This window comes from Epargyreus clarus, unplaced genomic scaffold (assembly GCF_041222505.1).
Source record: "Epargyreus clarus isolate Ecla_fem2 unplaced genomic scaffold, WU_Ecla_fem_2.2 ptg000012l, whole genome shotgun sequence".
In the NCBI taxonomy this organism is placed as follows: Eukaryota; Metazoa; Arthropoda; class Insecta; order Lepidoptera; family Hesperiidae; genus Epargyreus; species Epargyreus clarus.
Genome location: NW_027332220.1, coordinates 12259049 through 12331137, shown reverse-complemented (window position 1 = coordinate 12331137; position 72089 = coordinate 12259049). Strand labels below are relative to the sequence as shown.

The 72089-nt window shown below is 34.5% G+C and overlaps 1 long non-coding RNA gene and 4 other non-coding genes across 5 annotated transcripts; 2 read left to right on the top strand and 3 right to left on the bottom strand.

Annotated features, from left to right (window-relative positions):
- Window positions 1-24607: 24607 nt before the first annotated feature.
- On the bottom strand, window positions 24608-29069 carry LOC140746453 (uncharacterized). Its single transcript, XR_012102771.1, has 3 exons — window positions 28816-29069; window positions 28090-28273; window positions 24608-27567 (listed from the first exon to the last, which is right to left on the bottom strand). It is a non-coding gene; the product is annotated as an uncharacterized LOC140746453 (long non-coding RNA).
- Window positions 29070-41264: 12195 nt separating this feature from the next.
- Window positions 41265-41468, top strand: LOC140746554 (small nucleolar RNA U3). The gene has a single exon (XR_012102783.1). It is a non-coding gene; the product is annotated as a small nucleolar RNA U3 (small nucleolar RNA).
- A 922-nt stretch (window positions 41469-42390) lies between these two features.
- On the top strand, window positions 42391-42594 carry LOC140746553 (small nucleolar RNA U3). Its single transcript, XR_012102782.1, has one exon. It is a non-coding gene; the product is annotated as a small nucleolar RNA U3 (small nucleolar RNA).
- Window positions 42595-46068: 3474 nt separating this feature from the next.
- On the bottom strand, window positions 46069-46272 carry LOC140746552 (small nucleolar RNA U3). The gene has a single exon (XR_012102781.1). It is a non-coding gene; the product is annotated as a small nucleolar RNA U3 (small nucleolar RNA).
- Window positions 46273-48797: 2525 nt separating this feature from the next.
- Window positions 48798-49001, bottom strand: LOC140746551 (small nucleolar RNA U3). Its single transcript, XR_012102780.1, has one exon. It is a non-coding gene; the product is annotated as a small nucleolar RNA U3 (small nucleolar RNA).
- Window positions 49002-72089: the final 23088 nt, after the last annotated feature.

Below are 72089 nucleotides of genomic sequence, written 5' to 3'. Positions count from 1 at the left end.
CAACGTCGCCTATGGACATTTGCAACACCAGAGGAGTCGCCAATGCATCGCCGGCTTTGAAGGAGAGCTCTTTTTGCACCTTTTTTGAAGAGCCCCATGTCATAGCGCTCCGGGAATACCTCAGAAGGAAGTTCATTCCACATTTTGCACGTCCGTGGCAAGAACGTCCGCGCAAATCGAACCGTGGAGGACCGCCACGAGTCCAGTTGGTCTCGGTTACCACACCCTTGAAACTCTTGAAACCAAAACACAGCTAAGCTTAACACTGCTAATATTAGACAGAAATACGTGTTCCACGGAGGAGTCGTCTTCTTTCTTCTAAATTACCTGACTTTAAATACTTGTCGCTTTGTAACATTGGAAAATGGAAACTGAGTTAAGCGATACCGACTGGTTTTGTTCTTTCATTAAGTAATGACTTAATTTCACTAATATATCTCCAACTTACAAGGGTACGAGTGTTTTTGAAAACACACAAAGAGGTGTACTTAATCTTAAAACTTTCACGGGTCATTTTTCGACATGACAAGACTAGTGAAAATTTTAGGAATGCATCCTATGCTCAGTTTCTCTCTGTCTGTGACTTTTGGTTTATTTAAAAATCCATCTACTAGACAAGTATCTATACTGTGATAATGTGAACTGTGGTTTCATGGTATGTTCATAAATTCTTCACTTGAAAGAAACAGATTTACTAGAAGAAGAATCTCAGCAGTGAGTTATTAAAATGTTAAGGGGAGCAAAATCACTTTTTGACAAGAAAATAAGTTTGTAAATTCATATCTTTGTTTAAATGACGAAGCCACATTGCAAGAAGGTTAGAACGCTGGACTTAATTAAACCGCAACGAGAATGCCAGCTCCACGACCCTTCTCCGCATAATCGAGAAGAAAAAATATTTACTTAGAAAACTTCAAGGAGAAATGTTCCAACAATATTTCAGCATTTTAGAATCTTAAATGCTGTAAAGTCTAGCCCTTTATTATTTATCAATGTATTCAAAGTTTTGTTTACTTAAGATTGACATATGAAAATTACTGATTAGAAATTATAGGATTCCGATCTTTGATAGACAATTGGATTGATTATTGGAGTACTAAAATTGGGCTTAAATATTTCTGATTTTATAGATTTCCTGATCGTGACTCATGGATTTGGCAGAATTTTCAAATAATAGCAGAAAATAATACATTTATAGTTTCATCCACATTACTGTAGTGTGACCGTTAATGTGCAACAATTATTTTATATATTTTATAACTCTTACCACGACATGAATCAAAAACATTCTGGACCTTATATTATTCATATTTTAAGCATTTTTTTTTTGCAATAAGAATATCTTATATACCGCGGGGAATCGGTAGAACAATTGAATTTAAAAATTAAATACCTAACAAATAATATTAAAATTCTGTAAAACGAAGAGAAAATAGTAATTAAAGAGAAACGCAAGGATACTGCTGACTTTAAGAGCCGCGGAAAACTCGGAGCTCATCCGAAGTGTTTAGTTTGCAACTTGGTTATCCCGAGTGGTTATAAACACCAAGTTTCTAGTGCTTGCAGCTGCCATTATTAGCAGTCAGGATTCCACCATCCTTTGTTATTATTTTTCTTGATCTTCAAATGATGGGAGTATGAAGTTATTAAGTTTTGTAAATGTTCAAGAGCCGTCAACCTATTAATGTCTACTGCTAGTACGGTCCTCCTTTCAGAATGAAATGGTTTAGATCATATGATAGTCGAATGGGTAGTTCACGCCTCTTAGAACTTTATTTTTTAAGATTTTTTTACGTTGTTGTTCTTCATCGTTAAAGCAATGATATAGGAATCGTGATAATTGATTTCTAATGTTAGTAGCATAAGTTCGTGGTTTGACTCTGGATTATTATCTACCAATGGAAAACACTGTACAAAATAGTTTTGAGATAGCAACTGATGATTTCAAAAACTTTTCCAACTTTTGAGGAATTGGTTGTAATTCCCTACCACGTTTCGGACATACTCATGAAAACCTATGTATATATCCCCCAAATTTTAAACTCAATCTACGTTAGTCACCAACTTTCGATAAATTTTGACTCTATCTCAGTCAACAGCAACTAACTTTTAATAACAATTTTATTATCAGTAACATTAATAGTTCCAGAAAAATTAAAGCCAAATGCCTTTAAATGTTATACCTTTAACAGGAAACAAAAAATCATTTTCAGAACAAAACATTAAAACAAATGAGCAGATTTAAGATGAAAAGCTGCCGGCTTACGATCTTAAGCAGCCATTTGCGGATTACATGAGATATTTCTTTAAGTTTAAGTGCTTTTCAAGAAAATCTTGACGGCAGATTACTATGGATTATTTAAAATACTGAAGTATTGAAAGAAATATTCAGTGTGAAATTATACGTTTACTCCGAAAATATGAGTTTCAACAGAAGCAGGAAAACAAATATTTATTTAGCAACGACAGATATTTCAATTTTATTTAAATGTCCATTGAATGAAATAAATATATAACGTATGCGGTGGTTTCTGCACCAGATCACTTATGTGTGAAGATGATTCGTACTATTCAGCACCAGGACAGAATCGGGATTGGAGGCAGTAAATATATTTATAGATATAATTAAAGTAATCACTCAATTAGAACGAGAGACGGAGGTGGGCGGATATGAGCTATCTGCATGAATCAGCAAAGGGCCTCGTAATAAGGTTCAATTCGCTCCGGGCGCTCGAATCAAGATGAAATAAGTACGGCGACATTAATATACGGGAGTTTATGAGATGAGTATTAAAATGGTTATTGACCTTTAAAATGTTTTATGTTATATCTGTCTACTGATAATAATACATATGACTAAGCGCAACCTTCTGAAAACGGAAAATCGAGCTCTCACTTATGTTATGTGCGTATTACAAATTAATTATCACTTTCTTTAAAGTTGATGGAAAACCTACAATCCCGACAGTTCAGTAAGAAAATAAACGTTTTAAAAGGTGAAGGTCTGCTACTTCGCACTTAGCCAGCACGGTGGGCTATGATGTAAATTATGAGAAGAGACCCGTTCCCAGCAGTGAGACAATGGGTTTACGGCGACAGTGTTATATTTTGAAGGTGTGGCAGAGACACGAGGCGTTCTCACTTATTCTCAGAGGTTGCAATATATATGTGTGTGAATCTCCTAAGTTAGGTACTTATTTTTTTTTATAATATAGAAGTAGCAAACGAGTATGCAGTCCATCTGATGGTAAGTGGCTACTGCTGCCCATGGACATCTGTAATCAACCCCAGATAGGATTAAATATTCCTACCTGAGGTCGGCCACAGATCCGCCACTACCCCTGAGGACTAAGCTGGAACGCCTCGGAAAAGTCTGTCTCCCTTACCACACCCTTCAAACCGGAACACAGCTGCGCCTAACACTGCTGTTATTAGGTAGAAATAAGTGTGGGGGTGATGCTACCGGTGTCGAATCACGAAGGGTTCTACCACCTTCAAATATATTAAATCGAGTCGATAACAGAAGTAATTTTACAGGAGGGCAGTGATTATTTGCTATCATTTGACATTTGCTTTCGATGCATAATTTCCTTACCTATGTATTTTATGGATACATTCGTAGCCAAAGATGATATATGTTCCGTTTCTCAGAAGCCTTTGACAAGGATCAGTAGTTCTCATATATCAACCAAGGGGGGCAACATTATCCACTAGCGACCATTGCTTTGATAACCAATAGGTCGGTTTGCTATTCCTCGTATTGCTCGTGATTCCCCAGAACAGATTTATGAACTTTATTATCACTAGTGACCGACCAAACTGTTTTTTGTACCGAAACCAAAAGCTTATTAGACTTATGAAAAGTTACATACATTTATATATTCATAGGAATATTTAAATATATTTCCCCTATTACTTAATTTATTTGTTTGATAAAAGGGAAACAAAGAAATAACAACAATCTTGACCGACGAGGTTCGTCGAAATAGGTCAAGCAGACAACGACAACAGAAACGCCTGCTACTTAAACGCCTGACTGAAACGAAAGGTTCGGTTGATTTTTAGCAGAAACCAAAACTTTGACCGAAACTTCTTTTTGGCTGTAACTTGGGCGAAACAGATCCAGAAATCGTTCGGTCGCTAACATAAACATTACAGTTGTATTAATTACACGCACTTTTAATTAAATCTCGAGCACCCACCCTTATCAAAACGTCAAATTCTGACCACTTTGGTTTTACTTTGAGAAAGTTTTGGGAATCTCCGCGGTTCCAATGATCCGGAATAAAGGCAAACTCGGTCAGAGCCAGCGGCCTCTGCCTGTTGACTTAGGCCTGCACGGACGTGCCTACAACTCCTGTGTGGACTTATGAAACGGAAAATCGCTAAATTCTGTTTACTTTTCAAAAGGTCTACAGAATTTCTAATGTTTTATAGTTGTGACCCATTTTAAGTAGCATAACCACTTCATATGGAACAGTTAACTGAATATAATCTATTTGGATTATTTTAAATATTCTTTTTCCGACGGAAATGTACCTATGTAGTTTAGTTTTTCCGAAGGGACATTATAATTTCTGAAATTAAGGGTACATTGAGTAACTCTATCGTGTATAAAAGCCATTTAAAAATGACCAGACGAAAAAGCAGACAAAATCCAAAAACTTTTTTGTTTTCATTTTGTGCATAAGTATGATATTGACGCTATCTTAGAATTTCCAAATAACAAACTACTCCATTTTATTTATATGCATAGATTATCAGATAATCGCTACTACTAAACCAACATTAGCATGTCAACGAAACCTTTAAAGCCTCGACGGGCCCACTACATTTTTCAGTACAAAATGTTATCTGGCAGTGGCCCAAAAACACTGCTAAGTGGCTTTTTGTCCGATATGCGCTCTCATCGGCCATTTGTCTCCGCTGGCCGCTAGCTGCGCGATGTCCCGCAACAGTCGCTCCGTGCCAAGTGATGTATTTATTGTTGTGAAGATGAGTGTCGGATGAAAGTTTACATTTTTATTTTTGCTTTGTGCTATATATAGTGCTATTGTAGTTTTAGATAATGTGTGGACTATTGAAACGGATAAATCTTAAAGTCTGTATACTTTAAGGGGTCTACTAAATTTCTAACGTCTTATAGCTAAGTTTTTTAATATTTTGTCCGATATGCGCTCTCATCGGCCATTTGTCTCCGCTGGCGACTAGGTGCGCGATGTCCCGCAACAGTCGCTCCGTGCCAAGTGATGTATTTATTGTTGTGAAGATGAGTGTGGGAAAGTTTCACACATGTTTAGTCGTGTATAGCACGAAGTGGAACATATTCGTGGATTGTTTTTGTGCCGTGTTTATTGTGTAGTGTTATTGTTGTTTCAGTCAAATCAAGTTTTTGATGTTGATTTCGGTGTTGTTGTTTTTATAGGTTACAGCGTTTCATAAAAACGATCGGCAGTAATTTTGACAACACGTGTCACATACTAGCTGCCATATACATACTGCCACAAGTAGGTTCTAAAAACTTTTATTGGAAAAAAGGCTCATGAAGTACTAATAAAAGTAGTTGTCAAAATTTTTAACAGCAAAGAAAGGAAAAGGCAGGTCAAGAAGACAACAAGAAACTTCAAGCCCCAGACTCGCACCTCTCAGCTTACCTTTGCAACGTTATTTTTATTAAATAATTATAACTTGTTATAGCGGCGAAGGAAAATACCGCCAGAAAACCTACACGCCCGAGATTTCTGCAGAATAAAGTTCATTTAGGTATATGAAATCTACCAATTCGCACTTTGGCAGCACGATAAACTAAATGACAATAACCGGTCGACGAGGAAATAATATTGTACTTAACACGTAGTGTTTACAGTATTGTCTTAGGTAAAACTCTTTGTATTTAACGTAAACTTACATTCCAGTTTTATTTCCGCATAAATTTTAAAGGGTGAAAAGAATCGGCAAATAAAGTGAAATCCTAACAAAGTGGTGAGCGTTTAACTAAACGACCACCATTTGTTCGTTAGCGCGCTAGTTGTGAACTGTCCTGCACTCAGTCGCAGTGATGTATTTATTGCGACGCCTTGAGAGATAAATGGGGTGTAGGGTGCAATCTGGGTTGGTGTAATTATAATTTGCGCTTAAAGTTTGTAAAGTAAAGTGATTTATTTTACTCATTTATTCAATAGAATGTTAAGTGTATTGGTTTGATGTAGTTGCTTTTCCGAGGCGTTCTAACTTAGCGCTCAGGGGTAGCCAAACATCTGTTGCCAATTTCATGCAGGAAAGGTAGGGGTTGATTATAGATAGTTGGCAATAGTAGTTATAAAAAAGTGCTGACTACTAATATGGGAAACTGTCATCAACTCCAAAAGAGATTGAATTCCTAACCGAGCAATTAATAAATCCTATTTAGAGCAAATGTGTTGTTTCTACTGGAGACTAAGTTGGAATGCCTAGTGGTAAGCGACTTATTTTATATTATAGTAGTAGCAAACCTAGATAAAATTGGAATCCTACCTGAGGTCGGGCACTAATGCGTTTATTTTGCTAAGGAATATTGTAATATCGCGTATAAGTGTCCCTATATCCTCGTAGCTCGTAAAGTATCTCCCTTACCCCTTGCTCCAATTTTATAAAAAAAAAAAACAACTATAAAATATCTATATCCTCGTAAATTGCAAACAAATCCAGCTTGGAACGGCAAACAAGCCCATTGTCCGCGCAACTCGAACTCCAACTATACAATCAGATGCGTGTCGCATTGAAATGCAGCCCGCTCACGATTGTCTATTCAGCGCTGTACAAAATTCTACCGATACGCGAAGGGATTGTACCCATTTATCGCTATTTATCATGCCATTTGATAAAAGCTATTTTAAATAGCAGTCGAAATAGCAAAATTTGCAAAATGGATATAGCAATGAAACACACAGCACGGCATTGTTGACGGCCTGATTATGCTCTCAGAGTAAAAGAGGTGAGACCATAGTATACCACGCTGGTCAAGTGCGAATTGGTAGATTTCGCACATCCTTGAGAAGAGAGTATCAGAATCTTCATCGTTACAGAAGTTGATGCTTACATTCATGCGAAATACATCTGTGTGTCTGGGATTTGAACCTCAGAAGTCCAGATTTGAAAACAAATTTCAAAATATCAACATTATTTTTGTGTAAAAAGGATTAATATTATAAGCTAAAAATTGTTACCTGACTGGTCTCACAAAAACAAGAATCTTGGCTTAGGTAATCACAGATATATTACTGTCTACTAAATAATTAGAACACCTTCCAAATTACAGCTTAAACCATTTCTATAGATCACAAATGGTGACACCATAGACGAAACACGAAGTGTTCAAATACATAGCATTGTTAAAGATATTATAGGTTGAGTTTTATTCTCACATTATTCAGATTTCAGTACCATTTCTCAACGACTTGCAGTATTCTAACATTGATAAATGGGGAGAGCCCAACCGTATTCGAATCTACAACTCGATTCGGAATCAAATTGTCACTGCGATGCTGTCGACACCAATCTATTTGTTCATGCGCTCCACGCCAAATACGGGGCCCAATCAAATCACCAACCTAGTGATATCCGTTACAGCGGTATACATTACACGCTTCGCCTAAATGTAATATGGCTCGTGTATGTGAAAGTAGCAATGTAAAGCGTATAATGAGATTTCGTCTGGTGGTGTGCAGATTGTGTTAAGAATCGAATCGAATCATACACAACATAGCGGTCACGTGGTGCCTCGCATACTACGCAATGCAAATAGATGGAACGTATAGTTTGGTTTGCTTACAGCCAGATAGGGAATGGAGTTAGGCTCGCCGCGATTGGGTATAATCAAACTTAGACCGTAAAGTTTAGAACAAGTAATTGGGTCTATAATTGCTGCATTTTTTGGCTATTTGGTGTTTGATTGAAGTTTTTTCAACCATTTAAATAAGTTTTTAAGATTTTTACGAGTAGCATGCAGTTTACCTGATGGTAAGTGGTTACCGCCACCCATGGACATCTGTAATCAACTCCAGATAGGATAAGATATTCCTACCTGAGGTCAGGCACAGGTGCGCCACTATCGCTGATTACTAAGTTGAAACGCCGCGAAAAAGTATGTCTTCCTTACTACACCCTTCAAACCAGAACACAGCAGCACTTAACACTGCTGTTATGAGGCAGAAATAGGTGTAGTGGTGGTGCCGCCGGTGTCGAACCACAAAGGGTTCTTCAAATTATATTGAAATCATGCCGCTAGACAGTAATTGCATCGATCTAATTACTCGTACCATGAAGCATGTTCCGTGAATGATTGACGGTGTCCGGTCATGAAATGAATCTCATTACCGACGACCAATGACGGGTTTACGTGTTCCCATTATACTCCGAATGTGAAATCAATTATTCTTGTGACCCGAACTAGCTATTTTGATTAGATATTTGATATATTTGAACACCTTTTGTTTTTCGAGAGGGAAACCTTCAAAAGGTGGCCGACGACGTGGGAGCGACGCCGGGGTATGTGGGATATTTACCGCACTAAAACCCCCCTGGTGGCCGGCCTCAGCGCTTGTTGGAAAGCGGAGTGCCCCGATTGGGCTCTGCCCTAGCGCAGCGTTCGCTCCTCCCACAATCTGGTGATTACGACGGTATGCGACCACACATACCGCCGTCCTTCCTGGGGTACCTGCTATTTTTGACGCATTAGTGTTATCTAAATTTACCCCTTTACCTACTATATTCATATAATTATGATGTTAGTGTCGTTCAGCTACTTATAAACGCTTGGGTGTATAAGTATTTTGGGAATCTTCACCTGCTCATCTACTTCTAGAGCTGACGGTACATCTGTACTGTTACAGTGACATTTTTTTTTATAATATAGGAGTAGCAGACGAGCATACAGTCCACCTGATGGTAAGTGGCTACTGCCACACCCTTCAAACCGGATCACACAGCAGCGCCTAACACTGCTGTTATTAGGTAGAAATAGGTGTGGCGGTGGTGCCGCTGGAGTCGAACCGCAAAGGGTTCTACCACCTTCAAACAACATCACATTGTTTCGTGTATAGATCACATAATTCCTGGTTATTGATAATTAACGCAACTTTTAAATACTTCTCCTATTTTTAAAATTTGGATTATGTCTTTTTTTGAGTTATAAAATGCAATCTGATTTTTGCAATATCTTTTGTAATGGAAGTGAGATAAATTAGTGGATAAAGACGTATTGTTGTAAATGTTAATAATAATAAAAGAATACTTCGTATTTTTGAAGAGTAGAATACTGCGTGCAACTGCTGCAACTTTCTGTTTGAAATCCGATCATATTATAATATTAACATTGAAATTATAATTAGCTGTTTTCATTTATAAATGTTGGTTTTGCGGCCATTACAAATATCACTGACCTGAGTTCATTTTGTTCCTATTACACATAGGTATGGTAGTAGTGATGTACTAGATTTTCATACGATCCGAATATTTATACGGATCCGCATATATCAAAAATAATTGGCCATACAAAATTTAAGTGTCTGTCTATTACGGTTCAAGAAATAGAGCCCTGTGACAAATGGACAGATAGCAAAGGCTAAGTAATAGGGTTCTGTTTTTACCTTTTGGGTACGGAACCCAAAAAATGATATATTTTTTATTTTTTCACGTTTTTTATTATATGTTAAATGTCACGGCTTCATTGACTGTATCTTGCTCGACCTGAGTTTTTAATGAGACTGGTACATACTTTTTTTACTTCCAGAAGACATTGAGAAATCTTTCGTAAGTAAGGTTTCTTTACACATTTTCTCTGTAATAACGGAGAAACAAAATATCCCTGGAAGTTACATTCAGTGAAAAGCAAGAGCTAATTTCAAAATCATTCAGGCGTTTGAATTTTGTTCTTCGGTGTGGAAGAACGTCGTTCATACCACTGAACAACAAATGCTTAATGAAGCCGAGGAATCTTCGAAGGCAGACTTCCGCACTCTCAATTAGCCTTATTGCAGACTTAAATAAATCGAAGTTGCTAGGTTTTGAGGAAGATATTTTATTCTCAAGTTTAAACCTTTTAAAAGCTCACAATTAGTACTTTTAGTATGCTAAATGCGGTACAAACTAGTTCTAAAAACAAGTTTTCTAGTAACTTTATTTTATTTTTTCTCAAAAAAACAAACCCATTTGATATGAGTATAATGTATGGGGATGTATAAAAAATATTTATTCACTACAATGAGACGTCCACTATATTGAATTAAGGTTGAATGAAGTAGAATAACACTAAGTTAATCATACATTGTCATCCACAACCATAGATTAGTAAAGATTACTCACTCCTAACAAGAAAATGTACCCAGTTTTGAGAATTGAAATAGTTGCGTAAAAAAGTTTTGCCACGTCTCCGTGCTTAAATGTCCCTAAATCATTTGAAATTATTATTATAAATTATTTAATTATCATGAAAATTACGCAGTATTAGTTATTTATTCGTAAATTTTCTCTAAAAATGTTTTTATTTGTCAAGAATTCAAAAAAAGAAATTACTATAATAAGCCATTTGCGGCTTCATTCAATTTCAAGGCGGCGAAGTATCTTTACTAATCTATGTCCACAACAAACGTATATGAAATTTTAGCTGAATCGGTTTGTAAGTAAAATAAAAGCATATAATATAAAAATTATAATTCCCGTATAATATATGAATTTTCAGCGGATCAAGTTATTGATGTAGATTATGGTACAACTCTATTTTGCAATAAGCTGTGGAATTTGTATTTGTTAGTGGAATAGTCTAATTAATTAGTGTTTGTGACTGTTACAGCTACATTCGTTAGCTGCATTCAATGATCAGAAACACTGATCGTGCACAAATATGGGTAAATAATTTTCAAAAAGACAAATTATTTCGAATATGTTATTGTTTATTGATTGTTTGAAAATTGGAAAGTTGCGGCATCTCGTTTACGTAGACTCTTTGATATTCCAAAGAAATAACGAAGGGTCTTTTAAAAAAATTGGTGAAAGCTTAGAAATTGTACGCCATATAAATGGAACCTGTAAATTTTACAAGTGAAGAAGATTCGTAACCGTAATTACCGCAAATAATCATATATTATTTACTAATTTCATTTATATTTTTTTTTTTGTTATTCATTCATACATATTAATTTCACTCACTAATTCACTCTTCAACAAGCAACCCTGCATCCAAAGCCTGCGTGTTAAGCCTGCCGTATTATTTTCGATATTGTATTTTCACACAAAGTTTTAATTATCCCTTTTAGCTCCACCATTGTATCTTATACGCTGGAGAATCAAGCAATATTCTCAGTAACAATAGCTAGATAGTGAAAACTACTCAAACCACTTAATTAAAAGTGGAAAAGCGTGTTACATCGACGCTAGTTGTCGACGCGTGGTTTACTTCGTATTGTTAAACTTGGGAAAATTGGGAATGAAACAAAATGTTTAGTTTCTGAATACAAGATTTGGAAGAATGTGGTGGCTTAAGTTTCACTTGATGAAACCTGAGTGTTTTTATACTTTTTATACAGAGAAGATTTTTATAATATTGAGGAGCAAACAAGCTTACAGTCTACCTGGTGGTAAATGGCTACTGCTGCCCATGGACATCTACAATCAACCCTCGATAAGACCGAAGGTAGATTACAGATGCCTCCAGGGTATGTCTTCCTTACCACATCTTGTAAACCAGAATACAACGGCGTTTAACTCTGCTATTATTAGACAAAAATAAAAAATTACAGATTTATTTTTCACTAGTAAACCAGCACCGATTCACAAGGTTTTGTTATAAAGAAGAACAAATAAATAACAACAAAAATAGAACAAGTAAAGGTGGTAATATATATACATAGACTACACGACTTACCGTCTGTTTCCATTTATTCTGTAATACGCTTACATAGTCTATTTAAACTTTATCCGGAGTAATTCAAGATTACGTAGGCATGCATTTTAGATCTTCATGCCGGTTTGACTTAAAATGTAAAAGGGTTTAGGTTAGATTCTTCAACCTAGACTTCAGATAGTGCACCTAATAAGAGAAGAAAAGTATTAATTGCTGTGCACGATTCAGATCCTTTTGTACTAATTCGCTTAAAAGTTCACAGCACACAATACGCAAGGAATTCTTACGCTACCCATATAGCGATTATACCGCTGATCTAATGGCGTTGTTAATAACCTTTAATTGCCGTATTTCAACCACAACCTGTTCTGTTCCGAACACCTCCCGATCCAGAGATTTGGAGCTCAAATAATGAGTTTAGCCGTAAAGTTGGCAGGAGACCGATCCGCATTAAATTGGCTAACACAAATAAAAACCGCTTAGAGTTAGGGCTGCCCGTTTGAAAAAATAATTCCTTAACTAAAAACAGATACTAGAAAGATTCATTATTTTCAAAAAGGGCGGTTAAGGCTTGCGTTGCGGCTTGTGGTTTTGCGTTCAGTGAAGTTAATAACAAAGTGAAAATTATTCATGCGCGAAATGTGTCTATTTTTCGCATAAATGAATTAATTTTACAAAACTGTGTCGTGTATACACTAGGGGCGTGTATCGCCACGAAAAAATACTGTTTGAAATACAACATAGCGAAAGTGATGCATTTATTATGAATCTTTTTATTCATACATGGTTTTAAAGTCTAATGCTGAACATATGCGACCATTATTTGTTTTAACCGACTTCAAAAAAGGAAGAGGTTTCTCAATTAGGCTGTATATATTTTAGTTAGTGCCAATTAGATCAGATTAAGTAAATCTGTTGGGGTCTAAAGTTAAAGGCAGTGACAGACTAGTGGTTAAGAATCTCGGCCTCACGATCCAGGGGTCCTAGGTTCAAATTTGAAAAATCAGAGGTGCGTCACCTCTGATTTTTCAAAGTTATGTGCGTATTAGAAATTAATTATCACTTGCTAAATGGTGAAGGAAAACATCGTGAGGAAACCTGCATGCCTGAGAGATTAATAAAAAAAAAAGAAATTTTATAGGTATGTGAAGTTTACCAATACGCACTTGGCCAGCGCGGTGGACTATGGCCTGAACCTTCTCACTCAGAGAGGAGACCCGTGCCCAGCAGTGGGACAGTAATGAGTTGATGATGATGATGATGTTGGGGTCTAAACCTAAATATAATTTACTGGAGTCAAATATGCCAATATTTATGTAACACACAATTTCATGTCCGTCCTGGTAATATCATGATTTTTTAGATTTGTGAAGTTGTAAATATAACACAAACAATATTAAAAAAACACAAACAATTTTATATTTTCAATGAGAATAATTTATGAAGTCCGAACATATTACAAAAATATTTCAATTTTTCTATGAATAAATGTTTTTTTTGTGTTGGCAGCCCTGCCGTTGAACTGGATCGCACCCGTTATTACTGGGCCGAACCACCGCAATATTTACTGCGGGTTTTTCCCGATTTGAATAATGTTTTGTACATCTATCAGTGTTTGCTTTGCAGTTCGTTTGTAGTTCGTGAAATAGCAATGATTTTGAAATAAAAGAGCGAGTAGTAACGTTGAAATTGTAGTGGGAAGTACGAGTAGCTTCGAACTTGACTTTTCGATTCAATGACAGAGTTCGAATGCGAACTGTTGGAACTATCTATGGAGCAAAAAACATTGGCGTTTACGTTAAGTTAGTACGATAGTTGAAGTTAGTAGAACTCTTTATGGTTCGACGTTGAAGGCATCACAGCCACACCATAGATAAGTATAGATATCTCACCGCCTTGTAATTTAAAGAAGACATTAAATGGCTTAATGACATAATGGCCGACGTGTGCAGTTAAGTGGTGCGAAAACACGAAATCGAAAAAAAGTGCGGAGAAACATCGTTTCATTCGTAAATGATCTAATTACTACATTTTTAATATTTTTCAAACAGGAAAATAGATGACAGTAACAATTCCAATTTTCAAAACTGGTTAAATTTTCTTGTTAAGAGTGAGTAATTTTTACTAATCTATGAGCCATACCTAATTGTTCATTAAAACGACACTGCACTGCTGTGTTTCGATTCAAAGGGTGTGACAAAAATAACATACTTATCCGAGCCGTTCCAAAATATTTTCTAGAGGCTACAACGCATCTGTGATCGCAGCAACAGTTGCCACTTATCCCTAAGTATACTACAGGTAATCTATAATATCTATAAAGTCAAACCTTGCAATACGCATATAAGCAAAGTTACTAAAACTCTAGACTCTACAGTAAGAACTTTTTGCACGATTGCAATAATATTTGACGGTACTAATGCCCCAGAGTTGCAGAGATCAATTAACATCAAATGTACTTGTAAGTCTAGTTGCTATATCAATAAAGCTATGCTTTACTCGTATAACGGTTCTGACTTGCTAGTTTCCAGGAACAGTCTATCAACTATCCTTCTAATACAAAGCAATACCAATATTGACGTCACAATATCAACAACTGTTCCCGATACTTGTACGTAACTTCTGCGAAAGCCATAAGTGTAATTACTGTATGAGATTCGTCTTATTGTTCTCGTACTAGTGGGAGATTACCTCAGTGCAACCGAGCAAAAGTTTTTTCCGTAACTCACTGACATCTTAGACAATGTTCTCAAAGTAAACTTACGATAAAAACAGATATTGACGCGTCAAAATATCTTTCCACATAAAAATCTTAGAACGTATTTCACCGTGATGGTGTTTAGTTTCTTTCCCTTAGGAAGACGCCTAAGAGAACGAACCTAGGAAACCTAGAGAGGTTTCCTTACAATTTTTACCGTGATATATATTTTAATATTTTACATTTACATTCAAAATTTTTGAAAAGGGCCTAGTATTCGAAACCTCTACGAAAAAGGGCCAAGTTTAACAAACTATCTATACAGCTATTCTCCTATCCCATAATCTAAAAAAGGAATCTCGCCACGGTAACAGCTACGCAGCAGTGTCACAACGCCTACGCTAGATCAAGTGTGAAGAAAGGAAGACCGAACATAAATTTAGTGTACCGTGCAAATTCTTGTCGCCCGAATATCTCGCGCCATTGCGTGAGGATGGTAAACATGTGCGGAGTCGGCAAACCTATCACTTGCCTTCACAAATTTATCCGGAACATTTCATTTATGATGGAAGGGTTTCCAATAGACCAATTTGTTATCACCTCAACACGGTTACAAAGTCATCCATACGTGCTGCTACACGTATCTTGTCATCGCTGGAAATGAATGATGGTGACGACGGACCAGCGTTTCTGGACCTCCCACCCCTCCCTTATCAGTAATATATTCTTAAGGATCCGAGAATTTCGTGAGCAGATGTGGAGCTTCTCGTACGTTGGACGGGATAGAACAAACTTTTCGCTTTCGGGTAGAATATTGGTTGTCGGATAATTTCGCTGGTTAGATAAAATTGAATTAATTCGGGTCGCGCTTGTTCAATGTGTTTGGGGTTGGATAAGCGGGAATTAAATAATGCTAACAAAGTTTATTCCTGTGTGTATTTTTAATACATTTTTGTTTTACAAACTCAACGAGATCGTATGAAAGAATAACTTGTCCCTGATAGTATTTTTTATAAGCTTTGGTGGGCAATATTTGGGATGATCATTTACCAACGGGTTTATAAAGCTTGTATTAGCAACGGTCGAAGTATTCGTTTATTGACGATATTATAATTTACGTCTTATCCGTAAGAGTGCCGAAGTCAGTACTATGAATAAGGATATATAAGTTGATTTGTTTTTTTTTTATAACTGTCAGGATTAGGAGACGAGCATGTAGTCCATCTGAGTGCTAAATTGGAACGCCTCGGAAAAGTATGTCTCCCTTACCGCACCCTTCAAACCAGAACACAGCAGCGCTTAACACTACAGTTAATAGGCAGAAATAGGTGTGCCACCGGAGTCGAACCACAAAGGGTTCTACCACCTTTGAATGAATGATGGACTATGGACAAAACCCTTGTTTATTTGAAAGGAGATCCTTTCCCAGCATTGGTACAGAAATGAGACCATAACGATTTTGCTTTCTATTATATAAAAATAGCAGGGTACAGAAAAATAACTATTTATCTTATTAATAGTTTTCTCAGCAGTCCGTAGAGAAAGAGGGTAAAATTGAAAGTAAACGCAATAAGGGTGGTTCTGCCAATATTTTAATATCAGCAGAGGTCTGGGGTAACTGTTGTTGTTATATCTCGTGGGCCGATGATAAGCCAATGTATTTCAGTCCCATCTGTTTTTACAGCAATGACTTTGGAAATATACGGTGGCGAATTCTGGAAACTACTGCTCTAATTTTGCAGGAAAGACTCCTTGTTATAAGATTGTTACGTAAAGACAATGAATTAGACTTTTATTTGAAATAAGAAACGAGCCGTTCACCTGATGGTAGTGGCCTCTGCCACTTATGGACATTGGACATGTCTAATCCATCTCAGATAAGATAAGTGTCCTAACCGAGGTCAGCCACCGATGCTTTGTTAACTCTGAGGACTCACACCCTTTCCATCAGAACACAGCAGCGCTTAACACTGAAGTTATTAGATATAAATAAGTGTGGCGCGGATATCGCCAGAGTTGAACCACGAAGGATTCCACCATCTTCAAAATGATAAAGATATATGACGTGTGACCACATGTAGCACTGTAATCACGCGTTTTAGAAATGCATTTTTGATGGCATTTAATATAACACTACGGTCACTGAAGTAATTTATGTCCGTATGTTTCCATGCCTCCCGGGATCACTGGAAAGATGATACGATAATTTATTGAATAATTATTTTATAAATATCACAACCTTTATTGTGATGAGGTCAATTCTCACTAAAATGTTTGTTGAAATCTCACTTGTTTTAATTTTAATGTGTAATTAACAAAGTAATATTAATAAAATTAGTAATATAATTATATCAAATCATTTTTTTTATTCAAAATAGGTTCTTTACAGAGCACTTTTTGAATATCAATACAACTACCACCACTTCACAAGGTATTTCGTTGTGGAGAAGAAGCGGCGAAAGAAACTCCATAACACACATCTTTAAATAAATGTTAATAACTAATAATAGTTAATAATTAATACATTTTAGTAGCTCTACATACATTTTTTCTTCTTTTTTCTTTAATTATTTATTTTATTTTATTTACGATTTTTTCTTAAATGTGTATTAAAGAGTTTCTTGAAGGCAAATGGTCACTGCCTCAGATGTCGTATGTGATCAATTAATCGCCTCTCTTGTAAGTAAGCTGAAGGTGGTAGAACCTTTTGTGATTCGACTCCAGCGGCACCACCGCCACACCTATTTCTGCCTATTAACAGTTTCAAGCGCTGCTGTGTTCTGGTTTGAAGGGTAAGGGAGACATATTTTTCCGACACGTTCCAGCTTGGTCCTCAGGGGTAGCGTATTAGTGACTGTAAGGAAGTCTTAACTAATTTTATCTGCGGTTGATTACATAATTATTTTATGGACGGCTGTAATTACATACCATCAGGTGGACAACATGCTTGTCTGCTACTCCTATATTATAAAAAAACCGTTTAAAAAGTTAGGCATGGAAGCACGCGTAAAATTGAACCATTGTGGGTAACTCCTGACCGCGTCCGACGTTGCTTAATAAATACTTTACAATCAACACAAGCCACGAGGCGCTTATAAAGTACCTCGGCTCAAATATTTTATACCACTGATCTCCTTTACTTATAATCTACTAAAACTAACTACTCTACTAACTACTGCTACTAAATCTACTAAAACTTTAGGATATCTGATAGTTCAGGTTTCCAATGTGCCTAATTTGAGCGCGGTGGATTTATGGCCTAAATTTCTCATTCTGAGAGCGGACCCGTGCCCAGCAGTGGTACATTAATGGGTTGATGATAATGATGATGATGATGTGCCTAATTTAATCAACAGATTTTTTTTTGTGTATTTTACTTATTACTTGTACATTATATGGTATATATCTAAAGTTATACTTTGTTTTTACATTAAAAATACTTTATTATTATTATAATCATTAGTTTTACCGTTTATATCAACAGTAAAACGATGTTAAGTAAAAATAGATATCAAATAGACTGAAAAAATGTATAGGTAAATTTACCTTTTTTTTTCTCGAGGGGGAAACCTTCAAAAGGTACCAGACGACGTGGGAGCGACGCCGGGTTATGTGGGATTTTGTTGTCCGACGACGGAACACAACCGGAGCCCTCCAAGCGCGATGCCCCGATCGGGCTCTGCCCTGGGGGAGCAGTTTTCGCTCCTCCCACACCATGTAGTGTTTACGACGGTATGCGACCACACGTACCGCCGTCCTTCCCGGGGTCGCTTGCTGGACGCCCGCAACCCCGGAAGCCCCCTTTTAGTATCCTTCTACGACAGGCAGGGGTACCATAGCCCTATTCTAGTCCCGGAACTACAGGGATAAGGAAATTTTACCTATAAGTATGAAACATGGCTCTATAAGAACTACAAACGCTAAGAAAATATTTTTGTAAACTTATTCCCTAAGGTGATTTAAGAAATGAAAGATTATTATAAATACATATAAGAAACGAAAACCCGTATCTATCTTTTATAGCTTAGTATTCGTATTTCAAGTTTATTCCCACAACTGAAATAACCATTTCAGCGAATGCGATTTCAGACGCTTTTACAGCGATGTTATTTCTTATTAAGTTCTCAGGTTCTGTATTTATCCTCCTTAATTCGGGATAGTAATATTTATTCAACCACATTTTAGTTGAGAGGGACTCAAAAGGAAAACTCGGTTTAATTAATTTGTAATTACCGAGCATGATACAGTGGAATAAAAACAGCAACTGTTTTTGATATTAAACCAGAAGCGGTTAACTCGACAACGCAATTATGTTTTTCAGTTTTTGTAAGAATCTTTTATCTTTATATTGCAATTAGGTTAATGCGGTGACTTTTTTAACATTAAAGTAGTGAATAAGCGTGTAGTCCACTTGATGGTAAGTGATCACCCACGGATAAGATCAGAATCCTATCTGCAGGCGGCCATAGGTGTTCCTACTCCTGAAGACCAAGCTGTAAATCAGATAAATACGTCATGCTTCAAACTCCCTTCAAACCAGAACACAACAACGCTAAAACCTTCTGTTATGAACTTACTGGCAGTGGTACAGCAGAGTCGAACCGAAAAGGTGGGAGAACCTTTAAAATTAATTTTTGTTTATAATATGGAGTAGCAGACGAGCTTGCAGTCCGCTTTGCTACTGCCGCCCATTGACATCTGTAATCGACTCCAGATCGGATTCGATATTCGTACCGGAGGTCGGCTACAGATGCGCCGTTACCCCTGAGGACTAAGCTGGAACGCGTCAGAAAAGTATGTCTCCTTTACCACACCCTTCAAACCAGAATACAGCAGCGCTTAACACTGTTGTTATAAGGCAACCTAAGTGTGGCGGTGGTGCCGCCGGACTCGAACCATAAAGGGTTCTACCACCTTTCAAATTACTGTAATCTTCTAGGCATAACTCAGTAAAGTACTTAAAAAATGTAAACCAGATTTAAACAAAGCTAGAAGCTGAACATAATGAACATGAGTCAACACCGACGCATTACCATATATCACTCACGACGTCACCGCGGGTTGAGCCGCTGACAGCGTGACGCGGCAATATGTGACCCGGATTGGTCAACTTACATATATATCTATAATAATATTAATTGCTATAAGCAATTATAGCCTAGTTTTAAATTCGGCCTTACAATCTGGGGGATTCAGTTCGATTCCCGGGCAACTCTGAGTTGAAATTATGTGTATATTAGAAATTAACTATCAGCTACTTGAACAGTGAAAGAAAAAATGCCAAACTTACAATTCTGACACTGAGAAAAGAGTACTTGAACGCGTTTGAAACCTATCTATCCACACCTAAAATTAATCTTAAACTGATCTCATCCTGAGAGTAAGCTATGTCCATGCAGTGGGACAGTAGGGTAGTCTATTAAGTGTTATAGTCATCGCCAAACGGGTAGTCCGCTCTGAAGTTGTTGCAAGCATGTAGTCATACAATTTGCTATGGCGACGCGATTCATTTCTATATTCAGAGCGGACTAGCAGTTTTACACGGACTATACAACGCTTTATGATACAAATGCAATTTCACGTGAGGTGATACGAAGCATTCCAATTTTTTATTTAATAGTAGCAATGCCTCTACGACTGACCACTATAGAAATTTTAATTTTATATTTAGAGTTGATTATACATATAAATGGCCAGTATGACCATTCGACAACAGATTGGATTTATTAGCTACTTAAATTACATAAAAATAATTACTAATAACTTGTAATCACATAACATTAATGCGCAATTAAAATTAAATCAACTACTTTATTACCCAAACACGCTATCCAAAAACTAATCTTAGTTCCTAAAACAACAAACCCGCCTTTCGCTACTAATTCTGCTCTTATTTATACCCGACCACTGAAAGAGCCTTAGGCCGTTAACGTACTAGGCGATTAACATTTTCAAAACAGTTTTATAGCTAAATAGCTCATTTACGTGAGTCACGTATAATATATTTATTTGTGTGTTATTTTCGTGAATTAGTAGCAAGAAATAAAATTATTAGCAAATAATATGCCAATCTTTGATGAATCAGTACAGTCAATAAATAAGATTCTTCATATTTCTTATTCCATTTATACCAGCGCTAGTATTGAAGCAATTAATCGTAATCTAAAGGATTTTGAACTTTATAAAAGCAGAAATAGCTGATGTTTTGATTAAAAAAATGTCGCAGATGTGTATTGTAAGTATTTCTTCTAATTACTCAGCATCATTCAAGTGTTAGTGATCTGTCTGAGGCAGTAGTCTTGTTTTAAAAGACAGCAGTTTTATTATAATATTAAATAGATTAGACTCATTAGTAGCTTTAAAACAAATTGTTTAACTTACTTGCAAATACTTACGTGCAAATACGTACTTGCAAATAAGCTACGTCATCGTTAACTACATCATTTATTTAGATTTTCTTTTAATGCACTTTATACGGCGGCTTAAACGCGCAGTCAGTAAGTACCCTAATGTAAATGTGCCTCCCGATTCAGGCCACTCTTAATTATTATTTGTGCGTATATAAATCAGCAGATAATGGTCGGATAGTCGGCTGTGTGTGGATCGTGTACGCTGTTAATGGTAATAAAGCAAATTTCTACCTCATTAGAAATAATATCAGCACCAAATTTCAAGCTCGTTAGAAATGATATCAGCAGCAAATTTCTAGTTCATTAGAAATAACGATGCGAGTTCATTTTCCAGGTATTTAACAACCACATAACCACAAATATACCCTTTGTGGTTTAACGTGACATCGCCGCATTCATTCCTGCCTTATTATACGAGTGTGAAATGCTGCTGTGTGCTGCTTTGAAACAGTGGTAAGGGACTTACACGATTCATTACAACTTAATCCTCTGGACCATAGGAGTAACAACGGGTTTGTGATCATAAGTGGGACTTGTATAGATAGCTATCCATCCATCCATTAGCCTTTAATAGTCCACTGCTGGACATAGGCCTCCCCTAATCTACGCCATTACATAGATATGAGCAGTAATAATTCCTTACCATCAGGTTTTGAAGGAGTTAGAACCCTTTCTGGCTCGACCCTGGAGGCACCATTACCACACCTATTCTGACCAATAACAAAAGTGTTGAACGCTATTCCGGTTTGAAGAGTATGATGAGGTAGACTTATTTGATGCGTTCCATCTTAGTCCTCAGGCGTAGCGACGTATCTCCATCCAGCCTATAATCTTGTCTGGGTTAATTACGCATTTCCAAGGATAGCCACTTACCATCAGTTGAACTTCATATATAACCAGTATTACAGGGTTGTCGGCATACCGATCTGACGTACCAGGTTCGAACCCAAGTATAGATAAAACTCCTTACGTACTTGACGTTACTGAAATTGTAACATACGAGTAGCTTCCGTACATCTCAGTGACTCGCTTTCAGGTTTCACGGTTGAGGGAGCGTCGCATAATACTTTAGCTCATATTCACTTATCCTCTACACTTTTACACTTGTAACTCATTTTTCGAGTGAAAAGAATAATGGCTTTTGAGGATGACTCGTTTAATACGGATTTAGGGGTCCGTAATTCCGACGAAACGAAATATTAGACATTATAATGTTATCTGTTACAGATTATTATGATTTTTAAGATAGTAGAACGTACATGTTGGCCTTGTCGTAGAGTTTAACAGTTAAGTAGGTTTTAAAATAACATTTTATTTATTTCTTTCAGGCCCGGATCTAAGGGGGCTAGACGAGCCTTATGCCCCGGGCGGCAAATTCAAAGGGAGGCCAAATTCACACGAGAACTCATCATTTACTTATCTTTAACCTACGCTACGCACGAATATTAATATTCGCGAGTCGCGTAGGCATAGTTAGATAAAAATAAATTTAAGTGGTAGGGAGCGCATTTTTCAGTTTTTGCCCTACCTAAAAAATTACAGATCCGGGACTGATTTCTTTACAACTTTTGACACTTCCAAAAATAAAACAAATTTAAAATATATGCATATAATACAAGTATATTAAAACAAAAGGAGATGTTTCAAAATGTATGGGCCCCCGGCCACCTTTTGTACACTATACTAAAAACTAAGAAAATTTGCAAAGAACAATTCGAAGGGGTTCATTTTCTTCAAATCATGTTCGTTTCATTGTTAAAAAACAATAATTTACACTTAAACTTGCAACACAACAGTGGAAAAACATCATGGCGGTAGTGATTACCGTAATAATGTCATCTGTCATTCTATTTTAACTTACTATATACATTATATGCTTTTTAATATATTTTTTACGCGAATGGGCGTAGATATATAAATATTGTATTGTATGTATTGAGAAACAATGCCTATATTTGATAAACATTAATTATATTTACTTTCATAAATCTTGACTTAAAACCAACATACCAAAATATGTACTTCTATACCAATTTATTTTAGTTAAAACATTTAAGTGTGTAAATAAAACAACTTTAAGTACACATTTGATAATATTTTACTTATTCTTCACTTAGATACATTGTTTATTCATTTTCAATATCGTCCCTTATCAATATTTTCATCCAATCATGTAGCAGGTTCTGTTATATCCTGTGACGAGCTCTGCCCAAACATCAAACAATGGTCATAATGTGAGCGGAGCTACCTACGAGTACGGTTCGTTGCCCAGCGATGCAGTTGCAATAATGACTGATTATTTTGTCATCCCAAGTATGTCCTTGTCTTGCTAATGTAATTATCTAAAAAAAGAGAAATGTAAAAAGATTAGCTTCTCTAGTTTAAAATTATTAACGATTATTTCACGATTAATACGACTAATTGATGTATATTTTACCTGATGATATTGAATCCTTGTCAACACAATCCACAGCGATCGCACGAAACTCACGAGAGTCCATAAAACATAAGCTGGGTAAACAAGTAAGGTAGAATCAGTCCAAAATCGTAAGCAGCACAGAGCATGGAATCTTCTCATCAGTACATAACTACATATTTATTCAACGTTTACATTGGAGTCCACTATTATATAAAATGTATAAATCCACTTTTACACAATGACATTCTATACTAGACACGTTATACGCCCGCTAACTTAAGAGAAAACTTGAGCGAAACTGCTTTGATAGCACACATGCACGTTTTTTATTTTACTTACCTTTAACTACATAGACAAATGTTCTGTAAGGGACAGAGCTATTAGAACAATGTGATAAAAAAAGACAACTAGTGTTTGACCTTGCGTTTCAAGTCTACGCAAACGTAAATATTGACCATGGAATATAGTGACCAATGATTACTTCAGTCAAAACGGGACATCGATTTATTTATGTCAAATACTTTTTACTTGAAAAAATATAGTTAAATACTAAAAAACACGCTTTTATGATAAAATTAACTAAAAAGTAGAAAATAATTTTCAATCTATGAATCATTTAAGGAACAGTAAATAGTATAATTGTGGAAAAAATGTGGGGCGCTTTTTACAAAACTGGTAAATGGAGCACCCCATGTTTTTTTTCATAATTATACTATATACTGTTACTTAATTGACAATGGCAACGGTTCATTTCGGAGACAACGGCACGAAGCATCGGAAAAAGGGACTGTCCCGTTAAAAACGGGACGTATGGTGGCTATCCCATTGATCCGCATGCTTGTCAAAGACAATGAAATAATGGAACAGAAGGTAAAAAATGTCCAAAACTGTCAATAATAGTTTTAGTACGTCGTTTACGTAGAAATGTTATAGTACAGTTTAACTAAATAAATAATTATTAAATAAAAATATAATTTGAAAGAATGTACCTATACAGATGTATCGACTGGTTTAAAATATATGATTTAAAAATAGTTTATATTTATTATTATCAGTTTTATTTTGCACAAGACCATTAATTGCAAAGTTGTGTTAATTTGATAAATGTATTATAATTTTACTGTGGTATTTTTAAGGATTTATTTCCGGCTATACAAAGATTGATTATTAAATTATGTTTAGGTGAAGGAAGAAATACGACCTTAATGATTAAAATATTTATTCAATTAAATAAAATTTTAAAATAACGTATACAACAAACAAACAACAAAACTTAAATCTACTAATTAAAAAAAAACGTAACATGTATTTTTATTGAACATAACATGTATTTTTATAAGAACGTAACATGTATTTTTATAAGAATTTTCACAACAAAAATATACAAAATAATGTTTATCATTACGTCACAACCGGTGGTCAGATGTGGGGCACAGTGGGGTAGTTCATAATTACCTATAAAGAGGGCTAGTAAGATCAGTCTGGGACTGCTTCTCTAGACGCCTAATAGGACGTTGCTTTGCTTCCTGTCCGTGCCAATCGACTCTGATAACCTAATTATTATTTTTTAGCTTTTGGTTGATATTTTAGATAAGTATAAGTATTTTCAATATATTTAACTTTATTGTTATTGTTCTTATTATACTTTATAGATTATATGTATATTTAGTGTTATATTTATTTAAAATCTAACACACACATGCACGCATAACAAAATGATAATTACTGTTTATTTGATTTATTAAATGCCCTCAAACAGATTTAGTTTATTTCTAATTTGACGTTTTGTCGTTTTTTTCAATGCGGGATTATTTTTATGCGCAAAGTGCATACGCACGTCTATGTATGTTTCTATTATAACTTTTATTAGATTTAGACGATGATTTAAAATGGGTGGTTGTCTTTTAGAATGTTCTATGAAACTATTAGAATTGAAAATTTTTGTATGAACAAACATTTCTAAAATACGGTTTCTTAACGCTTCTTTACATTTGCTGTTTGTAATAGTTATTCCATTTTCATTTAGATACGATTTGATGATTGTTTCAGATTTTACACACACCATAAAAAGACTTTCCGAAGAGTAACATAGCCCACCAAAATCTTTTATAGAAATGAGTTTATGGAACCACATTTTCTTGCATGTAAATAGCTCTGTGATACATGTTTCACATTTAAGTTTTTTACACATTTTACGTGCTACCCAACCAGATATATAACCTACTATTTGATTACTGATATCTGCATATTGTTCATTGTGTAGGCTTTCAGCGAGTATTTCTATATTGTTTTGGACAATAGAATCACTGGATGTAGAAATTTCCCTTTCATTATTATATAAATCGTCATCTGCTTGCCTCTCTGAAGAGCGATTTAAATTTAATGTTGCAGACGAGCAGTTAAGAATCGGAAAATATTCCAACGGTATGCAATTCCCGGTGAATCCACTTCGCAGCTCTAAGTGACTAACCAGCTTTTTGTATATACCTTTAAATTGCACAACATTTGGATTATTATTATAACCACCAAGTCGGCGTACACAGCCGAAAAATAGTTCGATGTGGTCCTGGCTGAGGCGATATGAAGCTATATACTTTAATATATCGTTTTCAATAAGTGTTAAATACAAATGTTTGAGGCTTTCGATGCAAATAAGAAATCCCAGGAAGCCTGTCTTGCATTTGCAATCTACGATCGGTTTTTTGGTCAATTTAAGAATTATCCGATTTTTTACGACTCTCTTTGTTTTATAATATATACGCAATGATAAAATATATTTTTTAATATCTTCTAAGAATGCGAACACTTCATTATGATTTTGTTTGCAAATCGGTTTTTTGAAACCTAACGTGTCTCTAGCGCGCGAATTAAGAATATCAAATAAAGTGTTAAATTTATTTATAAATTCTACTGTAGCTTTTGTGTCTTTAAATTTGGATTTTGATACATGCAACTCATCACAAAGAAGTAACGCACTAGCAACACTTTTGCTGAGCAATTGAGTCGCAAGTTTTACTTTCATGATTTCATGTCTAAAATGTATATGTCGTTGCGATAGTTTGTTTGCAAAATTAAGTCCTTGATCTAACTGAAGTTTATTGAGGTTTATTAAAAACTGCCATTTTATTAACTCATCTTGATCGTTAAATATTACTTTCTTAGCTTCAAAGGTATTTCGCACCAATTTAATCATATGGCAAGGATCAAGAAGCACAGCAACGTCTTTATCACTAGATGGGTGTTTAAACGTGGTTTTCAAATTTCGTGCATCATGTAAATTACAACCCAAAATATTAGCGGCTGCTATGTTGGACGTACAACCATCGAAGGTCAAAGCAACGACATCCACTCCCGAATCGTAACATTTAGTTAGACATATTTTAAGCAACTCGGCCCGAGTTTCACCTGTCAAACTATTAACGAAAAAATAACCAACAGGAATTTTCCAAGATTCACTAAGACACACTAGAATTAATACATACGCTTGTGTGGCGATAGAGGTGCTATTTAAACCGCCACCAAAGTCTACGATTCCATCTGTCTTTTTGCCTGTCCAAACTGTTTGCTGTCTCAAAGCCATCTCATCAGCCACCAGGGTGCATAATAGCCTTTTACCCGACTGGTGACTTTTCTTTTTTAATAGTTCAAAGGCTTGATGTGTAAATCCTGGCGAGATAGTAGTATTTTCGTACCATTTTCCAAGAACTCTCGGGTGCGGTAAAGCTGTTTGAAATACACGTCTTACGTATTTGTAAGCTGCAGGAGAGTAAAAATTTAAAGTCAAAGCGAATTTTCGAATTGAAGCAGGATATTTTGCTCGAAAAGATTTTTTAGATTTGTTCTTGTCACGTATTCTTTGAATTAAATCAATCATTTCAGAGTTCAGGTTCAATTCTATTAATTGTTGCTCTGATATAAAGTTTCTTCTTTTTAATATTTTTAGAATATTTTTCATGCTACAAATTTTTTTGTTCAACCTTTTGTTTTGCTGTTTAAGAATAATATTTTTTTTCTGAAGTTTTTTCTTTTCTGTATCAAGCCTACGAACTTGTTTCTTTAGAGCAAATTTTCTGGGAGAATCGAAAATAGAGGCCATATCGGATATATCCATGTCTTCAAGACTGGTAGGAGAGTCATACCGGTGAGACACATTCTCACATTTCTAAAAACAGAAATAAATTATAATATTAAAAATTTAGAAAAACCAGAATGATTGAAAATGGCCGAATCGAGATTAATAAAGATAAATATAAAAGGTGCAACATTAAGTAATATATAGATGTATTAAGAGGATAGCAAAGGATATTATAGTATCGTTCAGAGAGAGTTCTTAACAGTTCTTAATTCTGTGAAATTAAATTGTTCAGAGTTAAGGTCACATAAATACACTGAGCCATAGTTTCATCTATTACGGTTCAAGAGATAGAGCCCTGTGACGAACGGACAGACAGCGAAGTCTTAGTAATAGGGTTCCGTTTTTACCCTTTGTGTACGGAACCCTAAAAAGGAATGAAGATAGATGTTAGACGTTGTCCCTGTAGTCTCGGGACTAGAATATGGCTACGGTTGTAAGAGGCGGCTAGAGCCGGAGCTCGAAGGTTTCCCCCGCCTTAACAAAATAAAAATATTAGACGTACGATGACGCCGACATACATATATGGATTTTACATTTTGCAACAGTTACCTTTAATAAAGGAACGGCCATTTTTTTCAAAAATGCACGACCTTTAGCTGAAGTATATTTACTATCTTCGTCAAAATGCTCCGAACAAATTGTGGTACGTTGCGATGGTACCCAATCATGTTCGTTTCTTTGTTTGCGAACTACTGCAATCCACTTTTGGCGCATTAGTTCATTTGATGGGAATCTAGAACGTTAACAAAATGTACATATTATGAATATGTCGGGCCATACATTTGACAGCTTTGGATTTATTAAATATTTTATTGTAATTGGAATATTTGCGGCTATAATTATTTGATCTCTGATAGATAAACAGAGGTAGATAATTTACTAATTAAGGTAGATTAAGTTAATTTATGTAAAAAATTCAATATTCAATAATAAGCTCAGATAAATCACGTTTCATACGTAACTGGGAATGAGATTTCAGAATTTCCCATATATCGTTTTTATTTTTTAAATTAAACTAAAAAAAGTTATATTTTGAATAAAAACACACTTAATATAAATATTAAGCAGTGGGATATTAAACTATAACATACGACATATGGACATCGTCAGCTTCAATAAAATGTCACTTCTGTTCTGTTGATCTATGACCATACATTTTGCGTCTTTATCACTTTCATTGACAAAAACATACTTTGTCTCTTTCTGGTTACTCACGTAATCATGGCGGATCGAACACGAAAAATAAACAAAATTTAATAATTTCTCTTCACTTACGTGTGATAAGTGATTCCATGAAGCTTGTTTTTTTTTTGGCCGTAATTTGTGCATTTACGCATTGCACAAGAAGGCATCTTGAGGCTTCAAATTCCAAAATAATTACGTTTAACGTGTTCAGTGATATTCGTGTGTATTACTACGCGGCGCGAGAGCGACTGGACTTGGCTGGAGTCGTTTTACGCCAATTGCCGTATTTTGTATGTTTCAAATTTTGCCCGGTTGTGGCGGATCTTTATATTTATAGATCAATGCTTTTACACATATCAAATTGACAATTTCTTCTTTTTTAATTTGACATGTCACTTACATCTATAAAACCAGATACCATTTAAAAGGTGGTTTTGTTATAATTATTATAAATAATTAATTAAATTCAGAAAAATGACGGGATACCCAAAACAAAAGCCAGGTTGTAAAATACTAAGGTAACGATAACTTTACGACAAAAACAGCGAAATACAGAATTACCGACATCCAAAGAGTATAGTAACCTATGTGTGGGGTACACATAGGTTCCCTGACCGACATCGACAGTTTTGAAAACTTGCCATTGACAGTATTCCGCCATATTTAATATTTCAATGAGGAATGCTTATTTTAAATATTTTTAAACAGGAATACTTTAGGTTATCAAAATATATGTGTATTTTTCTTCAATTATACAAATTATTTGTGTTTTTTAGATATAGTGTACATGAGATGGCCGAAAATGAAACATCTCCTTTGGTGTCTTGTTTATCACCCTCTATTCGGGTCTAACCATTTCAAATGTATAAAGATAACTACCAAAATTCGAGTTATTTACGAATTCCTTGGTAAGTTTTAGCCCATATAATCATTTAAAGATAAAAATGTAACCCACGCACTTCATTCTTCAATATCATTCACTCATTCCTTTACACTACAAAAATAGATGTCAAAGATGTCACTTGAATTGAACTACATTTATTGCCACTTTACCTAAAATTAAACAACGCTTTAATTTTAAAACAATATTGCTTCTTTACTCTATTGGTTCCTGTCCATTATATTTAAATTTTAACTACTGTTTTTCAGTCCTTTTCAGATACACCGCTGACCACGCGATGAGTGCAAAGTACTTATTCACTCACAAGTGTATTCACAGTTTGAGCGTGCCGTATACAATTCATTTATTTACTTATTCATTGTTCCAGAAAATTTTAGTGTTAAATTTCACGATACTTCTACGATGTGCGTATATTCGTATTACATTTTAAGTCTGTTTTTCTGTCCTTTTCAGATACAGCGACTGACCGTGCGATGAGTGCAAAGTGCTCACTCACAAGTGTATTCACAGTTTGAGCGTGCCGTAAACAACTCATTAATTTACTCATTCCATTCATTCATTCATTTCATTGTTCCAAAGCATTTTATTGTTAAATTTCACGATACTTCTACGAAGTGCGTATATTCGTATTACATTTTAAAAGACTGTTTTTCTGTCCTTTCCAGTTTTACGGCTGACCGCATGATGAATGCAAAGATGCATTCACTTACAATTATATTCATAGATTGAGCATGTTGTAAAATTTCACGAATTTATAATAAGTGCTTATTATATTCATATGGAAATTATTGCTGAATTACCTTGTAATATCAATGTTTATGCTGCTTCACACTTTACCACAACCCTTTGACATTTGAAATACTGTCTCTTGTAGTAGATAAGATCTGGGTCTAAGTGTTTAGGTATTCAACACACGAAATCCTAAAGTGGTTTTATAAGTGTACGAGACACTTACCAATTTGATATCAATTTATATAATACCTGTGTGGTGTGGGCTGAGCGATATGGATATAAATATTTATTGAAAATAAACCCTATAAATGCTCCATCTCCATAAATTATAATAAATGTTGCAATGTTTTGTTATTTAAACATTAATAAATTAGTAAGTCTGTACTTCCATTACTATGTATGGTATATTTCGCAGTAGAAAAAATAAACAAAAAAGGTAATATTCGGCATTTTGAACAGGACCCACGAAGTAGTTTTCACGAATTCATTGCTGATTCTTTTCTTTCTATAAAATCTGACAAAACTAAAAATAAACTCTGACGACATTCGCTCCTGAGATCGCAAGATCTTTTTGTTTTAACTCTCAACAGTCTGAATAGGATTCGGCGCAATTTCATTTTTTGCTACCTTCGTTCTACAAGTGTGGAGTATGTTCCTACGTACAACGTACTCATATGTCTCCTTGCAACCATTTGAGAAATTGAATTCTGTCTAGCGCATTCTATTTAATCAGACTTGAATATTTTCAGTTTGTTTTAACTAAATTGTTACGGACGAAATAAAGCAAGATTACTATACGACTAAGTTTATTAGACGATAGATGATAGATGATAGTGTAATTAGATACTTAGTTTTGGTTCAAAGATCAAGATTCAAATTTCATAAATCACGACAATTGTATTAATGAAGTGTGAATCTTCAAAATTAACAGAATATAGTGGCAATGGGTCGACTACGTTAGGCAAGGGGCAGACAAATGACAGGGAAGAAAGGTATTCGAGTGTCGGCCACGCTTAGATAAGAAGAGAAGATTGACTGAGGACCTGAAGAAGACATCAGGAAGAGGTTAGGAAGGGGGCACGAGACTAGGCTAAATGACAAAAACTAGGGAAGGCATATTTCCAGCAATAGAGAAACAAAGATTAAAGAATAGGTTATAGTGTTAAAGGCAAGTAGAGCATGGCTATTTTCAGCATTTGAGTTCCAAAGTTTAATAGATGGAAGTGTCTATATTAATTACTAATTATCACTTTTTAACAGTGAAAGGAAAGGTGGATAGAAAATGTACATGTCAATATTTTCAGTGATTATCTCAAAAATGCATGAATACAGTATTAGTCAAACGTGAAAGTCGAAATTAAAAGACCTTGGAGAAGAATATAAACTGAACTGAGCTTAATACTTCAATGTCAAGTTTAAGTGAGGAATAATCCGTTCTTCAAACACGAAGCATATTTTGTTCCACACAGGTATATTCTTCAACTTTTCTGGAAGATTCTATAAAATTGTAGAGCATAACGGTATTAAGCTGAAAAATGTTAGCAGCTTGCGAAATGTATCGCCTTCGAGTTACGAAGACAAAGTGCTCTGAAAATGTTTGAAAAGAGTATTTCAGGAATTATTTTGTTGACGGATATTTTAAAATGAAGAGCTATATAAATACAATTTGATGACCCGTGGAACGGAGTATCTCATATGAGTTTGACACGCAATGTTCTGGGTTCGATGTTCAGCCATTCAGTGATGAGTTTAGATTTTGTTTCGGGCCTAGTGGTCTATCCATGATGCCCATGATACAGGAATAAATCAAATATTTTTTTTTATCTAAATATATATAACTCAAAGGTGGAAGGACATAGTGATCTATCAACGCACAGCCGAAGCCACTGGACGGATTGTGCTGAAATTTAGCATGCAGGTAAATGTTATGACGTAGGCATCCGCTAAGCAAGGATTTTGATCAATTCTACCCCCAAGGGGATAAAACAGGGGATGAAAGTTTGTATAAATCTTCTTAGTTAATAATATTACTTCGTAACGCGAGCGAAGCCGCGGTCAAAAACTCCTTCAAAATAGGTTCTTTACACAGAACTTTTTGAATGTCAATACAACTACCACCACTTCACAAGGTGTTTCGTTATGGACAAGAAGCGGCGAAAGAAACTCCATAACATACATCTTTTAAAAAAATGTTTTTTTACAGTGTTAAACTTAATCTAATGGTACATGTGAAGCTGGAACTACTTCAGACCACACCGTTTTGTCAGTCAAATAATCACTTAGTTTATAGTATAGCATTTTTACATAGCGTTTGTTTAACGACATGTTTGAACTTTTTTTCTGTGAGATTAAAAATGTGGTCGGGTATTTTATTGTAGTAGCGAATACAGTTACCCCTGAAAGATCTAGCCACCTTACATAATGTATGTTTAGGAATTGTTAATTTATTTCTATTTCTAGTATTAAAAAATAGGCTCTGGGTTTGGAAACATTTTCTATTCGTATAAAAAATTCTAAATACATTCTTTGAATTCTCAATAACTACTTTGAAGTTATTGCTACTGCACCCAATTTGAAAAACATAGTGGTGTGTGTCTGTAATTCGAACTCTGCACGCTAACTTAAAAGGACAAATACCAAACCTATCCCTTCTCGAATAACAGTGAATAATAATCCTTTAGATTTTATTCCAGAACTTTGGATTACCCAAACAAATATATTTTTTGACAATACGGGATTAGCTGGTAAGTGTAGATGGTAAGTGGCTACTGCCGCCCATAGACATCTGTAATCAACCCCAGATTAGATATTCCTATCTGACGTCGATCACAGATGAAGACTAAGCTGGAACGCCTCGTAATGTAAAAATGCAAAAGTATGTCTTCGTTACCACACCTTTCAAACTAGAACAGCTACATGAGGTCAAAATAGGTGTGGCGGTGGTATCACCGGAGTCGCACCAGAAAAGGTTCTACCACCTTCAAACAAAAATATTTACTAAGTTGCTACTACTTTGTATTTTAAATAAAAATCCTAACAAGTTTTAGTACTGCACTCAGACAATATCACTGAGAAATAAAAGATAGGTGACCTGATATAACACGGGAGAGGTTTTAGCGAGGCTTTTAAGTACGCGAAAAATTGAAAATCGCATCCCGGGAGACATTCCGTGGTAAATGAACCGGCCTTTATATTTGACACGAAAATTTAAATTTATTTCGGTAACATGTAATGATCTACTTATTACGATTGTTATTATCAGGTAGCGTTGCACAGTGGTAAACAGTGTCTACCATGCACAGGATTCGATTCATAATAATTGTGAAGATAAATGAATATTACAACATAATTTAAAAATACCAAGCATATGCCAGCGATTTTATACGTGTAAAACATTACATAATATTTATAAAATTTAAATCCTAATCTAGCCCCTTATGGTGAAATTGCCAAGAAGGGTAAGAAATAATCAGAAAGTCAAATAAAAAAATTCATAGAAGTTGCTTCAAAATTGGCGGATTTTTAAAGAAACTTTAAAGCATTATATAATCCCCAAAGGGGTGGAATATCAATATTCACCTATTACGATAGGCAGGGGATACCGTAGCCCTATTCTGATCCCGGAATTACAGGGACAACAGACGGAATCATAGTAACGCTATAAGTGTAAAGTGTTTTTGATTTCGCGATAAAGTGAAAGTTGAAGTGAAAAGTCGTACTGAAATGGTAATACGAGGTGAGAGGCTTCACAGGAAGGCTTTTACGCGTAAATGCGGGCATGAAGCGAGCGGACCTGTGAGAGCAAAAGCTCTCTTTACGGCGAATCGAGCTTTTTAGTGCAGCCTGAGTGCAGTTTTCAGGACTTCCAAACTCTTTCACCGTTCATGCATATGTTTAAATATATACACGAATTGAGCACCTCGTTAAATCTATTAAAGTGTGTAGAATTACTTAAGTACTTTATTTTAAATTATACTTTATGTTGTTATTTTGTTGTATAGTAGGTATTATACATTATGATTATTCGTGATAGGCTCCAGGAGCCACCGGGCGCAACGCCAACGCGTGGTCAGTGCGATCCTGCCCAGCTTCCGAGCTTGGCTAGAGAGGAAGAAACGCGTCACTTACCGACTGACACAGGTACTCACCGGACATGGCTGCTTCGGTGAGTACTTGCACAGGATAGGCAGGGAGGCCTCAGCACAGTGCCACCATTGTGGACATGCCCGGGATTCCGCGCAGCACACGTTCGAGGAGTGCCCAGCGTAGCAACCCGAGCGGCAGATCCTGGTGCAGCACATAGGGCCGGACCTCTCCCCGGAGGCTGTTGTTGCGGCGATGGTTTTGTGATAAGCTTTGTGAGGTAACTATATTTCGTATAAATAGATATGCTTTGGTATTTGATTATATACTAAACTGGGATAATTAAAATGGTTATTAAATGAGTGTGTACTAACTGTGTTTCTTTTAAGTGACAGCACAGACATTAGAAGAAGTCGCAGATAACATCTAGTTAATTCTGAAAACGCTGCACTGCAGTTATCTGGCGTAAGGTCAACAAAAATCTTCACGTTTCTTTTTATGTGTGCAAAACGTGTTTGTTAGAGTTTAAACATATCAATAAACTACAATTTAAAAAAAACTTATAGCGACTACAGGCTATTATTGACTTGCCTGCTTTGGGAGAATGTGAGAGTCAATCTTGCTAGCGCATTATAAACTAAACCGATTGCAAACACGTTTGATTAACTTAATTAGAAGGTGGTGGAACCCTATGTGGTTCGACTCCGGCGGCACCACCGCCACACCTATTTCTACCTAATAACAGCAGTGTTAGGCGCTGCTGTGTTCCGGTTTGAAGGGTGTGGTAAGGGAGACAGACTTTTCCGAGGTGTTCCAGCTTAGTCCTCAGGGGTAGCGGCGCATCTGTGGCCGACCTCAGGTAGGAATATCTAATCCTATCTGGGGTTGATTACAGATGTCCATGGGCGGCAGTATCCACTTACCATCAGGTGGACTGCATGCTCGTCTGCTACTCTTATATTATAAAAAAAAAACACTACTAGTGTAATACATTATATTTATAATGACGTCACTAACACACGTACATATTAAATTTAACGTCATTATAAATTTAATATGGCGCACAGTTCACTATGGGGAATAATTATATTTTTGTGTACCCCACGATAATTAATTATAGGTATCAAATTAAAGGTTTAAAACCCTGAATGAATAAAACGCTAAAATAAATTTAATAAAAAGTTTTAAATATACTCTTATCTTTAAAACGAATTTCTTTATCTTATTTTATTTTTTCATTTAAGCTTATTTGGAAAACACTTAATAACTTAAGGACAACATGTGAGAAAAAAATCTTGTATGAGCAAAATATTTTTCTGTACGTTTCCACGTTGTCTGTAACTTCGGCATATAAATTGTAATTAGCAAACGAGTTAATTCTCCATAAATTGTATCACCTCATCAGAAATAGCTGAAGTGGTTAAATTAGCACTTCGAAGGTAGCAAAAGTAATTATTCGCTTCTAACTGTCATGTAGATTAGAAACCTACATGTACCATTAGGTTAAGTTTGTCATTGTAAAAAATCTTTTATTTCTTTAAATGATGTGTGTTATGGAATCTCTTTCTCCACTTATCCATAACGAAACACCTTGTGAAGTGGTGGTAGATGTAATGACATTCAAAAAGTGCTCTGTAAAGAACCTATTTTAAATTAAAAAAAAATATTCGATTTGATTTGATCATACGGACTTTTTACTCTAAGAGGAGACCCGTGCTCAACAGTGGGACAGTAATGAAACAATTTGCTATCGTGAAAGTTAAAATCTCCAATAGAAGTTCCAACAGTCCTTTAAACTTTAACTAAACTTTAAGTTCGCCACCAAAACTCGGTGAAGCTGGAAAGGCCACTAAGACCAACAGTACTTACACATTTAAATAAAGAAGAAAAATAAAGTATATTCTACAAGTGTACCTGTCATGTAGGCCACAGCTTATATTTCCGCGTGAGTTAAACTCCATTTGGCTCGATTGCCGCTCAGAGACGCTTTCTACTAAATTAGCACTTCAAAGGCACGCTCGCATCGCTAAATGTTGCGGTTAGGGGAACTTTTAATTGGCTCGTTCTGATGCATTATTTAAAACTAGCGAGTGTCCGCGAGTTTCGGTAAAGTACACGGCGTTAAATTAAACAGTGACGTCGAATAAGGTGGTCTGGTGGTTGGAAACTCTGCCTGTTTCGCAAACCTTTGGTTTTTTTTTATAATTAGTATGACACTATCACGCAGTCCTGATGGTGAGTGGTTACTAGCGTCTATGGACATCTAATCTACTCCAAATAAGATTAGAGCTCTACCTAAGGTCGCCACAGCTGTGTTGCTACCTCTGACAACTAAGTTGGAATGCCTCGAATAAGTATAGATATATTTATCCAAAGACCTTAAGGGATATCACTTACTGGACCATATAGATTAACACTGCTTTTATTAGGGAGAAACAGGTATCGTAGTAGTGGCTTCGGAGTCGAACCACGGAGGATTTTACCATATTCATAGAACAAATCCTTCGAACCCTACATAGTCCTGCTTTTAATACGTACCTTTAATAAATTTATTATAACTTGTGTGAATGATGAAGACAGACGTGAGGTAACCTACGTGCTTGAGAATTTCGCAAAAACAAGTTCTCAAAAATATGTCTAGCAATATACACTTGGCCAGCGTAGTGAATTGTAATTGGCCATTTACATTTTAATTTTATTTTAATCATCTTATATATAAAATTCTCGTGTCACAGTGTTAGTTACCGTACTCCTCCGAAACGGCTTTACCGATTTTTACCAAATTTTATTTGCATATTCATTCAGTAGGTCTGAGAATCGGCTACTATCTATTTTTCATACCCCTAAGTGATAAGGGTTGTTTTATATGGCAACACAACGTTTGCCGGGTCAGCTAGCATTTATGTATATTTCAATTTTATTTGTTTTTCTTTGTTTAATTAAAATATAATCAGTTCATTATGTTACAAATATCACAATATCATAATAAACCGTGTTTCTTTACGTTTATTCTAATTACCTACTTCCCACCGTTCCCTGCATTGTGGCTACACTGTTCCATTAATTACTTAGAACTTAACACTGTATACACATATTTAAACATACTAATTAGTTTCTAACCGCTTTATATATGTAAGTACATATCATATTATGCCTATGTATGTACATTACAGGCAGTGATAGCCTAGTGGTTAATAAACTCGGCCTCTCGATCGAGGGATCTGACGGTCAAATCCCAGGCACTCATCTCTGATTTTTCAAAGTTATGTGCGTACTAGAAATTAATTATCACTTGCTAAACGGTGAAGGAAAACATCGTGAGGAAACCTGCATACCTGAGAGGCTTATATTAAAAAAAATCTCAAAGATACCTTTATAAGTTATAGTTATTACAAAATGCGTACTTTTCATGAATTATCAAGTTCCTTTAAACACTTGTTTCTTTTTGTAGGAGGTGAAGTGGCTGCAAAATGGAAAAGAGTTCGTTATTTCCGAACAAAGTGTTCCCAAAGTTCCTCCACCCGTAATACGCTTGAAAGCCTTCCCGCGAAGCCTCGCACCTCGAATTACGTATTAGGACTGCTCTTTGAAAGCTTGTATGCACCCAAAGTGCATGGGTAAAAGGTTGTTGAACTTTTAGTAAAGTTCAGTTTAAAATTTAAATATTTGGCTCGGTGAAAAAATTCAGGTATGGTGACTAAGCCATTTGAATTATGTATATGATTAATTTGTCATTCATATAGGGTCCGGCTTCAATTTTTGGCCAAACATACAATACAATACAATACAATACAAACATATCGGTATAACAAACAAGTAAAGCCAAACATATAACTTTAAAACATATATAAATGGTAATTAATTATAATAAGTATTAACATAGCTTTGTCCCTGTAGTCCCGGGACTAGAACAGGGCTACGGTATCCCCTGCCTGCCGTAAGAGGCGACTAAAAGGGGGCTTCCGGGGTTGCGGGCGGCAAGATTGGGAGTTCGAGCCGTCCGCAAGCAACTCCGGGAAGGACGGCGGTATGTGTGGTCGCATGCCGTCGTAAACACCAGACGATGTGGTGAGTCCTGAAGCTCGCCTAGGAGGTGCCCGAAGGGGCTGCGCTCAGAGGACTCCGGTTGCGTTCCATAGGACATCCCGGAGTCCTCTTGGCAACGCTGAGGACGGCCACCGGGAGTGTTTTAGTGCGATAAGAATCCCACATAACCCCGTGTCGCTCCCACGATACTGGATACCTTTTGAAGGTTTCCCTCTCGTAAACAAAAAAAAGGTATTAACATAGCTTATAAGTAATCTGTTACTAACACATATTATGAGACTTTAGTTGCCTGAAATAAAGGAATTTAATTCATCTTTTTTATATAATTTGTAGAACACAGTGTCTATTTAATAATGATAAATAATTATTACATATTATTTGCACTCATTTAGTGTGACACAAACTTCATAATTTTATTTACAAAATCCAATAACATTTTGTTAATAAAAAAATCGTTCGTATACTTTAGGTTTCACTGTGTGACGCATTAAGGTAAAAAAAGACATTTTAAACCGCTTATCTTGAGTATCCGTTACCTAAGAAAATGTCTCAATTCCGCGATAATATTAATCTAAAATCATTAAACTAAATCTAAGGACTAAATGTGAGTTAGCTTATGCCACTAACCTAATTTGCATTTATTACATATTTCTCAGTTCTGGATCATTCAGATTCATTCATTATGTAATAACTAGATCCTTACAATGTTTTAATAAACACTTTATTAAGTAATAAACCGGCATTATAAAAACAAAGTAATACGATAGGTTGAAGGAACGCTGAAAGTAATTTCCCCGCAAAATATTGGAAATAGGCGAGGAATATGAAAGGTGAGGAAGTTTGATTAAGTCGGAACTCCCATCGTCGATAAACAAATCAAAGTTTTCACACGAAGTCATTTGACGCCGCTGCAGCTCCATAATACCACTATATTACGTGCAAATGGATTGGTAATATTATGCAAAATATTTTGAAGGTGGTAGAACTCATTGTGGTTCGACTCCGGCAGCACCACCGCCACACCTATTTCTACCTAATAACAGCAGTGTAAATCGGTTATTTGTTATGGTTTGAAGAGTGTGGTAAGGGAGACATACTTTTCCAAGGCGTTCCAGCTTAGTCCTCAGGGGTAGTGGCGCACCTGTGACCGACTTCTGGTAGGACTAATATCTAATCCTATCTGGGGTTGATTACAGATGTCCATGAGCAGCAGTAGCCACCTACCATCAAGTAGACTGCATGGTCGTCTGCTACTCCTATATTGTAAAAAATATAGTAACAAGTTGCTGTAAAAAACAGAAAGGAATATAGAACTAGCAAACGAGCAGTCCACCTTATGTTAAGAAGTTACTGCCGCTCATGGACATAACAAACCCCAAATTATCAGATTCCAGATAGAGATCGGAAGTATTAGGTTGGACTCTGAATCCGCCATACCTACCTCTGAGAACAAACTTGAAACAGCTTAGATAAATTTGTCTCCCTTACCACATCTCTCTAATGAGAGTATAGATGCACTGAACACTACTGCTATTAAACAGAAATGTGAGTCAAACCTCTTTGGGGTTTTATTTCTCTACCACATTCAAATAAATAAAAATATTTTTGAATACCTACCTCAAATTGTATGCTTTAACTTTCAATATATAAGGATAGTCGATAAAAATGGCTAATTTATGTGAGTACAAAATGTCGACACACAATCATAAGTCACATAATCGACAACTGTTTTGCTAACAATATACTCCTTCACACAAATTCAGTAATATCAGGCAGTAATGATGTACATTTGCAAATAATGACCGTCAAAATTATGAAATCATAACATGTTGCATTTACAATGTTAACAATATCAAAATTATTACCTATTAATGCTATCAATGCACAGAATGCTGACATAACATTCAACATTCAATTCCGGTTAAGTTTGTAAGTATGCAGTAATATTACACTGACCAATACTGAAGTAAATGTTACACTGTACACACAATGATATTATAATAGTTTATATCAATGAGTACCTACATCGCCGCTGTTATTTCGATGTAATTACCATGACCGAATAAAACCATCACACTGAAAATACATTAAGGAATTAAGCGGCGACGCGAATACGTCATTCTATGTTTAAATAAATCCTGGGAGTACAAATTAGGTTAAAGAACTAAACCGAACTAAATTCATCATAATACAATTATCACATTTGACAATAAAAACATAACCTCTACAATGCTAAACATTCTGAAGTCTGAACAACTGTCACAATTGACGTTGCGCACGCGCAGACTACTGACGTCTATGGCAGGTACGAACACAATCTTATAATGGCGTCGTGAATTTACCATTTCTATTTTTAATTACTTAATGGGGAATGTTTCAAATTATTTTAATAGTTATCACAATTAATATTATATTTTTTTACTATGGCTTAAAGACAATCTGGTATAATGTTTGCCTATTCTTCATACTTGTATTTTCGTAATATCTTCCTAGATGGTGTTGGTATGTAAAACGCATATTTAGTTCGTAAGTAGTATAAGAAATCTATCTTGTTAAGTTATAATCAAATATGTTTTATCACTTTATGAAATAAGCTCAAAAATAAGTAGCTACAATTAATTTTAGTAGTTAGTAAGTAATATTGCGTAAGCGCAGCTTATTCGTGTTTATAAAAGGTCTGCTAGATGTCGCTGTACGAATCTTGACGATTTTCTGAATCACGCTGTTGAGATCGTTTACCGAGGAATGACCTCCCCCGGTGTCGGCGAGTTTCGACAAGACCTTACTTCATAGGATCATTTCTATAGTAAGCTCTTCCCGAGACTATCACACCATGTGAGACGTCGCCAGCCGCGATGAGGAGACGTGGCGCGGCGACCTGAGCGTGAGGCGGGCGGTGGCGGTCGCCACCAGCCCTCGATGATCGTTCGCTCCTCTGCTTCAGCGGAGGAGGGTGGGGCGTTGTCGCTATCTGAGTGGCTTTTTAAACTATTAATTTGTACTTTAAAAAAATAAATAAACCGTATGTTATTGAAAATAAGATAAAAAGAAGTTGAAAGTATGTCCACGCAAAACTATGGTTTTTCGATTGGAAGTAGACAAGGAATATAATAAGTTAAATTAATGAACTTTTATTAACTTCAAACTGCCACGTTGAACATCGATAAACAAATCAAAGTTTTTGCTAGTAGCGCTGAAATTAAAACCTACAAAGAAGTCTGGCACGTTTTGTTCCAGATTAGTTATGTTTGTTTCATGTATATAATAAAAACATACTTAAATAAAAGTAAAACTGACAATGTAGATTTATCGCATTTTTTTATTTCGTAACGTATAATTTTCTCTTTATATTGAATACTAACTAATAATAAGTTGAACATTATAAGTATTACAACTACTTAAATTCAAGATAACTACTACCGATGACATTGCGCAAGCGCATATTATTCATGTATTGTGTATGGTACGAGACTACTTTAATTAAGTACTTAATTAATGAGTTTATAGAATAAACGATTTGTTAAATTTAAAATTTAATTATTTATTGATTAGCTTACGTTACAGACAATTATTTCATAATATCACACTAGATGGCGGTTGCTTAACAGTATATAATTTTATAATTAGGTTTGTACTAAGCTTTATTTATATAAAATATCGTTAACACGTGTATTGAATCGTTTTGATTCAACCGTGTTATTCTAGGTATTAATAATATACAATAAAATTTATAATAAATAAATATTCGAAAGACAAGTGAATCACAATGCGCATGCGCATTGTATTCACGTTTACGAAGGGGTCTACTAGATGTCGCTGTGCTAATCTTGTCGATTTTCTGAATCACGCTGTTGAGATCGTTTACCGAGGAATGACCTCCCCCGGTGTCGGCGAGTTGCGACAAGACCTTACTTCATAGGATCATTTCTATAGTAAGCTCTTCCCGAGACTATCACACCATGTGAGACGTCGCCAGCCGCGATGAGGAGACGTGGCGCGGCGCCCTGAGCGTGAGGCGGGCGGTGGCGGTCGCCACCAGCCCTCGATGATCGTTCGTTCCTCCGCTTCGGCGGAGGAGGGTAGGGCGTTGTCGCTTTTTGAGTGGCTTCTTTAAACTCCATAATTCTATTAAAGGTTGTAATAAAAATATGTTTCGTAACCATTGGCGATATTTTATTTCTGTACTATTTTTTGGAATCAATATTTAATTGATTTAATTCCATAACTATCTGTACACTTAACGTTGAATTTTCAATTAAGATTTTTATTTGATTTAAATTACTTAAAGTATAGCTATATATATATTTATGCATGTTATACCTATATTGAAATGAATCTTAAATTCTATCTCTAATTGCTTTCATATTTTTTTCTATATATCTTAAAACTATTTTACTATTTTTTCATTACATACTTACTTTGAAAACAGTTTAACCCCCGTGAAAATAAACTATAATTTAACATAACATAACGTAACATTCTAATATTACCAGGTATACATCTAGGGTACCGCTGTAAAATTGAAAATCCCTTAAGATCTTGGCAGGGAAAGTCGCGTACTGTTTCTTACATTACATATAAAAAACTCGCACACAATATTGATCCTTAAACCGTAATAATTTTATAGGCCATTACAGCTTGTAACTTTTTCAGGGTGGTATAAAATTTGTATGGTCGAACGCGCCAAGTTTAATGGTAACGGAGGTCATAAAGTCGTTTCGCCTGAATAAACAGATATTACGGCTGTTTTCGCAGATTTCTTTATTGCGAACGTTTTTACGGTTTATGCTCGATACGGCAGACTACATTCGCGGAGTTTTCTGGAACAACGTTCATTCAGATTGCAATTATTTGCACTTTGTTCATTTTCTTTTATGCCGAATTATGAGATTAGCATTTATCGGGTATAAAAAATTTTTTGTTCCTTTTAAAAATTTGGACTTAAAAACAATAATTTTAAGGTGTAGTGTTTAGCGCTGCTATTTTTAAAAATCCAATATCCATTGTAACCATAGCTAAGTATAAATATCACACCGCCTTGTAATTGAAGGAAGGCAATGGCTTAAATGGCTAACAAATGTGTCAGCCATTTAATGGCTGTCATGGTGTAATTTACGTGGAACAGTGCCAACATGTGCAGTTAAATGGTGCAAAAACACGAAATCGAAGAAAGTGCGGAGAAAGATCTAAAAACTACTTAATTTTTTTTAATATTTTTCAAACACGAAAATAGATGACAGTGACAATTTCAATTGTCAAAACTGGTTACATGTTCTTATCAGGAGTGAGTAATCTTTACTAATCTATGATTGTAACTCTATTCAAATTTTCTTAGTGTTGTCTACAAATATAGGAACAATTATAAAACATTCGTTATCATCAATTATACTGTTTATTATGTAATATAATTATAATTATACTGTTTATTACATTACATAATAAACAGTATAATTGATGATAACCTATCATCATTCATACCTATTTGCATTGCATGTATTCATAAGCAACTTTGATCACTTTGCATCAAATTTATTCACTAGTTGCTACCTTACAAAAGTCCTTATAAAACAGATTTAAATTACTTAACCCTCACATCGGCTCTTTTGTTGCCCCAGTCGATAACACAAACAAACTTTAGTTCAGTAATTATTAGTTAAGCAATTTCACTTCACTCCTTCATTCAAGATGTAACAACGGAGAAATTCTGACTTTCAGAAATTTTACTGTAATTATTACCGTCCGAGGATTATTTTAGTAATTAAAATTTTGTCTTTTGAAAGACTCCAATAAAATATAATATTTTAATAACTGTGTAGTCTTCAAAAATATTTTTCGTTGCAAATATTCCTGAGAGCTTAAAGCTTCGCAAATCTTTGAAAGGGATCGCTTTTGATTCTTTTTTTCTTTTAACTTTCATTCACTTAATATCTTTTAGACTTTTCCTGGAAATAAAGTGTAAAATATGCTGCAGTTAATTTAAATCTCACATTTTTTGTCGTAGTAAAATTATATAGACTGAAATAAATAAACATAAATTTAAAAATGTTATTTTGTATTCGACATTTGGCCTAATTTTTCTTCCTGCATAATAGCTTTTAAAATTGAAGTAGTGAATGAACAAGCAGTCCACTCGATGGTAAGTAGTCACCCATGGACATCTGTAACCAACCCCATATAGAACAGTACCCTTACCATGAGTTTTCAAAATTTACAATTTTATTGAGCACTTACTTATTGTTACGTTTACTCAGTCTACTGAAGCAGACGGAACAGAATCATTAAATGAGTAAACGTAACGTAAAATTGTGGGATGTTTTGAAAACTCATGGTAAGGGTACTGATGCGTCAACTCTTAAGAACTTAGACGGAGGTCTATTAATTATGTAAGTCAAACACTTCTTAGATTTTAAAAGCAGTCCATGTTCTCACAAACACGTTTGTAGCAGCACAGTTGCACATGTGTTACTTTCCAATCACAGTAGTGACGCGATACTACCCGATGTCTCTAGGGGCATCCGTAGATTAATTAAAAGACCAATTTACTCAAGTACCGCGGGTCGTTGAGTAGCAAACAGCCGACATGTTACTCCGGTGCCCGATCGCACGTAAAACAAATAAGGGTCAGATACAAACACAATTGCCTCTCGACAGCTGCCCGACAAATTGGATTGGCATTGCAGAGCACTGCCAGCCACTTAAACAAATGTGCAATTTACAATAGATGCTTTGTTCTGAAGTTTTGTATTCTTGTTCAAATAGTACAAGTTTACAATGGTACCATATAATTATTTTAAACAACGGATCAAAAAAAAATACACTGTAAACTCGTTTGTACAATCATACATTGATTAAATTTAATATCCTTAAGTAATTAAATTTAAATATCCAAACTAATTTGCTTTATTACATACAAAAAAAATGTATTGTTTAAATTGTTATGTGTCTATCATATTTTGCGGACTAATCCTGTCAAAAATGCTGCACCCATTTTTGCTAAAAAAAATAACTAAATGGAGAAGTCTTTACTCTGTTAAATAATATATGTTATAATGATTTTGTCGCAAGTATCCAATAGATCTATTATGTATATGTGCAATTTACTAAAATACCGGGGGCTATTGAGTTGCAAACAGTCGACACGCCACTTCGGTGCCCGATCGCACGTAAAACAAATAAGGGTCAGATACAAACACAATTGCCTCTCGACAGCTGCCCCACAAATTGGACTGACGACATTCCAACACAGTCATTGCCAGCAACTTAAACAAATTTTAATGTTTTACAATTTATATACATTATTATTTTTAAGAAATCTTCAAATAATGATGATGATAATCGACATTATTTTAATAGGTCTGGAAGCCAAAATTCCAGGTTATTATGCCAATGATTTTTGATCAAACACTTAAAACGATATCCACGTAATAATACAGTGGCATAATAGTTCAATTAATTCATATTATTATGTGAAACATGAAAAACTCGTACTTGAAAATATCATAAAAATGATTATTGCTACAATTTTACATTTAGTAACATGATTTATTAATTTTAAGTAAGTTAAATAATAGTTTAAAAAAGCCACTCAGAAAGCGACAACGCCCCACCCTCCTCCGCCGAAGCGGAGGAGCGAACGATCATCGAGGGCTGGTGGCGACCGCCACCGCCCGCCTCACGCTCAGGGCGCCGCGCCACGTCTCCTCATCGCGGCTGGCGACGTTTCACATGGTGTGATAGTCTCGGGAAGAGCTTACTATAGAAATGATCCTATGAAGTAAGGTCTTGTCGAAACTCGCCGACACCGGGGGAAGTCATTCCTCGGTAAACGATCTCAACAGCGTGATTCAGAAAATCGTCAAGGTTAGCACAGCGACATCTAGTAGTCCCCTTCGTAAACGTGAATACAATGCGCATGCGCATTGTGACCAATTTGATGCTATAAATAGTAAATACATTCATTGATTAAAGTTACATCACGTTTTACATTATAATGAATCAACAAATAATGTTATTTCTAGTTAATATATGATTTAGAGCATTCATGCACCAACGCCATCCAGTGTAATATTTTGTAAATAACCAAAATCGTATGACAACCAGTTTTCGATAATAATAGCCACAATTAAAAACGTAATAAAAGTATGGCCGTAGTATAATAATAATACTAGACGTAAAGTTCAAGAAATATTTTTTCTTGTTACGTATTACATACCATAGACAACGTAAGTATCAGTAGAATGCAGTTGCAGCTGTCAGTAATGTTATTTTTATTTATCGGTATAGAGGTTATATTAACTTGTGATCCAAAACTTGTTTTGTTTAGTTCTAAAAATATAACGTGACATATACTTATTGTTATAGTTATGTTTAAAGTAAAACTGTGTATTTGCTCTAAACCACGAGTAATTTCTTCTTGTGTTATAGAATGTGGAATAATATTTGAATGGAAGACTTTGTTTTCAATGTATTTATATGGGTTAAAGGATATCATTAGGATTGCGTGATGATTTTAAAATATTTATATGAATAGTATATATTTAGTATTTAGTTATACGTGTAAGTTATGTATAACTAAATACTTTAACTTCTCTCTGACATATTATTTTTTGAAATGACCAAGTACTTTGTTATTATATTATAACATTTTGTGCGTTCTATTTTTTATTTGATCATATTGAGTATTTAATAAGTATGATAATTTCCACGGGATGGAATATTATTTTAATATTGTATAGAAATTTGAAATAAAGTGTTAAATAAAATTTATGTATTTATATCTACTCTAATTAACTATAATTGTCAAAATGTTGTTTTGTCGATATTATACACATTTTTTAACCCGTTATCAACTTGTTGTTTAAAGTTTTGTAGATTTCATTGATATGCGTTGAATTAAATCTGAGACATAAAATTACACATTTAAATAAATTCAAAAATTATATAAATTATATTGTATTGTAAATTAATAAAATAAAGAGTTTTAATTTTAATGACTCAATTAATGAGTAAGTAAAATTATATATTACAGGTTAAGAACGTAATTATATAATAATATTTTATTGGTAAGCAACTGCCATCTAGTATATTATGATATTACTACAATGTCCTCAAGGTTAGCACAGCGACATCTAGTAGTCCCCTTCGTAAACGTGAATACAATGCGTACACGCATTGTGACCGACTGAATGTTATAAATAGTAAATACATTCATTGATTAGTGTCACATCACGTTTTACATTATAATAAATCAACAAACAATATTATTTCTAGATAAGCACGTATATGAAATATTCGTATTCAGAGCATTGCTGCACCAACGCCATCTAGTGTAAAGTTTTGTAAATAAGCAACATCATATGACAACCAGTTCCCGATAATAATAGCGACAATGAAAAACGTAATAATTGTATGCCCATAGTATATTAATATATTTAGAAAAAAAATCGTAAAAAAAATTTAATGATAACATATAAACGTGAAGTTGTCATGAACTTGAATATAATTTGTCTGGTTGCGTATTACATACCATAGATTAATAAGCATTGGTAGAATGCGCTTGCGCAATATTAGCTGTCAGTAATGTTGTTTTGTTATCGATGAAGAGGTTATATTTGTGTACCAAAATTTGTTCAGTGTCATTCTAAAAATAAACAGCGACATAATATACCTATTTATACTTGATAGAGTTATTTTAATAGGAAATCCGCGTATTTGCTCTAAAACCATGAGTACTTGCTTATTGTGTCATAAAATGTTTTAATAATATTGGTTGGAAGACTTCATTTTAAATGTATATGAGTTTAAAAGAAATAATTAGGAATGCATTACTTAGGATTACATAACTTTTATACTATTTACTATTATAACATTTTGTGTTTTCTAATTTTTGTTTGATCACATAGAGTATTTGATAAATATGATAATTTCCATGGGATGGAATATTATCTCAAAATTGTAAATCAATTTCAGGTAAAGTATTAAGCCTGCTCCACATTCTCGCAAGAATTTCGCGAGAACGCGTAAAAAATCCGATTTGCATGGGCTCTACATTCTCGTTTGTCGTGCTTTTCTCGCGTTCTCGCGAGAATATGGAGCGGGCTTTAAATAAAATCTATTTATTTTTACTCTAAATAATTTTTAGGTTTTTTCATATTACACACAATTTTTACAACTCTTTACCAACATCTAGTTTATACATTTCATTGATATGCGTTGAACTTGAATCTACGAATTATGTGATACAAGAATACGAAATTCTAAAATAAAATTTTGAAATTTAAAGGTACAAAGAATTATAGGGTTTAAAAAAGCCACTCAGAAAGCGACAACGCCCCACCCTCCTCCGCCGAAGCGGAGGAGTGAACGATCATCGAGGGCTGGTGGCGACCGCCACCGCCCGCCTCACGCTCAGGGCGCCGCGCCACGTCTCCTCATCGCGGCTGGCGACGTCTCACATGGTGTGATAGTCTCGGGAAGAGCTTACTATAGAAATGATCCTATGAAGTAAGGTCTTGTCGCAACTCGCCGACACCGGGGGAGGTCATTCCTCGGTAAACGATCTTTACAGCGTGATTCAGAAAATCGTCAAGGTTAGTACAGCGACATCTAGTAGTCCCCTCCGTAAACGTGAATACAATGCGCATGCGCATTGTGACCAACTTGATGTCATAAGTATAAATCACATTAATTACTTAGTATTACATCACGTTTTAGATTATAATAAATCAACTAACAATGATATTTCTAGGTAAATCATAGTTAATCAATAAACAATGTTACGAATCGAAAACATTTAGAGTATTGATACACCAACGCCATCTAGTGTAATATTTTATAATAAGGTAAAATGGTATGACCACAGTGTGTACAAATAAAAAATATTCTTAATATGAGTTTAAAAAATACTTTTATCACTTTTATATTAATAAAGTAACTGTTTAATTAAAAGTTTAGTGCTAAAAATATACGAGAAGTTTACGACATTATTTGCGTACATACCATAGACTAAACATCGATGGTATGCGCTTGCGCAATGTCATCTGTCAGTAAAGTTATTTTTATTTAACGTCGTAGAGGTTATGTTTGTTTACCTTATATTGGTTTGAAGAAGGTAAAATAATTATAAGAATGTAATTTTAATTATGTACGTGATTATAGAAAAACTGTGTGTTGGTTATAAACTGTATTTCGTTTTCTTTTGTGTTACAGACTGACGAAGTGCTTAATTGATGGAACTACTTGATTTAAACATTTTGTGAAGTTGTGTCTCGTAATACACCCTTCAAACCAAAACACAGCGGCACTTTTATTAAATTATCGTATTAAATTATATTCTTCTGAGACATTTGGCGCAATTCAAGTCATAAATAAAAAAAAATGGAACGGAAACAGTTATATTGCTACCTTAAGGATTATAAACTCTTCAGGAGTAAATTCACAGTATGTTACAGAAAATCCAAAGTTCATATGTATTTTATTTAATTTTAAGTAATTAACAACCATTACTGGATTAACCTATAAACAACATAACCTCTCAACATAATTTGAAGTTGAGTACTGAACACATCCGTTCCAGTAATAAAATTAGGGCGAGTGCCTAATTCTAGAACGGTAATCCACACGGTGGGAGTTAAAGGGGGATTATAACGGACACGATTGAAAGATTTATACTTATTTTTTATATTCGATTTCTTGTATTGCTATGATAACTAAATAAATAAATAAATAAACAACTATTGTTATTTACCTTGTTTAAATAATTGAACTACAAACATTTTTAATATTTATAATACAACAAAACTCTCAAATTGTTTAACAAAAATGATCAATGATATCTATTGATGTTTTTGGACGAATCTCACTTCAATAGAACAGGGTTGGTACCCAAAATCCTTTATATATCTCATCTATCCAAGAGAGCTAAGTAGATTACATTAAAATAAATTTACTTACATATCACACTTTTCAAACCAAAGTTAGCACTACCATAGTAAAGTAGAAATATGATGGTGTCGCAATTGAAGATAATTTGGAAGAATCGTAACACCTTTATTTCAAATTTTTAAGGTAGTCTCATAATCGCAATATCCAAAGTGTCCCTTACACGACACAGGAAAGCGCCCCTTATTGAATAAACATTAGCCCTTTCATCGCTCACACTGGGTTGAAATATAGGGCATTATCGGTTACCCGGAGATAGGGTAAGATGGAGGAAGTTTCCTGCTTGTGAGAGTAACTCGGTTATAAATATTAATCTTAACCAACGAATATTATATTTCACACATGAAATTGACTATCTATATTATCGTAAACCTATTAATTACTGGACACCTATTAAGGTGAGATTAATTTAGGTTATATTACGATATCTTCAGATAGCAGTGGTTAATAATAATATTAATATTTCTTTATTTCTGACCTATTTTTTTTTTAACAGTCCATAGATTTGGTTAGTACTTATACATATTTTCTTAAATCTATGTTAGTGTACAAAAAACAAGGGGGTTAGTGTTAAGAACAACTTAGCTTATGTTAATAAAGACAATAAAAAATCTTGGTTAAACCTTGTCTAAGGTCCTTTACACCCTCTTACCTTAGGTTTAGACTGTGTATTTAAAATTACTTTGTTAGTTATGTGTAAGTAAGTGTATGTGTATGTCAGAACTTTCAATATTTCTTATTTATTTATGTCATTTATTTTTATTTGTTTCGAAGAATAATCCGTTATATAATTTAATTTAGTATATTTTTTTACGTACAGTTTTTATAATACTTATTGTCCATAAAAGTTTAATTGGCTTTCAAAAAGAGCTTTGAAAAAAATGTTTTTCTTTTAAATGTTGTTAATTATCTACTCGCTATTCGCTATTTCCCTCAGGTATGACAAGTCCCCAATTTTTAATAAGTCACGTAGCTTCGAGCTAAACTTTAACTATGCCCATTTTATGGGACCAGGTAGCAAGATTCAGCAAAAACTTTCTGAGAATCCTATTATCTTCCAGTTACTCCCAAATTAGTTAACCTTCCTCAAAGTTACTAAAATTCGGTTACATTTTCGATTACTTCACTTGTACAATCTTGCTCTATTGTTCGTAATGTCAATTATTTTATGTTCAGATAATTAATTGATTTGGCGGTGGTAGAACCCTTTGTGGTTCGACTCAGGCGGCACCCCCTGCCACACATGTTTCTATCTAATAACAGCAGCATTAAGCTCTGCTGTGTTCCGTTTTGAAGGGTGTGGTAAGGGAGACAGACTTTTCCGAGGCGTTGCAGCTTAGTCCTCAGGGGTAGCGGCGCATCTGTGGTCGACTTCAGGTAGGAATATCTAATCCTATCTGAGGTTGATTACAGATGTCCATGGGCGGCAGTAGCCACTTACCATCAGGTGGACAGCAACATCGTCTGCTCCCTACTCCTACATAATAAACAAAGTACATGCAACAAATAAATCAGCCTGTCTTCCTTCAGACTTGCCTAATAAATGAAATTTTAAAATAATCCAACCCTCACTATCAGAATCTTCGTTCCAGGTTGTCGAACCCTTCAAGGGCTAAGTAATTAATGGCGTTTAATTATGACAGCAAGATGGATGGATAGGAAAGTGATTGTCACTCTAACCTCGAGAACTACAACTTTGGACACTTGAACGTAGTTGTGATTGATTGTCGTTTAATTGTTAGACACTCGTTATACTTTTTTAGGGTTCCGTACACAAAACGTAAAATTAGGGGGGTTACTACCATCTCTTATACCATTATTATATAAATCATACGTTGATATTTCGTACCACGACCTCGTTAAAGTAAGATTGTTTTTATAACATTACAATAAACAGTATTGTATTATGCCAATTGGTTTTATACAATGGTTAACCGAAAAATGAATAAGGGTTTAAGTTTATTCAACTGTGTATGACGGAACACAATCAAGATGGTACGAAAGAGATGACACTAATTTCGATGTCCCGTTTCCTCTTGGATAAGAAATAGACAAATTACTCATACTATTACATTACTCGGCACGATTAAAACAAAATTGTGTGGGAGGTGTACGTGGTACGACGAAAAAATAATGTTAATGCTATATTAAAATAAAACTTTCCTGAACTATGATTGTTTTTAAAAGATGGTTTAAAAGAAATTAATTATCACTTGCTTGAACGGCGAAGGAAAACATCGTGAGGAAACCTGCATACATGAGAGATTTATAAAAAAAAAAACTCAAAGATATGTGAAGTCTACCAATACGCACTTGGCCAGCACGGTGGACTATGGCCTAATCCTTCTCATTCTGAGTGGAGACCCGTACCCAGCAGTCGGATAGTAATGGGTTGATGATGACACAAGTTTGTAGTTTAATATTAAGTGGTATCGTGGTAACATGGCTCCATAACGCTATCTCTTAATACTAAGTTGGAACGCCTTACGACTTTCCTTAACCACAGCAAAAGAAAGGAACGTTAAACATAACAATTATAAATTAGAAATAAATATAACATCTTTTTTTTATAATATAGGAATAGCAGACGAACATGCAGTCCACCTGATGGTAAGTGGCTACTGCCGCCCATGGACATCTGTAATCAACTCCAGATAGGATTAGATATTCCTACTTAAGGGCGGCCACAGATGCGCCGCTACCCCTGAGGACTAAGCTGGAACGCCTTGGAAAAGTCTGTCTCCCTTGCCACTTCCTTCAAACCGGAACACAGCAGCGCCTACTCGTAACACTGCTGTTTTTAAGTAGAAATAGGTGTGGCGGTGGTGCCGCTGGAGTCGAACCACAAAAGGTTCTACCACCTTCAACATCGCTTCATAACCGACTGATTACCAATGAATGTTTTGCCACTAGTAAATTTGATTATTACTTGTACCAAATTGTGATGATAGAAATGTGAGCGGAATAATAATACAGATATTATGGTCGGGACATTTATTGTTTGATAATGCAATGGTATGGAATAATTGATAGTATATTAATTTTATGTGTATGATAGGTACGAGCATAGTTTCAGAAATTATTAGTAGTAACTTTGATTTGTGATTTGGATGTGTGAATAGAATAGGAATGAGGGCTTTGGATTCGGTCCCCGGTGAGACAATATCTCAAATTTTAATTTAGCTTTTCTATTTATGTTGTGATTTTATTTACCTATTCTATTTATGTATACTGACTAGCATGTCATGCAAATTCTGTATTCAATCCCTGGTTTGGTAGATGACTAATAAAGAGTTCAATTATACATTCCGTTTGTGTGTCACCAATACAGTTAATTAGTTTCAAAATCGTTAATTAATGTGCGATTAATGCTGCAGTTCCGTCCTCCGTGGAGAGGATTCAGGGTTCGATTCCTATTTATTCTAATACCTGTTTCATTTAATTAAGTATTTTGGACTAAGGTGGCTGACTTACATAACTTGTCACTTTCTCCTCATGTTTGTGTGTGTACCAACAGTAAAAATATAACTGCTTCATTAATAGACATTAAAAATGCAGTCATTACATAAAACTGTTCCGCAGTTCTTGCTACCTTCATTTCAATTTAGATAACATGCTGAATAAACTGTGAATTTGCAACATTTATTTTTGCATGCGCTATACAAATGCTAGCATTTACATAACTACTTCTACTATCCTTATTTTATAAGCTAAGCCTTCTGAAAGGTTTTTGCAATTTGTTTAAGTTCAATCAGGAAGATTTTCAAATGAAAAATATTACTACAGCGTACTATTTCTTACTTATTTTGAAATAAATCAAAATATGTTTTACAAATTGAATGCTGCCCATGGACACCTATAACTATATGTATATAGCAAAAGATAACCTGAAATTAACTACAGATGGATAGATGTGCTAAACTATACAAATATACCTAATGCTTGTCAAGTGATCTTATCACTTGAAACCAGATCATATTTGGATTATCTATCTACCTTTTGTGCAGTCCAGCGCGAAGGCCAGACCGTAAGGTGTACCCACCTACAGTTGACAAGGATTGAACACCTTTAAACGAGCAACTCTTGTATATATACAGGGTGAATTTTTAAAACGGGCCTTCAGGGCCAAATCCGAAACTATAAGGATTAGCGAAAAAAGCTGAAAGTAGTTACGAGGTCGATTTTGATAAAAACTAAAACTGCATCATTAGTTTTTTAAAATATTTTTTTCCTCAGCCGGGAATCGAAGGAGTTCATTTTGAAAAAAAAGACACCTCTATATTATTCCACTATCTGATAGTGTCGCTTATAAGGATCAAATTCTGGGAAGTAATGTTATGTGACAAATTAAAGGAAAAGGAAAAATTTTAAGAAAATACGTATTTTTCCATACATTGGCATACTAATCCTTAAGGATTATACATAACAAATGATTTATGTATAATTCTTTAGAAACATACATAAGTCATACCATTGAAGAATTTGTTGGTTAATCAACTAATTATTCGATGTTATGACTATGACATACGGCTTAGTATGAGAAAGTAATAATTTGGCAAATAAGTTACCGCCGTTTTTAGGATTTATTTTTTAATGAAAATAGATAACTGATTAAATAGTAAATTATTATTGTTTGTTGTTTAAAACTTCGTTTCAACGTTAAATATGATTTTCCATATCTCTTTTTTTAGTAATCACTCGGATTTGACTCTAAAAAGTAATTCTCGCAAATTGTCAACTTTACATCTGTATTAAACGAAACTCCGCCCATAGCTAAATCAGACATAAAAATATAAATTATTGGGAAACAAAACGTCCATTTCGAATGATTAGAAACATTGAGCCAAAAAAAATGTTAATACACGAAATATTTAAATTGATGAATGGCGGGAACTTAACTGCCAAAATAATATGAAAAAATATGTATTTTCTTAAATTTGAGGCTTTTCCTTTAGTTTGTCATTTATCATTACTTTCCAGATTTTGATCCTTATAAGCAACACTATCAGATAGTGGAATAATATAGAGGGTGCATTTTTTTTTCAAAATGAACTCGTTCGATTCCCGACTAGGGAAAAAGTTATTTTAAAAAAGTAATGATGCAGTTTTAGTTTTTATCAAAATCGGCCTCGTAACTCCTTTCAGCATTTTTCGCTAATCCTTATAGTTTCGAATTTGGCCCTGAAGGCCCGTTTTAAAAATTCACCCTGTATATTAACAAACTCGGAAACGGCTCTATCGATTTTTTTGAAGTTTTACATTCGGAGGGTTTCGGGGGCGATAAATCCATCTAGCTAGGTTTTATTTTCAGAAAATGTCGTTTTAACCGTGTTTTCATTGAATAAAAACCTCCTACAATATCATTAGAATACGATGCTAAATTTCGCCAATGCTCGGTCGGGAAATCGGGCGCCTTAAAACGCAGGAAAACCGAGTTCAAATTTCGGTCCGATTGTTTCTTTTATTTTATCTCTTTATATCGAGTATTTTTGTTTTATTATTACAACACCGAGCAAAGCTCGGTCATCCAGGTACTTATGCTAAAGGAAGAAGTACGCGTTCTTGTTTCTCAACTTCTATTATATTTGAAGTCATGAGATATCGCAAGGAAATCGAGAATGCAATTCGCCTAGTAATGTCTCTATCGGCCAAAGGTATAACTTCGAATATGTTTTAAGTCCTCCGATGACCTTAAATCTGCCATATATATCACAGAACTTGCTAATCCTAATATCTAAATGAGAGTGCGTCATGAATGATAATAACGCCTATAATTCACTGATTTTTTTCACTTTTGACAGTTAAAATCGAATAAATCACTCACCAGCCCATTGCAAATTGAATAAAAAATATTATTTCTATAGCAGCCCTTCCCAATCATCCATATAGGTCGTTAACTTTGAAAAAACCCTCTTTGAATTTGAAAGAGCCCCATTCACCCTTATAAGTTAAGAGTAGCCATACACACATCGGCAGTGTAAATTAAAAATATGTTTTTTATTCCTGTATTTTCAATCGGAATCTGATGCATAGAAAAATAGAAATATTTTTGTGTCCGACTTCCAATTTTTTCCGCCAAAGCTTCACCATAGTAAGTGTTGTTTATGATTAGAACTCGAATGCATGGCTTAGCCTAAGCTAAAAATAGCTGGAACTTTAGGGTTGGCCACCAATTTTTTGTTTATAAATAAGTCAAAATAGCAAATGAACATGCAATCCTACTAATAATAAATAGTCCGCCCATGACCATCATTAACCCATTTTGTGCCCCTGCGGGGTTCCGACCTCCTCTCCATAGTCCACCGCGCAGGCCAAGTGCTAATTGGTAGACTTCACATTTTAGATTTTTTACGATTTCCCCGTTATGTTAATATTCCAGAATACAACAGTGACCACATTGTTTTTACAGAGATGACGTGGGAGTAGTGTCGCAAAAATAATAACTTTACAATTAAAGAAAATTATTATGACTAATTTTCTAAGGTGCAGGCCACACAGAAGGAACTAGCTACTTAGTTTTAAGACAAAAACACCCCCTAAAATCAGCTTCATCTATCAACATTTTTCGTATCTTCTGTGACCTGCGTTCTACTTTCACACAAAACTACAATCTAGATTATCTCAATTACTATGAGAATCTAGATCGAGCTTACAAAAGAGCTCTCTAAAGCTCTAAACGCCGGATCCCATCACAAATAACGTTCATATCAATTTCCTACACTTTCAAAGCTGTGAAAGCTCATAAAGATAGCTCAAACTGGGTTCGTTCCCAGAGGAATAGAATAACCTAGATTCAGATTTCGTACTGAAAAATAGATTTGGTTTGCTAAAGATATCATTATTTTATTTTAGTGTATACGACCTACGTGATGTGTGGTGTGTAGTGGTCTGCAATGCACATATTTGAAAACTGAATGATTTTTATACAATAAAAATATTTGTCTTTCGTGTCATTTTCATCATAGTCGTCCTCATCACATCATTATTATTACTATACCACAGCTGAAAAGGTTATAATGGAAGGTTTACGCCATTATAGAAAAAGACGACCGTGTGTGGATTGATGTAGGTCATACCAAAGGATGAGATATACATACATGCACAAACTGAAAATCAGAACCGAGATGCGGTCTACCTGCTACCTCTTCGGAACTGATTGTCTCATTTATTTATCATTAATTTGTATATTAACCGTGCAGTTTGATTATTTATTTAGTGTATTTGCAATTCTACTGTGTGTGTTGTAATTTTCCTGTGTAAAGTTTTTGACGTGACAACGTCTTATAATTCGATGGAGCCGGCTGCACGCACCAAAAAACATGACTCATACGGCGTTACCTCGCTCTGAGGCGTTCCATTTAAGGCTTGAAGTGCAAGCGAGAGCGCGGAACGAGCGACAAAGAGGAACAATCGGCCTCCGCGTATCTACCTATTTCTCTATATCCATACAAAATATCTATCAAACAAATAAAATTAAAATTTTCTTTTGAAAAATACAACCATTCCATCAGTATTTTCTTGTGAAGTTGTCACGTTCAACTATCGTCAGTAAACAGACTTTACAGACAACCGATTTTTTTCGTTCTTTCTTTCTTTCTTTCTTTCTTTCTTTCTTTCTTTCTTTTCAAAAACATTACCCTCCGCAGCCGAGTAAAAGTCATTTAAACCTCTTGCTCTGTTCCACTTCCTTGTAGTAGTATCGTATGTGACTATTAAAACACACACGCAACACTACCATTACACAAGGAGACTCGTTATATCATCGCAAAGACAACTGCAAGCCTTTACAAAACAAACGTCGGCCTGAGAACAGAATGATGTCAGTGACGTCGTGTTGTGACGTATGTCACGTCACTTTTCATATCTTTTCAGCCACAGATGAAACTAGACGAATTATGTTAAAAACTAAACATGCCACTGCTTAATAATGTAGCCTAAGTTATGCCCACAATTTATACGAACCTAATGGCACCACATAAATTAAAATCTGACAAGCTGTTATGGCAGTAAGGCGTGACTAATAAGATATACATATTTATGCTTTAAAAAATATTATCCTAATTGGATTACAAAGCTTGTTAGATTTTAAACTATAACTACTTAAAATATACAACAACAATTTTAGTATCGTAGTATACTGATGTTCTTATTTTCTAATTTTCATAGTGTATTTATGTTCTTTAATGGTCACAAATTTCCTCACAGAGCGAAACGACTTTAGGCAATAGTCCATCGCGCTAGCCAAATGCAGATTAGTATTAGTACATTATAATTATCCTTGAGATCTTTTTTTAAGAACTCACAAGCTACTTCCTAACAATGTTTTCCTTTGCCGTTCAAGCAAATGAAAATTAATTTTTAATACACACAGCTTAGAAAATCACAGGTACATGCCTTTTTTTTTGTTGACGAGGGGGAAACCTTCAAAAGGTACCCGACGCCAGGGACCTCCAGTTTGAAAGGGTGAGATTGAAACTATTAGGCTTAAACTGCTATTACCTAAAAAATATTGAACTTCCTTTCAATAAACTTAAACATAACAGTCGAACCTCAATACCCGAGAAAATCTTAAAGGCTTAATTACGCGGTTGATTAATTTTATACAAAGCAAATGGAGCCCGTAAGTTAACTGCGGCACGCCCAACACGCGAAGACAAAACGACCGGTTTAACATTCATTTATTCTAATTGAAATGAGGGGAAATAAACTCGAGCAAATAGCGTGGGGCAAGGTAGAAACGTTAGCGGTACTAAGTGGCTTAATAAGATGGTAGAACCATTTATGCTTCCCCGGCGGCACTACCGCCTAATCCTGCCTTATAACACCAGTGTTCAGCGCAGTTGTGTACTGTGAAAAGGAGACATACTTATCCAAAATGTTTCAGTTACGTGCCTAAGACTTTTGTCTTATCTGGGGTTGATTATAGATTTTCATGGACTGCCGTTGCCACTTACAGTCAGCTACTAATGGATCTGCCTACCTGGCCAGGTCTGCCTACTTATTTGCTACTATTCTTGCTAGTACTAGCTAATGATACACCTGGCTACCGGCCTTAAAAAGGCATAATTAAACAAGGTAATATCGTCGTTTATAGGATTTTTGAGTTTTTTGTCTTTGTAATACCCATCTTGATAAGTTCCTATTACTTACTTTTAATATTATTGTAAAATTGAGGCTTGTTATTATTTTTTAACTGTTAGATCTTATCAATATTAATGATTACTTTGTTATTGATGTGAAACATCTATAGCCGCACGTAAATAAGATTTCTGGCGTGGCGACGATTACCTTTAACTACATAGACAAATGTTCTATAAGGGACAGAGCTATTAGAACAATGTGATAAAAAAAGACAACTAGTGTTTGACCTTGCGTTTCAAGTGTACGCAAACGTAAATATTGACCATGGAATATAGTGACCAATGATTACTTCAGTCAAAACAGGACATCGATTTTTTTATGTCAAATACTTTTTACTTGAAAAAATATAGTTAGAAATAATAAAAAACACGCTTTTATGATAAAATTAACTAAAAAGTAGAAAATAATTTTCAATCTAGGAATCATTTAAGGAAAAGTAAATAGTATAATTGTGCAAAAAATGTGGGGCGCTTTATGAAAACTGATAAATGGAGCACCCCATGTTTTTTTCACAATTATAATATTTACTGTTACTTAATTGACAATGGCAACGGTTCATTTCGGAGACAACGGCACGAAGCATCGAAAAAAGGGACTGTCCCGTTAAAAACGGGACGTATGGACGTATATTTCTCATTGATACTCATGCTTGTCAAAGACAATGAAATAATGGAACAGAAGGTAAAAAATGTCCAGAACTGTCGATAATAGTTTTAGTACATCGTTTACGTAGAAATGTTATAGTACAGTTTAACTAAATAAATTATTATTATATAAATATATAATTTGATGAAAGAATGTATCTATACAGATGTATCGACTGGTTTAAAATATACGATTTAAAAATTGTTTATATTTATTATCGTATATTAGTAAAGATTACTCACTCCTAACAAGAAAATGTACCCGGTTTTGAGAATTGAAATAGTTGCGTAAAAAAGTTTTGCCACGTCTCCGTGCTAAAATGTCCCTAAAATATTTGAAATAATTATTTATCTATTATGTAAATTACGCAGTATTAGTTATTTATTTGTAAATTTTCTCTAAAAATGTTTTTATTTGTCAAGAATTAAAAAAAAAAACTTACTAATAAGCCGTTTGTGGCTTCATTCAATTTCAAGGCGGCGAAGTATCTTTACTAATTTATGTTTATTATTTTCAGTTTTATTTTACACACGACCATTAATTGCAAAGTTGTGTACATTTTATAAATGTACTAGCTGACCCAGCAAACATTGTGTTGCCATATAAATAAAAAAAATGTTAAGGGTGAACAACCCTTATCACTTAAGAGATATGAAAAATAGATAGATAGTAGCCAATTCTCAGACTTACTGAATATGCATATAAATTTTGATGAAAATCAGTAAGAGCGTTTCGCAGGAGTACAGTAACTAACATCGTGACATGCGAATTTTATATAATCTTACCGTGGTCTTTTTGAGGATTAATTTCTGGCTATACAAAGATTGTTTATTAAATTATGTTTAGGTTAATTTATTCAATTAAAGAAATTTTAAAATACCGTATACTATCCTATATAAATTTTATGGTAATATTTTTTATTATTTACCACAGATATCGAAGAAAATTTAGAGATTAGGATACAGAATTTCCCATATATCGATTTTATTTTATTAAAATAAACTATAAAAAGTTATATTTTGACTAAAACACACTAATATAAAAATTAAGCAGTGGGATCTTAAACTATAACATACACGTATTAACATCGTGAGCTTCAATAAAATGTCACTTCTGTTCTGTTGATCTATGGTCATAGATCAATGAAATTTTTTTCATTGATCTATGACAGTTCAATTCAATCAATGAAAGTTTTTGTCAATGAAAGTGATAAAGACGCAAAATGTATGGTCATGCATTTTGCGTCTTTATCACTTTCATTGACAAAAACATACTTTGTCTCTTTCTGGTTACTCATGTAATCATGGCGGATCGAACACGAAAAATAAACAAAATTTAATAATTTCTCTTATTTTACGTGTGATAGGTGATTCCATGAATCTTGTTTCTTTTTCGAGCATAATTTTTGCATTTATGCATTGCACAAGAAGGCATTTTGAGGCTTAAAATTCAAAATAATGACGTTTAACGTGTTCAGTGACATTCGTGTGTATTACTACGCCGCGCGAGAGCGACTGGAGTCGTTTTAACTCGTTTTACACCACTTGACGTATTTTGTATGTTTTAAGTATTGCCCGCTTATTTTTCTGATAATAAAATGTCTGACCGTGATAATTTAGAGAGTGAAAGTGATCAGCCTTCTGCAAAGAATGCAAAATCACACTATGACACACCATCAAGTCATCAGTAAGTTAATTATTTTTTTATAATTAAAGTATGCATTTATCTGTGCATTAAGCACGCGTATATTTGGTGTGTTTTGAGCGCCAGCAAATGTAAAATCTACTATCTTGGTAGATTAAAATTCACATAAAAATCATTGCATACAATGTTTTTAAATTATTAATTAATTTTAATGTCATTCTTCTCAGAGAATAAATTTATTAAGACTGACAGAATTGTATTTCAAAATCAGCTGATGGCGTGCAGCGCACGAAAGTTTTTTCTTATTTGTTATAAATATGAACATTAAAAAATTAATTAATTTTTCTAATCATAGTGGCATTTATTGTGAAACATTCATTATTGATACTTATAATTTACGATTTTAGTAATATATTGAAATAACTAGCTAAGATTCTTGAGTTTACTAATATATTGGAGCCAATTTATTTTTTCTGTATATTTTAATAACATATTTTTGATGTGAAACATCTATAGCCGCACGTAAAACCGATTTCTGGCGTGGCGACGCATGCCGTGTACAGTAGTGTGTACGGTGTGGCGACGCGTCGCCATGCGCAATCGAATTCAATAAATAGTCATCGTTATCTGGAAAAAAATCGTAATATTTTATTTTATCATTATGACATATTTAGTTCCTATCACAATATGTTCTTTTCTGCATATTACTTTTACAAAATAATGTCGATGTTTCACATCTGCCAGGCGTCCCGTGACGGCTCACATTTTTTCTTAGAATTGTATTTCATACCAAAGGTCACCCAGGTTTCTGCAAACTTTTTTTTGTTTTTCTAATATAGGAGTAGCAAACGAGCATGCAGTTGCTTATGGTAAGTGACTATTGCCGCCCATGGACATCTGTAATCAACCACAGATAGGATAAGATATTCCTACCTGAGATCGGCCATACATGCGCCGCTACCTATGAGGACTACGCTGGAAAGTATGTATGAAAAAGTTTGGCCATACAGTATTAAATTTTTAATATTAATTCAGTAAATTGTAGACACTTTTGTTCACATCATTAATTAAATATTGATAATTAATAAAATTAATAGTAGCTACTCGATAAAATTATTATACACATTTACACATTTATTGGATACAATGATATTGATGAATTGTAACTTACGATAAGGCAGACGGGCTACTTGATGGAAAGCAGTCACCGTCGCCTATGGACATTTGCAACACCAGAGGAGTCGCCAATGCATCGCCGGCTTTAAACATCATTTCACATTTAATCACCAAAACAGCTCTAAATCGTACCATCGCCATTTTCAACTCGGTTCCGTGTCTAAAACGAGTAAAATCTGTGTTATTAATTACTAGAAATTTTGGCTCGGATCCACCTCAGTCTAGTTTTTTGCGAAGTGAAATATAGCCCGGAATATGAGATATTTATTCAACGTCCAACCGTAATGGGTTACATTTTTCGGGATTTGAAAATTATATTAGGACGGTTTACTTAGAGATAATGCTTTCGTATTTTTAAGAATTAAACTGTGAATTTTGCTAACCCCTTTTAGCGGGTTTAATTAATTATAGCGAAGGAAAAACAGGCTGGTTGACCGCAAAAATTAAGGTGCTACATTTTTTTTTTCTCCATGAAGATATAACATTAGGCATCTATGTGCCGTGGTTTCAGCCGTTTAAAAGTGTAAGATTTCGTGGGTTTTTTTGCATGGAACTCAAATATATTTTCTGAGACAAAAGAGACAAAAGTGTTAATATTTTTTTTTGTTATGAGTACCGTATATATATTCATGCGTCTTAACTATTAATTTAAAAGTTCTTATTTTCATATAGCAACCAGACCCTCAATTATATTTGTTTGTACAGATAACTGGCCACGTGAGTCAATTAACTGCATCGTGGCTTCGTATCGACCCGCTACATATTGTATGACTCACCTTTGGCCATTAGTTATCATGAAAAATGTTATATGTAGAAACAGACCGTTTAAAATTCTGAGTCACAACAACCAAATCGAGAAAGTTATCTAAATAAGATTTAATAACTTTTCATATAATTCACAAATTCGATTCAAAACATCGGTGTTTGTAACAAATCTGATCTAGTAACTGAAGTTTTGTAAACCGTTCTACTGAAGTGGATAACTGAGACGTTAAATTGAAATACTGCCAGTAAATAACACAGTCCCATATAAACGTCGGTAGTAAATCCCAGGAGATTTAGCTGCACCCGTTTGTTTTAGATATTGTATTATTTGTACCTCCTCAGGTAACGGATTAAATATTGCTTTTGTTAGGTACAAATTTATCATTGACATGAATTACTTTTATCATTACTTGTCTAAAAAATAAAATAATTGGCCAAATACCAATTGAGCTCGCAGAGGTTTCCGTACCACCATATTTGTATTTTTATATGTTTTTAGTATTTGTTCATTTTGTTATTATGGAAGCAATAGCAGTGTATGCATTGTGAAAATTTAAATACTCTTCCTATTACGATTCTATAGTTATTACGAAAAATACTGAAGTATTGTAAAGATACCATCATTTATTCAAGTGTTTATCTACTACGGTAAAGAGATAAAGCCCTGTTACAAACGGACAGATGGACAGCGGAGACTTAGTAAGAGCGTAGTAGCGTTCCGTTTTTACCCTCTAGGTACGGAACCCTATTATACAAAAAACGTTTGTACATTTATTTGTTTATTACGTAATATGAACATCCAAACCATGTTTGCTGTGTTTCTGATCGCACGGCAATTTTTTTTTGTAACTTTATTTTAAAAATCATTACGTAAAACCTGTATGTGAACTTTGTGTGGTTGGATAGGAGTTCTAGGTTCGATTTCTGGCTAGAGAATGAATAACTTAACTAATGATTTCTCGTCCTTTCTGTTAATCTATTTATCTTTATGAACATGAACTTCTAATTCATATCTCGGAGAACCTTAGAATAAGACAGAACATAAAAAGCAAGGGCTGTTATTTTAATTAAATATTAATTAAAAGTTTCATATTTGAAGCCCTAAAGGCAAATCCCAAATGATTTGCGATTAGAGAACCAATTCCGTCAAAATCAACTGTTTGATTTGAGCCAACTGGTTGGCATTTGATAAATATTTATGAAGAAAGTTATTTAATTTCGAGCAAGAAACGAACCTTTGTCAACCCCTGTTTCGTAGCGCTTTGCACAAACAATCCTTAGGGTAAGTTCAAATAGAGATTTTTCATGCTGCGTACGTTTGAAGCTTTAATGTTTGCCTTAATTTTTATACCGGTTTTGGTTACACTCAAGTAGTTACGTTTAGTCTCCCTGACTGCCTAGCCTCTCTTTTTTTTAATCATGTATATTTACATTTTTTTATGTTGTGGTGACTTTCCAAGAGATGGCGCCACTAATTGTAAAATAAATATTAAAGTACATAAAATATGAAAGTCAAATACCTACACTAATTAAAATACCTAAACTGTAAATTGTAAGGTCGTCAAGAATATGTAAAATTAACTCATTAGCACGTTGAAATACGGCCTTAATCCTTATGTTTATACAAACAAAGAAGGTGGTAGAACCCTTTGTGGTTCGACTACGGCGGCACCACCGCCACACCTATATCTGCCTAATAACAGCAGTGTTAGGCGCTGCTGTGTTCCGTTTTGAAGGGTGTGGTAAGTGTCTTCCTAGTGTGGTAAGTACTTTTCCGAGGCGTTCCAGCTTAGTCCTCAGGGGTAGCGGCGCATTTGTGGCCGACCTCATGTAGAAATATCTAATCCTATCTGGGGTTGATTACAGGTGACCATGGGCGGCAGTAGCCACTTACCATCAGGTGGACTGCATGCTCGTCTGCTACTCCGATATTATATAAAAAAAGAACACTATAAAGTTCCTTATAGTGCTAATATTCTTAAAATCATACACTGTAATACATGCACAATGCACATACATACATATCAAACAATACATTTATAACATGTGTATAAACCTCTTATTTGCCTATACATATTTTTCTATTACTATAATTAACCCGTCCGCTTTGACCCTTACCTCCACTCTCTGCAAGTCTGTACCAAGCCTAACGCCGGTTACATATTCGTCTCCTAGCAAGTAATATTTCTCCTAGTTCTGTTAGAAAAGTATTAATCTTGAAGTTATTAAGTTTCACAAAAGAGAATTGGATTCGTAGTATTCCGCTGCTGACGTGAATTTTCGAAAAATATAGTTAAGACTTTAAAATGGCAAAGTGTTAGTACTTTTGGCACTAGTACTACTATGCTACCGTCGCAAAACCCTTTGGCCTCCGGTAGCGCCGCACCTACATACTTCTAGCTTTTAATACCTAATAAAACTATAAATTTTCCTTGTGTATATTTCTATTTATGGGCACAATAAAGTGTATTATTATTATTACTTATACGGTTCAAAGATATGCGTATTAGAATTTAATTATCACTTGCTCACATGAAGGAAAACATCGTGAGGAAACCTGCATACCTGAGAGATTTATATTAAAAAAAAAACTCAAGGTATGTAAAGTCTAACAATACGCACTTGTCCAGCGCGGTGGGCTATGACCTAATCCTTCTCAGACAGTAATGGGTTGGTAACGGACTGCATGCTCGTTTGCTACTATTATTATAAAATAGCTAATAGGCGACCAGCCTGACCATTAAAACGGCACATTGTTTTTAATACGATACCATACGTTAACATAAGCAGAAGACACATTTACTAATCAGCATTAAAATCTGCTTCCTAAATGAAATGAGGGGTATAATTGAAACCGATTTCGTGTGTCAGCATAACCCTTGTGCGCCGACCCTTACACGAAATTTAAAATCAGTTGTCTTCTCGTTCCTATACAGGGAATACGTTGCAAAGTATCGAAAAGCCAGGTAAGGATTTTCCATGATAATCAGTTACGTATTATTCTTGGTATCTGATTTTTTAATGTTTTCCTTTTTCTAATAGTAAGATCAACAATTCGACTTTTTTTAAAGTGAAAACTACTTTAGCGGTGTTGTACACTTTTTGTGATGAGTAAAAATGTTAAACTCGCGTCAAGACACGTGGTCTTATTAAAAATTCGTAAGACGGGAAAGCAAGCAAAAGTCAAGATGCCGGTGTCAGCACACAAAAAATATGTCAATGGGTATCAGTTTCATTCTTTATTTATTATAATTTATTATTCAGGTAAAGATTCGAACGTTTTTACTTGTGCCGGCACTCCCGGAGTGCCACGAGTTGATTCATTTTTCATACAAAACCCGTTGTTATTTCCATTATTATGTTGTTAGCCCCTGTAATAATATCTATGTATCTAACTTTAAAGCAGTAGTAGAAAATAGACCATGAAAATAAGTGTTAAGTCAATGTATTTTTAAGTTATACTGGTTTAGAAAATTCAAGTTTTTTTTTATAATTTTTATAAAAATGCGAGGAGCGTTGCAAACTTATAATCGTACAATATTATTTCATATGTAAAGGCTAGTTTTTTAGCTACCTCTTTATTACTATAGGTACTTTTGATGAGGGGGAAACCTTTAAAAGGTACCCGATGCCGGTAGAGCGACGCGGGGTTATGTGGAAACCCCTTTTTAGTCACCTCTGATAACAGGTAGTGGATATCCTAGCCCTTACTTGTGGTCCCAGAACCTCAGGAACAATAAATATAGGTACCAACAACAAAGTAACTTGAGAAAGAGCAAAGTTTATATGACGTTTAAATACTCTTCTTAAACTTTCCACGAATATTTAATTAAAATGTAATTCCCTAATTAACAGACCGTTTCCCTGTTTCTATTTTCCTGGAACTGAATAATACAATGGATTAAAGTCAATATCCAAGTGGATTAATTCCGAAATCGTTTTGAAATATTCATTGTTCAATCAATCTTCGGTGTTTGTGACACTTTAAGAGCGATAAGCGATAGGCGAGCTATTCATGTTTATAAGCTATTCATAATTATTTGAATTTATAGATTTATTACCATACCGTGCACTAATGGGAACAAATAAAAAATATTACAACAGTTTTTTTAATCAAAAAATACTGTTCACAAAATAGTTGTTCACAAAATATTTATATTGAATTATTCAATATAAATAGTTAACTGTATCAGGCGTTACTTTGCGGAAATCCATGCTATTAAGTTAAGATTAAAACTACTTTGCAACAATCCGCTACAAATATGTATGATGGTATATATTTTAAACCATGCAGTATGTACCACCCTCCCTCCCTCAAAGGATGCGTGCAGATGCAAAAAATAAAAATATACACCAATATATTTCAATATAAGTCATTAAATATTGAGACAAGTTACATATTATTATACTTTTATAACTTATGATCAACCTATCCAATGCCTTGCTTACTAAATATCTCCATATTAGAAATTACCAAATTTCGATTTTCGACAGATTAACATTGTATAGTTTATGTATCGATAAAATATTTCAGGTGATAGCCACGGTATATCTTATGACCAATCAATAAAAAACTATTAAATTAAAATTTTTGAGCCTATATGTTCTTATTAGTGATCGAAGCCTATATGAAAGCAAAACAGACTTCACTTCTTTTTTAACCAACTTCCCACGGAAGATTTCGTTGCGTATATGTTTTTATTCATTTACATAGTTACTCGCGATCGGTACAGCGAGTCCTTTTACAAAGGTCGGTCAGTTCCTACGGCAGTTTCCTTGCTGGGCCAATTTAGGTCAATTAGGATGTTTGAGAGATTAGCGTACCCAATTAAGAGGGTAATGAGGAAAACCAATCAGTCTTTGTTATTTACATTAAAAACTATAAAATTAACAAAATACAACTTTAACAGTCAAATATTACATCAATTTTGATATATTTTTTTTATAATATAGGAGTAATTATATAGGAGTAATTTGATCTGTAATCAACCCCAGATAGGATTAGATATTCCTACCTGAGGTTGGGCAAAGATGCGCTGCTACCCCTGAGGACTAAGCTAAGTAACGTAACTAACTAACTAAGTAACGTCTCGGAAAAGTATGTCTCCCTTACCACAGCCTCCAAACCAGAACACAACAGAGCTTAATACTGCTGTTATAAGTCAGAAAAAGTTTGGAAAATCCAGAAGTGCACGCCTCATAATCTCATTTTTTTTACAATGAAATTGATTATTTGTAATAGTGTATATTATATAAATAATGTAGAAATAGAAAAACACCTCAATAGTCAATGTAACTTTACAGTGTCTTGTAAAAAAGTACCATTTATAGATATCAGATGGAGTTATATTCACGAGGTTACAACTTAAGATTTTACATTTGACTTTTTTTTTAATTTTTTATTATTTATTTCTATTCAATAAACAAATAAAAAAAAATGATTTTAAAGAAGTTTAGCATTTTTTTATTGTTGTTGTATTAGTTTTTTATAAATAATAATTTAATGACAGTGAATTAAACGCTCATATTGACTAAGAAATTATTTCGTGTGTTACTTTAGATAATTAAAAAAAAAATATTCCGATACGATCATTTTTTCGACCAATTTTGATGCCGCATAAACTCGTCCGACACACACATGGACGTCACATACACGGACGTCCAGAAAAGATTATGTTTAATATTGTTATTTACTATGTTAACCCTAGAGTGCTCGCGCTATGAGCATTTTGCCGTCCGCGGTCAAAAAATCCTATTATAATAAATACGGTGTATTTGTCGAGATCAAGCTTCCTAGTAGCTGCCCCCTCGTGTCTAACCTACTTATTTTAGAAATTAGAAGAAATTTAAGGCGCAGGCGACCGCAGGAGGATGCGGTTATTGTTGGTGTGTCGCGTTTGGCGGCAAATTGCTAACTGCGCGACTACTCACGTAAGTAAAATTAATGTGCCTGATCTTTTAGTATTGTTGAAATATTGTTATTTTTAGTTGTATATAATGTTATTTTGATGTAAACATCGTAACACCATTGATATTTATTGTGTTTTTGTGAATTATGGGCGATTTTCTATATTTTATTTTTTCTACTAACTAATATTTTTTAGGTAAGTGACACCGGAAAACTATAAGAAAATGAAGAAGTAACACGCACAAATATATATCCTCGGGTAAAGAAGGTATATGCGCAGTATGTCTATCAAAAACAAAAAAAGAAGAACCAAAAAAGGGTCCAATAGATGCGGACAGATACTGTGCAACGAACATTGTATGTGTATCTTTCCGGACTGTTTTGCTGAAGTACATATCGAAGATACAGGAAAATGTTTAATTTTGATATTTAGTTTCATTTTTTATGTGTTAAAGTAAAGATATTGCAAAAAGTTAAAAAAAGTACCCAAGATATACTAAAGCTTTTTTTTTTAAATAATTACTAATTACAAAACTTTAGTAAATGATAATTTATGAAAGTCTATGTTTTATTCTATTCCTTTAAAATTATTAATGATTTATTTAACTAAAATTAGCAAAAATAAACATGTGCGGCAAAATGCTCACCACGCGAGCATTCACGTTTCATGGAAAGGCGCGACTACTCTAGGGTTAAACGAAAAAAATGTTATTAAAATATATTTTATGTGCCTGATAAATTATTTGACTTGATATTAGTGCACTCAAATTAACCTATAAGTGCAATATAAATAACAAAAAATCAATTTCAGTTTCGAGAAAACTGCTTTTTTTTAAATGTCGAGAGTAGAGCACAACCTCAACGCTTCGCTTATGAGGCGTGCAGTTGGTGTGGTTGGGGTGCCGCCAAAGTCGAACCACAAAGAGTTTTACCTCTTGTATAGCGTGACGACAATTCAGAGTTACAAGAACCGCATCAGGTTTAAATGTAGAATTAATCGTATTACATACGACTGCATTAAATAAATTACAAAACATATGCGTAGTTCTAAACTGCTAATCCTAACAGATAATTAGTTTTAGTGAATAATTAGTGTGCAAAGTGCTGTAAAATTGAAATTCATCAGTTTAACACAATTTTAAATGCCAGCGCACTTATTTAGATTAGTTATCTAGATAATTACTCGTTTTTGTGAGAAATTAATGACATTTCAATATTTTCATAAATGCGTCATTGCTTGTTAAATGTGTTTGTTCCAACAAAGTCTATAAATTAGTAAAGAAAAAGATACACATTATTTATAAGTAACTACTACATTATTATATTTATTCCTTTTAACATTTTTCTATGGTCAATAATTTTACATTAGAAAAACTTATTTTTGAAGACGATACTAATACATAGTTAATATTATAGGAATAGTACTTACAGAGGTATCGCTGTCACAATAAAATTGCATGTTTTTCTTTATCTGCCATTCTAATGATCTCATTTGTATCGTAACAATATTATGTTTAAGTAAGATAATATCACAAAAGAAAATAACACATAAAAGACAGTGAGTTAATAAAGAGCCGGTAAGAAGGAAAGATCAAACGCTGTGTAATAAATCGTATTATAAATAAAACAAGTGACTATTTGTATGATAAAATTATATGGCTCGAAGTGGCTCCAGTTCTACTACATGATTCATTAGCGTAAGTTCACATTATACGAATACATTAGTAAAACTTTTTAAAATGTGGTATTATCTAGTTTCTTTCGCGGCTTCTTCATAACGCATCACCTTGCGACGTGGTACTATATCAATGACATTCAAAAAGCATTCTGTGAAAGATTTACTTTGAATAAAATAATAATAAGTTTATTTTGATACACAAAATGACAGTTGCTGAAAACAGGCGATAATTATCGGCAAAGTCGACATGAACTATTGCTACGCTCCCTATTTCAAAACTTACAAACATACAAAATCCTTATTAATAATTAATCTATCCAATGATTTTTGTACCAACGATTAACATTTGACTATTTGTGTATTTAGACATGGTCAAATTTCGATCTTTTGTACATTAAAATGAATAGATTGATAAGCAATAACTAGACATATGTGTAACATAGACGTAGAAGATTGTCTAATGGAGCATTATTTCAACGTAACTAAGCGGAACTATTGAACGTTATCAGTTGGTTAGACAATAGTTGCAGTTCCGAGAACGACGGTCTATTGCTCTATTGAATGAATCTGCTGTTGTAGCTATTCATTAGCTTGCATAACAATACTATTTATATTAAATTGTACTATATAGATATATCATAATTACGCTTTATATTTTTATAAATAATCTGTAGTCAAGCCCAGATAGCATAACTGCTACTTGA